This window comes from Phyllostomus discolor, chromosome 5 (assembly GCF_004126475.2).
Source record: "Phyllostomus discolor isolate MPI-MPIP mPhyDis1 chromosome 5, mPhyDis1.pri.v3, whole genome shotgun sequence".
In the NCBI taxonomy this organism is placed as follows: Eukaryota; Metazoa; Chordata; class Mammalia; order Chiroptera; family Phyllostomidae; genus Phyllostomus; species Phyllostomus discolor.
Window position 1 is genome coordinate 107,763,925 of NC_040907.2, and position 72,089 is coordinate 107,836,013.

Here is a 72,089-nt window from a genome sequence, read left to right on the forward strand (position 1 = left end):
ATGTACATTCTGGAAGCTACCATTCAACATACTACAATTTGTTGTCATGAATGAAATTTGCTGAGCTGGCCATCAATAAGTGGGTCAAATGAGGAAGCCCAAGAAAAAATATTTGCAAGAGAGGGGTGCAAACATATGGGGTGCTTTCTCCTCTGCTGTCTAGGGCATCCCCAGCGTCAGTCATGCTGATTCTGAATGTGACTCTTTAACAGTGAACTAACACCAGCTAAGCTGAGGCCTCAGAAGGAAGCCATGTGTCATCTTCTGCTCTGCTAAAGTTGTGGGTCAGTTGCCCAGCTATCAGGTGGATTAGTGAATTGTTAATAGATCTGGTTAAGCTAAGACAGCTGGAGTTTGTAGACCACACAAAGGTACTAGTTATTTTGGCTTTAGTGGTGATTTGGCATGATTTGTAACTGGGTGCTTGGCCACTATGACACTCACAAAGTCTGATCAGCTGTCACTGTGTCACACTTTTTGATGAGAAAAATGACCTGACTATAATTTCATGGTGCATGGAAAAAACACGAGCGCTGGAGTCATGCAGATTCCCTGGGTCTGACCCCTCTGTCACTGACTGCCTGTGGTAACTTGGGGCTTGGACAGTTTTCCTCTAGGTGAAATGAGGAAGCATAACATAAGTAACATTCCTGGAGGAATTTTAATTATGAAGCTAGATTCTTTCTCCAAGCCTAGTCCAGGGCCTGACCCAGGACGTGGCATAAAGTAGGTACTCATTAAATTATTGTTTTGATTTTGGGGTAGAGAGACCACCATCCATAGAAGCCTGGACTTTCTCACTGCCTTCTCTCTCCACTTCTCTCTCTGTAAGTCCTACCATGTCTTGACCTTTCCCTTGGGTCCTCTGGTTTGGGCCATATCTTTGCTCCTCTGGGTCCCTGCAGCAACTTCCTAACTACTCTCTCCTTTATGCCATTGGTGCCAAAGTAAAGAGAAAGAGAGACTGGGTACTGGGTCCAGCTGAGGTGGATCTAGCTGAGGCCAGAATCAAGGTGACATCAAGTGTAGATAGGATGAGTATGAGATACAACCTCCAAGGGGCCAGCCCAAGGTCAGAACCAGTAAGTCAGTGATAGGTAAGGCATCAGAATCAGGAAGCTCACGAGAAGAATTGTTCTAGGCAATCTGGATATAGCCAATCCTCTCTCAAAGGCTTGTGATGGCTCAGACTCAAGCAAAAGCCTCCACTAGTTTTAAAGGGCTGGTATCATACAGATCCCAGCAACTGGCATCCAGATCACTTTCCATTGAGGCTGGACTAGGGGAATTTTTGGAAGCAGGTGGAACATGCTTCCAAAACATGCCAGTTTTCTGTTGCTACTCTCTTCTGTTGGAGAGGCAGGAAGAATAAAGAGACAGTGGAATGCTTTAGAAAATGCCCAACTACTCTGGCATGTAGCCAAACCTGCCTTAACACAAACTGACCTGGACAGGTAGCAATGTTTAGTCATTTTTCATAGTTACTAATGAAAATAGCGTTGCCTCTGGCTGGGTAGTCCAAAACGCCAACGAATGAATTCTGAGTCCCAGGTGAGAACTCTAGATCTGGAAAGCCTTGGATCAACTAATGACACATCTTGTGCAAAACCTCCCAATAATGGCTGTGTATGTAACCTAATGGTACTATAGAGATTTTAGGATTGGTACATATATTAGTCACTGTAATTAAAATCCTGGGGTTATATTATATGTTATTTATATGGCAGTTTGTGATGCATTTAATGGCCCAGTTCCAAAATTATTAAAGTTACTGTCCCTGGCTGGCCAAAGTGATAAGCAAAGTAAGAATGTGATCTTATTGCCTCTTGATGGGGCAGGCAGGGAGGAGGACGTGTGTGGGACTTCCTTATAAAGATACCAAATGCCAAATAAAAGAATTCCAGCTGTGCAACAGGAAAGTTGAAATGGTTTGTTAGGATCATTAATATTGCAATGAAAACTAATTAAACCTGGAGCTAGAAGGAGTTCGTTAGTGGTTTGAAGCCAAGGATTCTGCCTCTGCAGAGTTGGTTATAGCACTGTGGAACTTGGAAAGTTGTCAGCTGGGCTTGGGGTCATGAAACTTCATCTATTTTGTGGCCTCTGAAATTGGGCTTGCACTAATGATGGGCACTTGGTAGACATAAGCCAAGAGATTTCCTTGGAATACTTAAAGTACCCTTAGATTCTGTCCCCAGAGGAGACCTAGACAGTGCCACTCTTGTCTTGGTGGCTCATCCCTTGCAGGCTACTGTAAATAAGCTTTTGATTATAAAAAGGGGGGTTAATTGACAGGTTTTCTGTCCAAGCAATGGAGACGTTTCAACATCGCAAGTTGACTCACCTCAAACTACTAGAATTAAAAGTGACCCACAGCTTCAACAGTAGCTTTGTGCTACAGAAGTATTTTCACACACATCTCATATGTTCTTCTCAATAGTCCTCACAAAATTCCTTTATCTTCTTTTTTCCTAAGTTGGTTCCCTGAGAGAGGGAGGGTTGCTTTGTTGTAGGTTGGGTTTAGCTGGCAGTATTCTATGAAGGAGGGCCCTGAGGACCAATCCTTATAGTGGGGAGGAGCTGGAAGCTGCTGTGATGAAGGGAGAAACAAGCTGTGAGCTGACCTGACACCTAGGAAGCTTAGAGGCTGGAGTCCTAAGTTGGGTTGAGATGGCCAGTTCTTCATCCTTTTGCTTTGATCATTAATTGGATGGCTGGGACCTTGGGCCAGATGGCTCTGTGCTGACACCACCAGTAAAAGAGCTGACAGCTAGCAGCCCCCATCCATAGCAACTCAGCAACTAGGGCAGCAAGTCCTTTCTCTTCAGGGTTCTGGGCAACATGTCTTCTGGAGTTCTGTTCATCATAATCTCCCTTGACCCTTGCATGGTACCTGGAGTGTAGTAGATTTTTATTTATTTTATTTTATTTTTATTACATTTATTAGGGTGACATTGGTTAATAAGATAATATAGATTTCAAGTGTACATTTCTATGATACATGATCTGTATGTTACACAGTGTGCTCACTACTTAAAGTCAAACCATCTTCTATCACCATATATTAGGACCCCCTCTACCTCACCACCTGCCACCCCCTTCCCTCTAGCAACCACCATATTGCTGTCTGTGTCCATGAGTTTCAGTTTTAAATTCCACATATGAGTGAAATCATATGGTTCTTAGCTTTTTCTGATTTGTTTCACTTAGCATAATATTCTCAAGACCCATCCATGTTATAAAAATGTCAGTATTAAGTCTTTTCTTATGGCTCAGTAGCATTCCATTGCATATATGTACAAAATCTTCTTTATGCAATCTTCTATTGAAGGACACTGGTTTTCTCCATGTCTTGGCCACTGTGAATAATGCTGCAATAATCATAGGGGCGCATATATCTTTATGAACACATGTTTCCGAGTTTTTCAGGTAGATACCTAGGAGAAGGATTGCTGGGTCATATGGTAACCCTATTCTTAATTTTTTTGAGAAACTGTCAGACTGTTTTCCATAGTGGCTGCAGCAGTTTACATTCCCACAAGCAGCGAATGAGTATTCCTTTTTCTCTACAATATCTCCAACATGTCTTATCTCTTGTTTTGTTGATGATAGCCATTTTAACAGGTGTGAGGTAGTATCTCATGGTAGTTTTGATTTGCATCTCCCTAATAGCTAGTGAGGCTGAACATTTTTCTATATATCTGTTCATTGTTGCTGTCTTCTTTGGAGAGGTGTCTGTTTAGGTCCTGTGACCATTTTTCAATTGATTGTTATTTGGTGTTGAGACTTGTGAGTTCTTTATTGTATTTGAAATATTAGACTTTTGTTGGAGCTGTTTGCAAATATCATCTCCCATTTGGTCAGTTGCCTCTGTTTTGTTGTCAGTTTCTTTTGCTCTGCAGAAGCCTTTTACTTTAATATGGATCCATTCACTTATTTTTGCATTTACTTCCCTTGACTTTGGAATTAAATTCATAAAATGTTCTCCATGAACAAGGTCCACAAGTTTAGTACCTATGTTTTCTTCTATGTAATTTATTGTCTCAGATCTTATATTTACATTTTTGATCCACTTTGAATTAATTTTTGTACCTGGGACAAGTTGTAATTTAGTTTCATCTTTTGCATATAGCTTTTACAATCTTCCCAGCACCACTTATTGAAGAGTTACTGGCTCCTTATTTGAAAATTATCTGCCCATATATATGTGATCTTTTATCTGGGTTCCCAATTCAGTTCCATTGACCTGTGTGTCTGTTTTTCTGCCAGTACCTCATTGTTTTGATTATTGTAGCTCTGTAGAATAATTTGAAGTCAGGTAGTGTAATACCTCTGGCTTTGTTCTTTTTTCTTAGAATTGTTTTGGCTATTTGGACTCTCTTGTGGTCCCATACAAATCTTATGTTGTTTGTTCTATTTCTTTCTTTCTTTCTTTTCTTTTTTTTTTTTCAGAATAGCAGCAAGATTCAATACATTTAAGATAACTTTTTTTTTCTGCATAGCTATGGTTGCATAGTGGTCCTTAAATTTTTTTTTTGAGTTAATGGTTGTTCAAGTACAGTTTTCTGTCTTTTACTCCCATCCCAGCCAACTCCCCCAGACCCTCCCCACCTCCCTTCCATTTCCACCCCTCGTAGTATCTGTATGTGTGTTGTATTTTCTTTAAAAAGTGACATTTGACCCTGGCTATTGTGGCTCAGTGGATTCAGCACTGACCTGTGAACCAAAAATTTGCTGGTTTTGATTTCTAGTCAGGGCACATCCCTGGGTTGTGGTCCAGGTCCCGAGTTGGGGGTGTGTGAGAGGAAATTGATTGATGTATTGCTCACACATTAATGTTTCTCTCCTTCTCTTTCTCCTTCCCTTACTCTCTCTCTAATAAATAAATAAATAAATATTTTAAAAATGATCTTGGGATTTTGATGGGGATTGCATTAAATTTGTATATTGCCTTGGAAATATGGCCATTTTAACTATGTTGATTTTTTCAATCAATGAACATGGAATATCTTTCCATTTCATTTTATCTTTTCAGTCTCTTTTAATAGTGCTTTTAGTTTTTCAGCATATAGGTCTTTCACATCTTTTGTTAAATTTATTCTTAGATACTTTATTTCTTTTGGTTGCAGTTGCAAAGAAATTTTTTTTTACTTCTTTTCTGAAGTTTCATTGTTAGTATACAGGAAAGCAGGGGATTTTTATATATTGATTTTGTATCCTGCAACTTTGCTTTATTTGTTTATCAATTCTAATAGGTTTTTTATTCAGTTTTTAGGGTTTTCTATGTACAGAATCATGTCATCTACAAAAAGTGAAATTTTTACTTCTTTCTTCCTAATTTGGATGCCTTTTACTTCTCTGCCTTGCCTTATTGTTCTGACTAGGACTTCTAGATCTATGATGAATAAGAGTGGTGATAGTGGGCATCCTTTTCTTGCTCCTGATTTTAGAGAAAAAGCTTCAGTTTTCATGATTGAATATGATATTGACTGAAGGTTTGTCATAAATGGCATTTATTATGTTGAGGTACTTCCCTTCTGTTCTATTTTATTAAGTGTTTTAATCATAGATGGATGTTGATCAAATGTTTTTTGCATCTGTTGATAATATCATGTGATTTTATTCTTCCTTTTGTTAATGTGCTGTATTACATTGATTGATTTGCATATGATGAACCATCCTTGTGCCCCTGGAATAAATGATTGTGATGTATTATTTTAATGTATTCTTGTATTTGGTTTGCTAACAGTTTGTTTAGGATTTTTGCCTCTGTAGTCATCAGAGATATTGGTCTGTAGTTTTCTTTTTGGTGTGTCATCCTTGCCAGGTTTGGGTATCAGGGTTATGTTGGCCTCATATAATATTTTAGGGTGCAGAGGAGCACAGAGTTGGATGGGGCACTATGAATGAAGAGGAGCAGTTTCTAAATATTGATTTGAATGATGACAACATTTTCAGTGTTTATAAACTGGGTATAGACAAAGAAACACTCTACTTCTGTCATATTTGTTTGAGCTAAGTATTGAGGTAGAGTGTGTATGTGCATGCACTCTCTCAGTGTGCTTTATTTGGGTTTAATAATCAGTTCTGGTCAGATGGAGGCATAGATAGATACACTTTGCTTCCTCACACAACCAAAAGAAGGATAACAATCAATTTAAAAATAAAAAAACAAACAAAACAACCAGAACTGCCAGACTTGCATGAAAGCCTCATAACCAAGGAGTTAAAGAAGAAACATTTGTCCAGAGTGGCAGGAGGGGTGGAGATAGGCAGCTGGGGCAGAGAGGTTGTGTGACAAGGCAGCCACTGGTGGTCCAGGAGTGGGCAAAGTGGTGGCTATCAGACCAAAATATCCTAAATTCATGCACTGATAAGGCAGGAGGAACAACTGGGGAGCAAGACAGACAGCAAAACCCAGAGTTCCAATGCAGGAAACTAGAAACTCAAAACTTCTGACTGTGAAAACCTGTGGGGGTTACAGCAGTGGGATAAACTCCCAGTATCACAGGGGAAGTCTGTTGGAGAGGCCCACAGGATCCTAGAATGCATGCCAAACCCACCCACCTGGGAATCAATGACTGAAAGGGCACAATTTACTGTGGGAAGTGAAAGAACTGATGGAAAGCGGGGAGGAGAGAGCTGAGCAGTGGCATTGTTCCCTCTGTGGGCCCTTCCCTACACACAGTGCCACAACCCTCCCTGAGGAATGCCTAAGGCTCCATCCTTTACAATGCAACAGGTGCACCAAGACAAAGAAATATGTCCCAAATGAAAGAACAGGTCAAAACTCCAGAAAAAGCACTAAGCAATGAGGAGATAGACAATCTATCAGATACAGGGTTCAAAACCACTGGTAATCAGGACACTCAGAGAAATAAGTATGGCCACAAAATAAAGGCTATAAAGTGAAATAAAGGAAAAAATACAGAAAAACCAACAATGAATGGAAGGAAACTGGGACTTGAATCAATGATTTAGACAAAAGGAAGAAATAAACAATAAATGTCCAACCAGAACAGAATGAAGAAATGAGAACTCAAAAAAATGAAGAGAGGCTGAGGAACCTCTGGGACAACTTTAAACATTCCAACATCCGAATCATAGGGGTACCCAAATGAGAAGAAGAGCAAGAAATGGAAAACTTATTTGAAAACATAATGAAGGAGAACTTCCCCATTCTGGCAAAGGAACTAGACAAGCAAGTGCAGGATGCTCAGACAGTCCCAGAGAAGCTGGATTCAAGAAGAAACACACCAAGGCACATCATAATTAATTACACAAGATTAAAGATAAAGAGAGAATCTTGAAAGCATCAAGAGAAAAGGAGAGAGTTACCTACAAAGGAACCTTGCAGGGAAGAAGGGGCTGAAAAGAAACATTCAGTCATGAAAAGGAAGAACGTACATCCAAGATAATTCTATCCAGCAAAGCTATCATTTAATAAGGAAAGACAGATAAAGTGCTTTCCCAGATAAGGTAAAATTACAGTAGTTCATCATCACCAAGCCCTTATTATATGAAATGTTAAAGGGACTTATCTAAGAAAAAGAAGATCAAAAGTATGAACAGTAAAATGACAATGAATTCACAACTATCAACAATTGAACCTAAAAAACAAAAACCAAAACTAAGCAAACAACTAGAACAGGAACAGAATCACAGAAATGGAGATCATATGGAGGGTTGTCAGTGGAGGGAGGGGGAGAATGCAGGAAAAACGTACAGGGAATAAGAAGCATAATTGGTAGGCACAAAATAAACAGGGGGAGGTTAAGAATAGTATAGGAAATGAGCCAAGAACTTATGTGTACAACCTATGAATGTGAACTAAGGCAGGGTGGAATCCTGGAGGGAGGGATGGGGCAGGGCAGAGGGGGATAAAGGGGAGAAAAAATGGGACAACTGTAATAGCACAATCAATAAAACATACTTTAAAATATTTTAAGAAGTATTGCCTCTTCTTCAATTTTTGGAAGACTTTGAGAAGGATAGGTTTTAAACCTTCTTTGAATGTTAGGTAGAATTCACTGCTGAAGCCATCTGGTCCTGGACTTTTATTTTTTGGGAGATTTTTGATGGTTGCTTCAATTTCCTCACTACTGATCAGTCTATTAGATTTTTCCAGTCCTTCGTGATTAAGTCTATGAAGATTATATATTTCTAGAAGCTTATTCATCCCTTCTAGGTTACTGAATTTGGTGGCATATAGTTTTTCATAGTTCTATAGTATAATCTTTTGTATCTGTAGTATCTGTGGTAACTTCTCTTTCATTTCTGATTTTGTTTATATAGGTTTTTTCTCTTTTTTCCTCAGTGAGTCTAGCCAGGGTTTGTCAATTTTATCAATCTTTTCAAAAAATCAGCTCTTCATTGTATTAATTTTTGTATAGTTTTTGTACCCTATTTCATTAAATTCTGCTCTAATTTTTATTATTGCCTTTCTTCTGCTGACTTTGGGTTGCTTTTATTCTTCTTTTTCTAATTCTTTAAGATGTAATGTTAGGTTGTTCACTTGGGATTTCTCTTGTTTCTTGAGATAGTCCTGTAATGATATAAAATTCTCTCTTACTCCTTTTGGTGCATCCCAGAAGTTTTTAGTGTTGTATTGTCATTCTCATTTGCTTCTATATATCTTTTGATCTCACTTTTTGTTTCTCCTTTGACCCAGTTATTTTTTTAATAGCATGTTGTTTAACCTCCACATATTTGTGGGTTTCTTTACTTCATTTTTCAGTCAATGTCTAATTTCAAGGCATTATGGTCAGAAACTATGCTTGGTATAATTTTAACTTTCTTGAATTGTTGAGGCTAGTTTTGTGACTCAAATGTGGTTTATTCTTGAGAATGCTCTATGTGCACTGGAGAAGAACATAGAGTCTGATGTTCTGGGGTGAAAGGCTCTGTGTATGTCAATTATGTACATTTGGTCTAATGTATCAATTAAGGCTGATATTTCTGTATTGATTTTCTGTTTGGATGATCTATCTAGAGCTGTCAATGGAGTATTAAGGTCCCCAACTATCATTGTGTTTTGGTCTATTTCTCCCTTTAATTCTGTGAGTACTTGCTCTCTATATTTTGGTGCTCCCTGATTTCTTGCATATATATTAATAAGTGTTATATCTTCTTGATATAGTGTCCCCTTTATCATTTTAAATGTCCATCTTTGTCTCTTGCTACCTTTATAATATTATAAAATATCCATCTTTGTCTCAAGATACCTTTGTTATCTTTAAAGCCATTTTGTCAGATATAAGTGTGCTGCATTTGCTTTTCTGTGGATGTTATTTGCTTGGATAAACATTTTCCACCCTTTCCCTTTGAATTTAACTTTGTCTTTGCAGCTTAGATGTGTCTTTTGAAAGCAGCATTTGATTGGGATTTGATTTATGATCCAATCTGCTACTCTATACCTCTTTATTTGTGAATTCAGTCCATTTACATTTAAGATAATTATTGATATGTGTGGATGTCCTATAGTCACTTTGTCCTCTGTTTTCTAGTAGCTCTGTGCCTCCATTGGTTTTTTCCTTTGTTTTCTCTTGTTGATTTTGTTTGGTGGTATTCCCTGTTTCTTTCCTCCCTTTTAAAGTTGTGCGTCTCAGTTTGTGGGATTTTGTGTGTGGTTACCATTAGGTTTATTTTTTAAAAGTTACATATATACAATACCTTTTTTTCTTTTGAGTTCATCTGATCCTCCTTTGCCAGTTCACACTGTTGTCTCCTCTCCTTTTATGTTTTTGTTGTCATAAATTACCCATATTTAGTCTGTAAGGTGTTTCTTTGGTGATCTTAACTCATAGTATTGTAACCTTTTGCTCTTTGTTTCAGGTAAAATAATCCCCTTGAGTACTTCCTTCAGTGGAGGTTTTTCTGGTGATAAATTCCCTCAGCTACTGTATGTCTAGAAAGGTCTTTATTTCTCCTTCATAATAACTTTGCTGAATATCATTCTTGGCTGATAATTTCTCTTTTTCAGTATTTGAATATCTGCTTCCATTCTCTTCTGGCTTGTAGAGTTTCTGCTGAGAAGTCTGATAATACCCAGATCATATGGTTAGATCATAAGGCTTTCCCCTGTAGGTCATTATCCCCCCGCCCCCGGCTGCTATGAGAATTTTTTATTTTGCATTAGTGTTTGACAATTTTAACAAAACATGCTTTGGAGAGGGACTTTTGGATTAAGGTAACTAGATAGTCTGTTCACTTCTTGGATCAAGGATCTAGTTCTTTCCATATGTTTGGAAATTCTCATCCACTGTTTGTCTGAATAGGCTCTCCATTCCCTTCTTCTTCTCTTCTTCAGGTATACCAATAATTTTTTATTACCTTTTTTCTGATGGAGTCAGATAGTTCTTGCAGAGCTTTTTTCCTTTTTTTAATGCTCAGGTTCCTTTTTTCTTTCTTTTACATCATTTCTAGATTCCTGTCTATAATATCACTAATTATTTTATCCATCTGGTTGGCTCTGTTTCCCTGTAATATTGTATGTAATATTTCCTTATATCCTTTTACTTTTAGTCTGTGTGTATTATTAGGTCTAACATGGGTGTTTCGTATACTGCTTTTATGAGGTCTATCTGGAAAAAGTCCAACCATTGTTAATATAATGAGAACTGTTTGCATGACATTGATGTAAACTGGAAGCCAAAAAGTAGTGGACTGGAATGTGCATGTGTGAACAACGATGACTTCACTACATTAGTCAGTGGGGTCAGTAGATGCTGTCAGAGTACACATGTTGAGTGATCATGTGTACTCTGTAGCCATCACATTCAAAATGACTGAGTGACTTCCAGTCAAGATGGTGTCATAGGCAGACATGGCTCACATCTTTGCACAACCACATCAAAATTACAAATAAAATATACAACAACTATCATTCAGAACCATCAGAAATTAGGCTTAAAAGAAGTCTGACAATTATAGAATTAAAAAAACCACATTCATACAGACTGGTAGGAGGAGTGCAGAGGTAGGATGGGCTGGTCCCACTCCCCCAGGTGGTGGATAAAAATTTGGGAGGGATATCTCAGGAGCAAGGACTCCCCAGCCTTATATGAGGTCCCCCAACCCAGGGTTCCAGTAACAGGAAGATAAGTCCCTACAACTTCTGGCTGCAAAAACCAGGGAGATTGAGTCAGTGGAAGAAACATCCAGAGCTCCAAGGAGTTCCTCTTAAAGAACCCATGCACAGACTCTCCTACTCAGACTCATTCCCTCTGACATCCAGCACTGAGGTAGCAGCTTGAAAGGCACCAGGGGTATACAGGGAGAAACTGAAGTGTCTGGCATTGGGATGAGAAGAGGCCATTGTCCCTTTGCTAACCTTTCCCCCACAGAGCCAATAAGCGGGTACCATATCTGAGAATCCATCAACTTGGCTAACACTGTTTGACACCTCAGAGATTCTGAGTCTCTGCCCAACCCAATTTATGGGCCTACCCAAGCTGCTTTCCATGTTAATGGCTGGTCTTGGCTCATGCTTCACAACTTCCTAAGTACTATCAATCAAGCAATTGCTGGCTCCAGTGAGCGCCAGGCCTGGCACTAGCAGCAGCTAGCTTAAATTCACAGCTTGGCTTCATCTGTGAATCTCCCGAACCCAGCACAAGTAGCAGCCATCTCAGATTGCTTTATAGCTCATGCAGGGTGCTCCCGGCAAAACACAGGTGGGGACTGAACTGACCTTGTCCTGTACTACCTGGGAAACACCAGGGCCAGCACACCCAGTTTGACAGCTACAGACCATGTTGGAACACCATTACCCTGCCCCTGCACAACTGATCCTCTACAGAAGGTGGAAATTGGTGGTCAGTGGTCATAGCCAGTCTTTGTAGCTGACTGGCCTGGGTAAATTTCCCCACATTCATCTGCCGATAGCAACCAAGGCTTAGCTACAAGAGAAGGGTGTACTCAGCCCACACAAATGGCACACTTTGAGTACCCAGCTTGGGTGATAAGGGAGGCTGTGCCACTGGACCTTACAGGACACTTTCTACATTAGGTCACACTACCAAGACATGGAGTCAAAGAAGGTCTCCTAATAGGAGCAAACACACAGAGGCTTCCAAAATGTGGAGACAAAGAACCATGGACCAAATGAAAAACAAATCAAAACTCCATGAAAAGAACTAAATGAAATGGAGATAAACAACCTATCAGATGCAGAGTTCAACACTATTTATGAGGATGTTCAAGGAACTTAGTGAGGACCTCAACAGCATAAAAAAGATCAAGTCAGAAATGAAGGATACAATATTGTAATAAAGAACAATTTACAGGGAAACAACAGTAGAGCTGATGAAGCCAAGAATCAAATCAATGATTTGGAACATAGGAAACCCCCCGCCAAAAAACAAAACAAAACCCCAAAACAACCAATCAGAGCAACAAGAAGTAAAGGAATCCCCCCCCACACAAAAAAATGAGGATATTTTAAGCAGCCTCTGGGACAACTTCAAGAGATCCAACATTTACATCATAGGGTTGCCAGAAATAGAAAAGGAACAGCAAGAAATTGGAAATGTATTTGAAAAAATAATGACAGAAAACTCCGTAACTTGGTGAAGGAAATGGACATGCAAGTCCAGGAAGCATGGAGAGTCCCAAACAAGATGGATGCAGAGGCCCACTCTAAGATACATGGTAATTAAAATGGCAATAGTTAAAGAGAGGACCTTAAAAGCAGCAAGAAAAAAGAAGTTAGTTAACTACAGGGGAGTTCCCATAAGACTGTCAGATGCTTTTTTAAAAGAAACTTTGCAGATTAGAAGAGATTGGCAAGAAATATTTAATGTCATGAAAAGCAGAGACCTACAGCCAAGATTGTTCTACCCAGTAAAGCTATTATTTTGAATCAAAAGACAGATAAAGAGCTTCCCTGATGAGAAAAACTAAAGGATTTCATCATCACCAAACCATTATTTTATGAAATGTTAGAAGGATTTATTTAAGAAAAAGAAGATGAAAACTATGAACAAATAAATGGCAATAAATACATATCTATCAACATTTGAATCTAAAAACAAACTAAGCAAACATGAAGAACAGAGACAGAATCACAGATATGGAGAGCATTTTGATGGTTGCCAGATGAGAAGGGAGTATGGGAGACTGGGTCAAAAGGTGCAGGGATTAAGAAGTACAAATAAGTAGTTGCAGAATAGCCAAGGGGATGTAAAGTGCAGTATAGGAAATGGAGTAGCCAAAGAACTTATATGCATGACATATGGACATGAGCAATGGTGGGGGCTTGCCTGAGGGAGTGGGGATGCTGGGTGGAGGGGGGCAAAGGGGAAAAATCAGAACTGTAGTAGCATAATCAAAAACTATAGTTAAAAAAATGACTGAGTGAGTAGAGAAACAAACCTGCATCAAATTTTGTGGTAAGGTTGAACATTACCCCACAGAAATTATTCATGATTCAGAAGGCTGCAGCTGTGGGCAACTGGTGATTAACAGTTTCATCACCAGTGCACCTGCTCATGCATCATATCTTGTGCAGAGATTTTGTGAAGCACGAAATCACTCAGGTGACTCAGTGCCCCTGCAACCCAGATTTGGCGCCATGTGACTTCTGGCTTTTCCCAAAACTAACATCACCTTTGAAAGTGAAGAAATTTCAGATTTTCTATGAGATTCAGGAAAATATGGCAGGGCAACTGGTAGTAATTGGGAGAACTGTGTGAGGTCTCAAGGTGCCTACTGTAATGGGGAATGAGGTGTCATTGTCCTATGTACAATGTTTGTTGTATCTTATATCTTCTTCAATAAATGTCTCTATTTTCATATTACATGGATAGATATCTTCTGGACAGACCTCATAGAAGGGTCTTGTTCTCTTATCTATTCAGGTAACCTATATCTTTTAATTAGAGCATTAGAGCAATTTAACCATTTATAGTTAAAGTGATTATTGGTAGATACATATTTACTGCCATTTTATTTTTTAACTACAATGTTTCTCTTTCTCCTCTTCATTCTCCTCCACCTCCTCTTCCTCCTTCTTCTAGCAGGCCCTTTAACATTTCTTGTAATACTAGTTTAGTGGCAACAAACTTATATAGCTTTTTCTTTTGTGGGAAGCTCTTTATTTCACCTTCAATTTAAATTATAGCCTTGCTGGGTAAAGTAGTCTTGGTTGTAGGCCTTTGCCTTTCATCAATTTAAATGTAATAGTTTAAGTCAGTCCCTTCTGGCCTGAAATGTTTCTGTTGAGAAATCAGGTAATTGTCTTGTGGGAGCTCCCTTGTAGGTAACTAACTCTCTTTCTGCTTTTAAGATTCCCTTTTTCTTTAACCTTTGACATATTAATTAAGATGTGTCTTGGTGTGGGTCTCTTTGGGGTCATCTGGTTTGGGACTCTGTCTCCTTCCTGGACTTGTGGTCATTTTCCTTCACCAGGCTATGGAAATTTTTGATCATTATTTCTTCAAATGAGTTCTCAACACCTTGCTCTCCCTCCCTTTTTGTACCTCTATGATGTGGATATTATTATGCTTCATGTTGTTCCAAAGGTCCTTTAAACTATCCCCATTTAAATTTTCTTTTGTTACTTAGATTTAATGTTTTTTGCTACCTTGTCTTCCAAATCACTGATTTGATATTCTGCTTCAGCTAAACTCTATTTATTACTTCTAGTTTATTCTTTATTTCTGATATTTTTTTTTTTTCTGACTGATTCTTTTTATGGTTACTATTTATAATGCTGTTTTGTTCTCACTAATTATCTTGAACATCCTTATAATTCTATATCTGACAAATTACATGCCTCCATTTCTTTTAGCTTTTTTTTCTGGAGATTTTTCCCTTTCTTTCATTTGCAGCACATTTCTTTATCTTTCCATTTTTGCTAACTCTTTGTGTTAGTTTCTATGCATTGGGTATATCTGCTATGACTCTCAGTATTAGCAGGGTAGTCTTATGTAGTTGGTGTCCTGTGGGACCTAGTGGTGCATTCTCTTTTGTAACCTGAGCTGGGTATTCCAGGAATCTCCCTTGTATGGATTTTCTGGGCTTTCCTGTTACAATTGATACTTGATTGCAATTGGCCCATTCATGCATGGGATCAATCCTCTAGCTGGCTGACTGTGAGGCTCGACCCCAACCACAGTGTATGAGCTGTTGTGAAGGTGCTAACCAAATGAAGCAGAATTTACCTCAAGGTGGTCTGGTGCCTGCTGAGGTCTCCTTTTGGATACACCACTTGTGAACCTGTTCTGACATTGTCTGAAGCTGGTCATTGTGGTTGTTTCTGGGGCTTTTTGGGAACAACTCTGGTGCAAGCCACTGTCAGACATTGTGTATAACTGCTTCTGGGAAAACTGTAGCTACAAAGTGATCTACAGTTTGTGGCTGCTTCTTCTGTGTCTCAGTGTGTGGAAAGCTGTTCTCTTAGGCTTGCTTTTAGGAGCATTGGACCCAGGGGCATGTCAGCAACTTTCCCAGGGCACACTAAGATCCACCTCCACCTGCCTCTAGGTGCCAGCTTCCTGTTAGCTTTGCTTACAGAAATAGCCTCTGATGGTACTCTAGTTGTATGGGGTAGGTTCTCAGTGTCACCTGGTAAGCATGAGTGCTGTTTAACAGATTTATACAGGTTCAAACTTGGTGCCCATGTTGGGTCTGATGTCATTCAGCAAATGTCCCAGGGTATACCAAGTCTAGCTGCCATCTATTGGGTGCTTACCCTTCTTTGTGGTTGGACAGGGTCTCAGGGAGTCATCAGGGTGAGACCAGCAGAGTTTATCAGGCCCAAACAGACTAGGACTAGGCTATGTGAAGGGAAGGCTCTGTACTAGTCAGGTATGTCAGGAAAAAGTGGTCTGTAGGGAAATTTTGTCCAGCAGAGCTGTCCCGGCTGCTGTGGATGAGAATAAGTTTACCAAGACATGATTTGCTTGGGGAGAAAAGGCTGACCAGTCTCTCAGAGGAGAAAGGTCTCAAGCCTCTCTCTCAGTGGGCTTTTATTGAATTTAGCTTGCATAGGGATGCATATCAAATAAAGGAGGTATAGTTTACAGATAACTTTTCTGGGATTACAGGAGTCCTTTATTAGGGTCTAGTAGACAGGGGGACACCAATTGGCTATAAAACCTTGGGAAGAAAACTTATTTTGTGCTTGGATCCTTAACATTTAAATTGAGGACATTTTTAGCAAAGCAGGTTTCTCAGGATTTAATGCATTCTTTCTTAGGCCTGATCAACAGCCACCCCCCTTGCCCATGCTGCCAGGAACTGTTGGTTTTGGCACAGGACTGTACCCCTTTTTGGCATTATTTCATGCCTGAATCAGGTGGGTGAAGCAAGGAAACCAAGAGATTAGGAGGCTTTTTACAGATAAAATGAGGACTCAGGCTATGATAAAGCCAAGGGGTGAAGGTCTTTTTTTTCCTCCTCCATAATCTCCTAAATCCTTCCCAGATGGCCCCTTTGTGTCTGTGCCTGTCTTAGGTTGTTCCTTCCTTGAGGAATCTTACCCATCATTGACTATCTAGCCATCCTCCAGGGGCCAAGCAGGGTGAAGTAAAGAGGGCAGAGGCTGTACCCCTGCCAGGAAGATAAGTTTTGTTCCCTTAGTGGTTTAAGGTTCCCTAGCCATGGGGCCTTTTCACCTGTTGGTGGGGTTACAGCTACTAAAATCAGGCAGGACCATTCTTAACAGTGGTCCCTGTGCTAGAGCCACGCAATTCAGTGTGACCCAGATTCTTCCAGGAGACCAATCTCAGCATGGTGGAGCCACTGTTAGTTGGTAGTATTGGGCTACTGAATCTCCTGTCAGATTGTGGTGCCAGTACTGCCTGAGGTAATGTGGGGGGTGGGAGTAAACCCTCTCCAGAGCTATACAACAGAGTCTTCCCCTAATTCTGCCCAGATCTTGGCAGTGAAGAGCCAACAAGGGTCCAGAGGGCCTGCTGGGAGCCTGGAGATTGGGATTAGTGGGATTCCCCATGAGGGGAAGGCATTAGTTAGGTTCATAGGCAAGTGGGAAGAGGACTCCTGTTCCAAAGTCACACAACTCAGTCACTGATATTCCCTTGGTCTACCCAGACTGCTATACCCTAGCCTAAGCTGCTGACTACTGAGTAGGGTGCATGCTCCACAGGGTGAAGCAAGAGACAGTCCAGAGGGTGAGGCTATTGCTTTCCCCCACGTTGATGACATATAGAGGGAAGTGCTTCACCGAAGAAAGAAGAAAGATGGTGTCTGGGATGTGGGATAGGGACTTAGCATAAGGATCCTGGAAGCTGTCCCTTCAGCTCTCTACCGAAAGCCACAGACTCCACTCTTGTCTCACATGAGTCTAGTCCACTCCATTCTCCCTCCACCAGAGCTCAGGATAAGTGGCTGTGAACAAGATTTTGTGCATTGACCCTTTAAGAGGGTGCCTGTGTCTCTAGTTGACTCCTGTCTCTCCCTGGTGGATAGATTTCTGTTGATTTCAATAGCCAAATATTATATGGGCACCTCTTCCTGGTTCTTGTGCTCTGGGAGTCTGTTTGGTGGGTTTTGTGGGCCCTTCTGGAGAGCCCAGGATGGGGTTGAGACCCCACACTCCTCAGAGGAATCCTTTGCAGCTTAAATATCCCCCCAGAACCTCAGCTGCTGCTGGTGGTTGTGGGGCCAGACTTTTTGCTTCTCTGCCTTTCCTATAAGTCTCAATGTGGCTTCTGTAAATCCTTGGTTATAAGACTTCTGTTCAGAAGGTCTTCAGTTGGTTATTCATGCTGATTGAATATATTTTAGTTGTAATTCCAGTTTGATCCTGGGAGGAGGTGAGTGCAACATCCACCTACTCTGCTGCCATCTTGGATCCTTTCTGTTGTATCTTCTCACAATTTCATGCCAATCTCAGTGATCTCTAAATAGAAAGTTAAAACAATAAAATTTTTAAACTAAAATTGTGAATCAATTAAGTAATTAAAAGTAAGGTATCTGGGAAAAAGTAATATTGTATTATTCTTTTAATTATAACTTTTGGTGCTTCTCTGACTATTTTCTCTCAGGTTAGATTTATAGAAATGTAATTATTGAACTAAAGAGTATAATTTTTAAGCCTCCTTATGCATATTATCAAATTGTTTTCAGATAAGTTGCATAATATATGCACCCACCAAAGTTTGTTTTATGGTGTCCACAGCAGTATTGTCTCTTTCAATGTTAAAAACTGGAGTAAAACTCCCTCTGTCCTCATTGCCAATTCTATACACAGCAGACAACACTTCATTATTTTAATTCTCATCCCATTGATTACTACTGAAGCTGAACATTTTTCATATATTCATGGCTTATTGGCCATTTGCCTTCACACTTAGCTCATATTTTTATTGGAATTTTAAATTGTTTTCTTTCTGATTTGTTGAGTTTCTCAAATTATAAGAATATTAACCCCTTTGTCATATTTGTTGAAAATACTTTTATTAGTTTTTTGGGCTTTACTCTTTTAAGTGTGGCATTTTTGATAGAATATATATGTGTATATACACACACAAAATATACATATATAGATTATGCAGTTTAGTTATCCATATTTTTCTTCTTTTTATTTTTTATTGCTCATCTTAGAAGTGCCTCCACCATTCCAATATCAGTAGTTGTTGGCATATAATTACTTCTTTTTCCTAATAGTTCATTCTAAATAAAAATCTTATTTCATGACTAATCTGTTCCTTTTCCCTTCGGTGGGATGTTCCCTTTATCATCTTCTCAATTCTTAAATATTTTTGAGATTTCTTTCTGTATTTACTTAGTCTGTTCCATTGATCTGCTTGCAAATTCTTCCACCATAAAACACTTAATTATTGGAACTTTGGAATACTCTTTAAAATTTGGTAGAACAGTTCCCTGAGGGTTTTAAAAATGTTTTCAAACTTTCTTACTTGTTTATTTTCAGATAAAATTTAGAATTATTTTATAAGTATTTGTTTCATTTAAAAATTCCACCAGTATATTGATAGTTTATGTATGTATGTATGTATGTATGTTTAATGGATTCTGTAGTAACTTTGCAATATACCTGTAATTTTTCTTCATTTATTAAAATACTACTTTATAAACTTCATTAAACTTTCTTATTGATTGCACCTCCATTGTAATGGTTATTTGTGGTTATTTTATATTTTAATCACATATAATATAATATTTATATTTATTAAATATGTGATTTATATTTTATATTTTAAAACCTATTAAAAAGTCATTTTCATATTCCTTTTTAGTACTTATTGCTGGTGATGTTTATTTACCTTGTACCTGACAATCTTAATGATTTCGTTTTTTCCTAGGTCATCTTGTGTTGTCATAGTTTATAATTGTATTGTCTGTAAATAACATAATGCTGCAGTTTTCTTTCTTGGAGTCCTTCTAGTTTTCACTCTTCATGCTGTTGCACCAACCAGAACTTCCCAATCAGAGTTCACTAGTACTGGTGGTAGTGGTTTCTTTTTACGGGTTTCATTTCAGAGATATTGAAGCTGCATATTGATGAAGTAAGTATTATTTTGGCTTAAGGTTGGCTTTTAGTATTCAAGAATATAGTAGTTCCTCCTTGTCCATGGTTTTGATAGCCGTGTTTCAGTCATTGTGGTAAAAAGTGGTCCAATGATATTAAGCGAGAGATCCCAGAAATAATTCATAAATTTTAAATTGCACATTGTTCTGAGTAACGCCATCTCACTCTGTCCACCTGAGACATGAATCATCCCCTTTGTCCAACATATCCACATTATACACTCCCCACCTATCAGCCACTTAACTATCACCTGGGTTATCCAATTGTCTCAACAACACAATTCTTGTGTTCAAGTAACTCTTATTTTACTTAATAATGACCCCAAAGTGCAAGAGTAGTGATGTTGACAATTTGGATATGTTAAAGAGAAGCTGTAAAATGCTTCCTTTAAGTGAAAAGTTACATATGTACAGGAAAACCATAGTATACAGTGTGAGGCAAAAATAGGTTTACAGTTGTGAGTATGCAAAACACAGCTTATTCATGTATTATTATTTTCCCAGTCATCATCAGTTGCCCCATCATAGTTTCCTGAATTTCACTGAAGCTCTGATATCTCTTCCCTTTCATAGGTGACTTCAGTTTTGGGAAAAGCCATAAGTCTTAGGGTGCCAAATGTGGGCTGTAGGGGTGCTGAGTCACCTGGGTGATTCTATTCTTTGCCAGAAAACTCTGCACAAAACATGATGCATGAGTGGATATGTTGTGGTGATGAAGCTGCCAATTACCAGTTGTCCACAGTTCTGAGTCATCTGAATAGTTTCTGCAGAGGAATGTTCAAGCTTAAAGCAAAAGTTGATGCAGATTCATTGCTCTACTTGCTCAGTCATTTTGAATGTAAGAGCCACACAGTACATGTGCTCATCCAAAGCATCTACCACCCACACTGACTAGTACAGTGAAGTCATCATCGTTCATACACATGCATTCCGGTCCACTGTCTTTGGCTTCCAGATTACATCAATGTCGCACAAATCACTCTTGTTATATTAACAATGGTTGGACTTTTCCAGACAGACCTCAAGTGTGTGTGTTTATATATTCTAAATGAAAGTGCTTAAGAATTGATGAAAGTGCTTAAGATTAAAATGTGTTTCTCTGCTTTGGGCCACATTCCATATTCTTTGAAGTGCAGTGTTTTTGTTTGTTTGTTTGTTTGTTTTGTTGGGAACCACCCTGCCTGGTTTCAGAAGCTGTAAGCCCCCTGGCTAAGGCTGAGTAAAAAGACCTTGGGACCATAAGCCACTAAGGAGACAAACCTTATTCTCCTGGTAAGGGTGCATCCTCTGCCCCCTTTACTTCACCCTGTCTGGCCTGGGGTGGATGACTGGTTAGCCAATGATGGGTAAGATTCCTCAAGGAAGGAAGAACCTAAGACAGGTACAGTCATGAAGGAGCCATCAGGGAAGGACCAAGGGGACTATGGAAAAGGGGTGATAGACCCTCACCCCTTGGCTTTGTCATAGCCTGAATCTTCATTCTATCTATAAAAAGTTTCCTAATCTCTTGGCTGCCTGCACTCCCACCTGATTCAGGCCTGAAACAATGCCAGAGGGTGGTGCAGCCCTGTGCTGGAATGGGTGCTTCCCTGAGGGCAATCAGGCCTAAGAACAAATGTGTAAACTCCTGTGAAACCTGCTTTGCTAAGAATACCCTCAATTTAAATGTTAAGGGTCCAAGCATAAGATGAGTTTGTTTCCCAAAGTTTTATAGTTCTTTGGCTATCTGACTCAGAATATGCCCTCAGAATAGTTCTTTGAATGCTATCTATTGTTTGATCATTATTGCCTGACAATGAATGATGAGGTTTATGCCCTGTATTCCTATGCAAATTAAACCCAACAAAAGCCCATTGAGAAACAAGCTAAAGGCCCTTCTCCTCTGAGAAACTGGCCACCTTTCCTCCTCAAGCAAATCAAGTCTTGGTAGATTTATTCTCATCTGTGACAGCTGGGGGAGCTTTGCTGGATGAAGGTCCCCCATAGTTTTTTCTACCTCAAGAATTGTAATTAAGCCCTGGCTGGCGTAGCTCAGTGGATTGAGCGCGGGCTGGGAACCAAAGTGTCCCAGGTTCGATTCCCAGCCAGGGTACATTCCTGGGTTGCAGGCCATAACCCCCAGCAACCGCACATTGAAGTTTCTCTCTCTCTCTCTATCTCCCTCCCTTCCCTCTCTAAAAATAAATAAATAAAATCTTTAAAAAAAAAGAATTGTAATTGTAAGTGTGATCTCTATGATTCAAGTTAGTAAAGAACTCACCTCTTTCTTTTTATTTCCATGGGGCTAAATTTTATTTGCCTACTTAAAACTGTTATCAACTTCTAATTTTTGTTGTATTTGTTTTAGACTGCTGTATATATAATTTCTACTTTTAAAGATTTTTGCATCTTCTTTTATAAGTGTTCCAGGATGCTTGATTAGTGGGAGTATTCTCTGTAGGACATAGTCTAAAATTCTACCCATAATACAATCTTATTCATTATAATTCTCATTTCTATGGACCTTATTTTAACTACATGATTTGTTGAAAATTAAAAGATATATGTTAAAAGTCTATAGCAAAGATTTTCCAGTCAGTCCTTTATTTCCATATTTTTTTCAGTGCTTTATATCTGTGCTGTTATTCTGAAGGTAAAGTTTCATTGAGTGTTCCATATTTACTCTGGTTTCTTTTGTGAACTTTACCATTCCCTTCTAAGGTGGCTTCTTCTAAGGCATTCATTCTTTTGCTTTCTTCAGAATACTTCCCATTTATGATCCATTCATTTGTCCCCGGTTTATTTCTTCATTGTACATCTACTCTTATTCCTCACAGGTCCTGCAAGCAGGGCCTGCCTGACAGTTCACCCCTTTCTCCCTGTGTCCAGCACAGTCCCTGGTATATGCAGTACACTCACTAAATATGTAGTAGTCAAGGAGTGGATAAAAAATCACTCTTTTTGACATATTAAATGTTTTTTTTTTTTTACTTCAAACTTTATTTTACTCAGAAATAATCTGATCATTCCTGTTCTTTCTTTCCTTTCCATCCCCCATTCCTTGTAGAAGAGTGGGGTTATCTGGTGTCCCTTGTCTTTGCTACTGCAGCTGTCATCTGCAGAAGGAGCCCAACTTCCCAGCCCTATTTTATCTTCCTGGCCTATTTGCTTTCCATTGTATATCTGGTCCCTGCATGCAGAAGGGCACAGCACAAGGACTGTGGGGTTTGGCATAGTGATCAGGTGATGAACCAAGCTTGGCCAGCTGAGCAACCTTGAGGATACTCTTTAATTCTCTGGACCTCAAGCTTCTCATCTGCTGTGAGGATAAGTAAGATAATGTGTGTAAGACACTGACCCTGAACAAAACTGACATTCTATTTGTGCCTTCCAGTGCCACTATTTAGGTAAAAAGAATAAAAATGTCACCTGCCAGAAGGCTGCTAACTGACTTGTGGGTGGGCCTGTTATCTGGTGGATGTGATGGTGCTGCCCCTGGGCCTTGAGAGAGGGACAGGAGTGTGATGCTAGCATCCAGGAGTGATGAATATTGTAGAACCATAAGGCATGAGCCCATTAGCTTATAGGGCATCTGGCCTCCATGTGGGGGGAAAGTGGTAGCAATGGTTATCTGCAGTTTATCATTGGGAATGGGGTTAAGAGGCTCATTGTGTCAAACAGCATTTTGGTGGGGAGCTGCATTTATTAATATCTTCCATAACACAGGGCCATAGTTTGGAGAAGCTAAGGGTCCTCTTGTCTTGTCTAAGATTTCTTACTGGCACCTTCAACATATCAAATAGTAAAGGGAACTTAAGTCACATCTGACACTCATGTTTTCTGGGACAACAATGGACAAGCCTTTTGATCTCCATTCTCAGGGTACAGAAGCCCAGGGAGCATCCTTGACCTCTCTGGGGTATTAGAGGAGAAAGACAGGGTTGAAACTGAGATGAAGAGACCTAGAGATCTTTTCCAGGGCCCCTAAGTCAAGCCCCTAGAGTAAGAGGTTTTCTAACACCCAGCCTCTCTTAGCTTGACCACCTCTGTCCTAGATATCCTACCTTAGGCCCCTGGATCTGAGCCCATTGCAGCATCCTCTCTGAAGAAAGAGTCCCTGCCCTGACACTGGGAAGTTAGGCCTCTCCCATTTTCCCATGTTCTGCCTCCCTGGCTAAGGTCAGGTTATGAGCCTGGCCTGAGGAAGGACCCCTTCAAGGTGTGTTGGATGCAGGACCATCCTTGAGGGGGAAGAAGTCTCTGGACTTTATATGGAGGTGGCTGAATTCAGTATCCTCTCCCTTTAGCCACTTCACACTGGAGTCTCATCTCCTTGTCTGCTCCTTGTCTTTGAGGTTCTGGAAGTGTATAGCTTACTCCAAAGCCAAATACCTCAACAGCAAGAAGCCACTGTGTGTTTTTCACTTCAAGCTATGTTTATTAATTTCCCTGTGCCTCTTATTCCTCCAGGCTACAACCTTCAGCTCCAAAGCCTGACAGACAAGTGCCCAAGACTTGGGAGCACAAGTTTTCCTCAGCCCTGAGCAGATGGGCCTAACCTGGCCCAACCCAGAGGCCCATGACAATCCAAACTTAGCTCTGTGAAGAGCTTCTGGCTGAGCAGCCCCAGTCAACATTATATCTCAATTCTTCTAAAGTAAGAGGAATACTTTCTCCCTCCCTAGGGTATCCTGAGGATAAATTATTTATTATTTGTGAAGCACTTTGTAGGGTTCAGGATCATTGCACAGGGACCACAGGGCTCAAAGGCAGTGCTAGATGCTGGGCAGGGTGGTTGTTACTATTAAGCATTTATATAGCACTTACATTTGCCAAGTGCTGCCCAATCATTCATTAGTTAATTCTCCCAGCACTCCAGACCTGTCAGCAGACTTCAGTAGTTATGTTCTCCTGCCTTAGAAGAAGTTGCTGAGGTCAGAAGAGGCTGGCTGGTAACCTTGGCCAGGGTTACACAACACAGTGTCTTGGCTTTTGACCCATGAGCTAGCTTCAGGTTTTATTTCTTAAAACTATGCCATCAACCCACCCCAATCCACCAGTGAGGTGCCTGCAAAAGATTGCTATGATTTATGACCTCAGTGATGCTCTAAGTGATACTCTCAACTTATGACCTACTGCATTGTGAAGGGAAGAACAGGCTTTGAAGTCAAAATAGGGTTTCGAAGTCAAAATAATGTGAAACTTAAAAGAAGTATGACTGTGAGCAAATTTCTTACTAATCCTGAAGGTTGAGTTCCTTGATTATCAATTAGAGAGAAAAACCAATGAGTCTGTTGTGAGGATAAGAATTATTAAATGGAGAGAACATGGCATAAAATGAAGGTTTAACACTTGTTAGCCCCAAACCTCTAATTACTGTCATGGCACAAACAGAATTCTGCTTTAGAGAAGAAACAGACAAATCCATGGGAAATGATAGAAAAAGAAGCTTTGATTCCAGAAAACCCACCAGGACTCTATAATTTCTACCTTTAGCTTAGGAACCTAGGAGTAGAATGGTAACAAAAACGAAAAAAGCTGAAATGACAACTCTTTTCATTATACACAAATAAATCATGCTATTTAGGATACATACTGTACTTCAGTAAGTTTTTTTCATTAACAAATATTTATTAAGCACTGACTATGAACTAGGCACAGTTTTAGCAGTGAAGGACTTGGGAAGTGAACAAGAGAGACAAAGACTAAAGAGACACTTAATCAGGAATGGATAAGGCAAGCATGTAAAATATTAGAAGGAGAGAATGGTGTGTGCAATGCTCTGGAGAAGGGAAGCCATCAGAATGCCTGAAGGACTGAGAGAACACCACTGTGGCTGGGATAGGGGAGAAAATGTTAAGAAGATGAGCTGGGCAAGGGTGACAGGAGCTGCTTGTACTAAGCCCTGAACCCAAGTGAGGGTCTGGGATTTTAGTCTCCATACAACATTTTTGAAGGGCTATAAGGAAGGGCATGGTGTGACCTTTCAGGTTGCAGTGTACTTCATCATACTTTCATTAGTCAAGGATCTGAGGGCCAGATTGTTAATCTATCAGCTCCAGGAAGCCCATGGTGTACTTTCTTAGTGATATAGACTAACTCAAAATGCACATGTTAAAACCTCATTCTCAATGTATTTGGAGGTGGAGGCTTTGGGGGATGATTAGGTCACAATAGTGGAGCCCTCATGAATGGGATTACTGTCCTTCTAAGACACCAGAGAGCTGTCTTTCCCCTGCAGCCTACGTGGACACAGCAAGAACTTGGTTGTCTATAACCAAGGATGTAGGGCTTCAGCAGACATAAAATCTACTAATGCTTTTATCTTAAATTTTCCATCATTCAGAACTGTAAGAAATAACTGTTGTTTGTGAACTTCCCAGTCTGAACAGATTGAACTACTTAAAACATTTCTGAAACACAGAGCCCAATGAAGAAAACCTTGAAGATGGGCTGCTCCTCATCCAAGTCTTTTGCCTCCAAGCAATAACCATTGCTACAGAATGGCCTTTGAAATATTATAATATCCACAATTCTCATAAAAATGGAACAGGCTCCATGGAATGAAGCACTCACATGGGCTTTGCAGTTTCTAAGTGCTGGTGTTCAGGCTGACTGCACTGCAACACTGGCTCCTCCTATTGCACTTGATTGTCCTCTCTTGTCTCCCATTGTGTGATTTTCCAACAGAGTGGCTATGGATGGCTAGTTCATCTTTTTTTCTTTTTCTGGCAGTCTGGGGAGACCATGCCACTTAACAAAGCACTCCCTCATCTCAGAGCTCAGACAGATGTCTGTGGGCCCCAGATCCCCTCTTGGGGTGCTGAAATACACTGCATGTAGGATAATCTGGGAATCACAAATCTTGCTAAGAAGGGTATCCTTGCAGTCTGGTTGGAGAAACATGACTTCGGTGCCTTAGAAACGGTGCTTATGGAGGTATCAAATGCTATGGCTGGAAAAAACGATAACATCTTCTGGTAGGACAAGATAATGGCTGCAATCACCAGGCCATACCTAATTAGTTACTAAACATATGATTCTGATAATGTGTGGCTAGGAGTTTGTGCCTGGCCTAATGGTGAATTTCCCTGAAACCTCAGTAGTAGGGGAATCTGTTGTTGAAAAGCTTTTGAGGAAAATGGGGCTGAAGCCCGGAGTCATAAAAGAACAAATGAAGCACTTACACATTCTTGTTACATTCCATACAATAAAACAAAGGCCAAATGCTAAATAAAAACAAAAGCATTGGCCTCTTACACATTGTAAATTTATAACAATAGGAAGTTTATAATTAATTTCCATTTACCATCCTTTCTTCTCTAGAAACTTTGGATATCTTTTCCTCATGATTTCAGCAAGATGCTTGTAAATTCACTTGGCTTGTATTCAAAGAACATGTTTAAAAAGGATAATATTTGTGAAGTGTTTTCATATGCAGTAACTCTTCATGCCCTGGGCTTCCCACCTGTGTTGGACAGAATTCTTACCAGCAAACAACTAAATCCATACTAGTTAGTTTAATTAGAAAGCAGATTTAAAAGTCATGTTAGTTTGCTTACAGGATCTCTTGGGAAATCAGGAGATAAACTTGGCTCCACACAGCCAGGAAAATTGCACAAGCATACATAGGAGTATTCTAGCAAAATACTACTGCTGCCACCACCCACTGCCGGACACTTATGACAACAAGCACTCCAAATTCCATTTTAGCTGCTGAGAAGAGCAAGCGGCTTCTGCAATCAAGCTTTCTGGAAGATAACATGTCTAGTTGTGTGGCCAGAGCCTTTTGTCAATCACTTCGTTCTCCAGGTCTTGAGTCAAAGTGTCAGCTTGGTGGATGTTAGGTCTATGTGGAACTCTATTTTGGAAATGAAGTGTCTAGCCCTGTCTCTACAGGATAGGATATCAAATAAGAAGGGAGTTGCCTGAGTGGCTAACTTGCAGGATCTGCTGTATCCCCACTGTAATAATAGGCTTCAGTGCTTCCCCTAGAAGGTAGATATTAACTATAAAACCATATCATTACTCAGCTCTGACTTTTCATATTAGATGCTTTTTGACTGTGTAACAATGACAATGGGCTTAAGAACCAAAGTTTGTAGAGAGAGAAAGAATCTTACAAGTTCTTGAAGACAACATCATAATGCTAGATGCCAGGCTCAGCCAATATGAACATCAAGGTTACAAAAACACATGGGGGGAGAGAAACTTATGATATAATGTAATCATAGACCCTGCTACATAGAACAAGGAAGTGAAAAGCTCATCCTGTTCACTCTGGAGGGCTGTAGCAGGAGAGGAGAGAAAGAGATAGGACAAACCAGTCAAATGCAGAGTCTTTATCTTTTCCCTCTTGGGGATACAACTTCATGGGAGTTGGAGTGCTTAGAAACATTTCTTAACCCCCCCAATAGATAACTTTGATAACTTTCCTGTGTGTTATCCTTGGAGGCTGTGGGCCTTCAGAGTAGATAAGCGACAATTCAAAATCACAGTTTACTTGTGGTAGGAGCAATTGTGGGCCACTGATAGAAGAGGTGGCTGGGTGGATGTGCCAGAGGAAGATTTCCTGGCCAGGGGATACCACAAAGTTATTCAGAAACCTACACTTTTCTATTTAGTGGCTTTGGGGTCCCCTTTCTCTAAGTTCTCTGCTGTATCCTCTTTGTTGACAAGCAAAAATAAGCAGGGAAAGAGGAGAACCCACAAGAGATTTCAGGGGCCTGTCTGGCAAAGGGTATGCACAACTTCAATCCACATCTTACTTGGAACCTGATCAGGTGACCCCCGACCCCACCCCAATAACAGGAGAGGCTGGACAATGTAGTCTGACTTTGTACCTGGGAGGAAAATGTACATAGAAGGGTTTCTGTTCCAGGCCAGGCACACAGAAGTGTGTGTGTCTTGGTGAGAGGACACAGGTTCTGAGGGGCTGGGGGCAGCACAAGGTTGGAGGGTTTGAGGAGATGTGATATGCAGGGACTCCATGGCTAACTGTAATCCAGAGCTCAAATGGGGCCAGATGGGGTAAATAGCTGCTCAGTGAACAGCATCCCCAGGGACAGACCTGACCAGCCAGGCAGCAGTGGAGGTCAGTGAGGACTCAGCAAGGTCTGAGGATTCCTCTTTCCTGTTTCTGTGAGGCCACATGAGCCCATCACATGCCCAGATTTTGTCTTGGTGTGAAAGCATGGTCTGCTATCTTTCCCTTCTCCTCTTCCACCATCTTTTGGTTCTAATTCCTTTAGGATTAAGGCAAAGAGGGATGGTGAGGAAAAAGGCAAAGCCTTTCTACATAAGTAAACTTGCTTTTCTGACTAGTATTGAATCTTTGTTGTTGCATTTGGTGTGATCGGTGTCCACACTTTGGCATGTATGAGTTCTTCGGGGACCCATCTCTAGGGCCTCTTCTGAGATGGACAACCCAACATTAGCACAATCTCCTTCACTCCTGTCCTTCAGCTCCCCCAGAGGCCACTTTCTGCTGGCACCCATCTTGTGATGGGCCGAGCTCTTGGGTGGCACATAAACAAGATAGCTCAAGGCCTGCCCACCTTCTAGATCACTGTTTGATACACAGGTAACTCATATTCTTGCTATTCAGATTACATGAATGTGGGCTGCTTGGCTATCACACTCTTCTTGGTGATATATTTTTTCATTCCATTTTCTCTGGTTTATATAGACGTAAGAGATGAATAATCCTAACTTGATGTCCAACCAGGAAATGAGGAGCCAATCTCTTCTTTTCGTAGACACTTAAATCCCTTGGAGTCCCCCCTCTCTTCCTTGGCTTGGGAGGTCTGGTGAGGAGGTAACCTTCCCCGACAAGATGGGGGTGATTTCTCCTGAGACCAGTGACATATCTCTTCCTCCTCCATTGTCCTGGTCTTCTGTTTCTATAGAATTTAATGTGGTTAATGTGGTCTGGGATGAAAGTGTGTGTACTAGTCAGGTTCTCCAGAGAAATGGAACCAATAGAATGTGTGTGTGAATACATATATGTTAATTTATTATAAGAGATTGGCTCATATGACTATGGAAACTGGCAAGTCCAAAATCTGTAGGAGTGGGCTGGTAGGCTAGAGACTCAGAGAAGTGCTGATGCTGTAGGTCAAGTCTGGAGGTTGTATTGGAGGTGGAGGAGGAGCCAACACTAAAGTTCAAGTCTGAAGGCCATCTGCTACAAAATTCTCTCTTGCTCAGGGGAAGTCAGTCTTTTGTTCTATTCTGACTTGCAACTGATTGGATGAGACCCACCCACTATATGGGGGACAACCTCAGTGTCCACCAATTTAAATGTAAATCTCATCCAGAAACAACCTTACAGAAATATCAAGAGTAATATTTGACAAAATATCTGGATTCTATTGTCCAGTCAAGCTGACACATAAAATTAACTGTCACAGTTTGGGTAATTGACTGCTTTTGCCCTCTTTAATAACTTCTGAAGGAGCAGCCTAATTCAAATTGCTGACCACTCCTTTGCAAGCCCTTGGTGACTCTTTAGATGTAAGACCCTCAACACCTCTTACCCCCAGATTTTGTCCACAGTCACAAATTTGGGAGCAATAAAACAAGTTATAATAAAAATGAAACAAATGTCTTTCTTATAATTTCCCAGAGATAAAAATTATAGATGGTTTATAGCTTAGCAAATTTTTAAATGACACTATTCTCCTTCCTTCCTTCTCTCTCTCACTTTTCCCACTCTTCATTATATCCATATTTCTATTATATCTACCTTTTGTTTATACAGTTTTATTAGATATAATTTATATATGTCACCCATGTAAGTGTATATTTGCAGATAAGTGCAGCCATCACCATATGCAGTTTTAGAACATTTCATAATATTTAAAAGAAACCCATACTCTTTATTTATTATTCTGCTAAACCCCTGTCTTCATTCTCCACCCTAAGCAACCACCAATATATTTTTAATCTCTATAGATCTTTCCATTTTGGACTCTCATATGACTGGAATCATATAATATGTGGTCTTTTGTGACTTCTTTAAATTAACTTAATGTTTTCAAGGTCTATCCATGTTGTATCATATGGCAGTATTTCATCAATTATCATGGCTTAATAATATTCCATTGTATGCACATACCACATTTTATTTATTCATTCATCAGTTGAACATTTAGGTTGTTTCCACCTTTTGGCTATTAAATAGTGCTGCTATGAACACTTGTGTGTAAGTTTTTGTGTAAATGTATGTTTTCATTTCTCTTGGGTATACAAGTAGGAGTGAAATTACTGGATCATATGATAGCTCTGTATTCAATCATTTGAGAAACTGTTTGTTTTCAGAAGTGACTGAATCATTTTACATTTCCACCAGTGGTGTATGAGGGTTCCAATATCTCTGTCTAAAAGACAGAAAATTATTATTTTCTGACTTTTTGCTTCTAGCCATCCTAGTGGGTATGAAGTGATATCTCACTGTGGGTTTGATTTGTGTTTTCATGATGGCTAATGATGTCAAGCATATTTTCTTGTTTTAAACTGATAACATGAAGTTTGGAATATCTGGCTGCTGCCAAATTCTGCTTAGCTTTGCTAGATAAGTTGAGTATCAGTAGTACCCATAGTTGAAGGGCTGGCTTGACTGCCAGAGATAATGTTTTCCTTTATTATCTTTCCCAATAGTGATTATTTGGCTAGAACCTTAACATCCTGGCTAGACAGAGGGTGGAATTATCTGAATTTGCAACAGACTCACAACCTAACTCTCTCCTCTGGACCTTCCCTCCAGCTTCCTTAGCTTTTTTCTTTCCTGCACCCTAGCATGGTCTATCCAGACCTATTTCCATAACTCAGGACAGCTAGAGCCTGTGGCTGATATCAGGAGGGCTGAGGGGAATTCTGGGATTACTTCCCATTGTGTTAGGCCTTGAAGGTCATTCAATTATGGGTTGATCACCCCTAAAAACCTATTATATGAGATAATGTATGTTGCAGCAAATCAAAGTGATCTTTTCTTTTACATACCATCTTGCCGTCTTCTAAGAAACATGTGGTGTGCTAACTGAAAATTCTTTTGTTTGCAGAGTGTAAACAGTTATCACATTCTGTGTAATGGCTTCCATACACTTGAATACAATATTGATTTGGGTGTGTAAGTTTAAAGGCAAAAACTAGAAAATAGTAAATTGCTCTTCTTAATGAGAAAGGAGTGGCAAATTGAGTGGCCCTGGGGAAAATGTAGGAATGGGACTTAGTAATGGAGGAGATTCTGATCAGAGTTTGATACACGTTTTTTTAAGGACAAGATAGTAAATATTTTAGGCTACATTTTAGGTTTTATGTACCATTCTGTCTGTCCCAGTTACTCGACTTTGACACTGTAGTGCAATGGCAGTCCTAGATGAGATGGAAGTGGGTGGTTTGGCTGTTCCAATAAAGCAGGTGAATGTAGTCTGCTGACTGTGGGAAGATTGAAGGTATAGGATGGAGGGAAGGAGAGAGAGAAAGAAGAGGAGGAGAAGGAAGAATAAGAGGAAGATGAAGATGAAGAAGAAGAAGAAGAAGAAGAAGAAGAAGAAGAAGAAGAAGAAGAAATATGTTTCCAATCTGTTTGTGTCTGCCTTGATTTCTTTCTTCAGTGTTGTGTAGTTTTCTGAGTACAGGTCTTTTACCTCCTTGGTTAGGGTTATTCCTAGGTATTTTGATTTTCTTGTTGCTATGTGAAATGGGATTTTTTTTTTCCTGATTTCTGCTTCTGATGTCTCATTGTTAGTATATAAAAAAACCCTTTGATTTCTGGTTATTGACTTTGTATCCACTGTTTTGCCAATTCATTTATTAGGTTGAGCAGTTTTTTGGTGGAGTCTATAGGACTTTCTATATACACTATCATGTCATCTGCAAACAATGACAGTTTTACTTCCTCCTTTCTGTTTTGGATGCCTTTTCTTTACTTTTCTTGTCTGATTGCTGTGGCTAAAACTTCCAATACTATGTTGAATAGAAGTGGTGAGAGTGGACAACATTGTTAGAGACAATGTTTTCCTTTATTATCTTCCCCAATAGTGATTATTTGGCTAGAACCCTAACACCCCTGGCTAGACAGAGTTGGAATTGTCTGAATTTGCAACAGACTCACAGCCTAGCTCTCTCCTCTAGACCTTCCCTCCAGCTTCCTTAAGCTTTTCTTTTCCTGCACCCTAGCATGGCCTATCTAGACCTCCTTCCATACCTCAGGACAGCTAGAGCCTGTGGCTGATATCAGGAGCCTGTGGCTAGAGCCTTGTTCCTGATCTTAGTGAAAAAGATTTTAGTTTTTGCCCATTGAGAATGATGTTGGCTGTAGGTCTCTCATATATGGACTTCATTATGTTGAGGAATACTCCTTCTATTTCCACTTTACTGAGAGTTTTCATCATAAATGAGTGCTATACTTTATCAAATGCTTTTTCTGCATCTATGGATATGATCACATGATTTTTGTCTTTGCTTTCCTTTATGTGATGTATTACATTTATTGATTTGTGAATATTGTACCATCCTTGCATCCCTGGGATGAATCCCACTTGGTCATGGTGTATGATCTTTTTAATGTATTGTTGGATGTAGTTTGCCAATATTTTGTTGAGGATTTTAGTGTCTATGTTCATCAGTTATAGGCCTGAAATTTTCTTTGTTGTGTCTTTATCTGGTTTTGGGATTAAGATGATGCTGGCTTCATAAAAAGAGTTTGGAAGCCTTCTATCATTTTGGATATTTTGGAGTCATTTGAGAAGGATAGGGATTAGCTCTTCCTTAAATACTAGCTATCAGAGAGATGCAAATTAAAACCACAATGAGATACCACTTCACACCCGTCACAATGGCCATCATAAACAAAGCAACAAACAACAAGTGTTGGAGAGGTTGTAAAGAAAAGGGACCCTTAGTGCACTATTGGTGGCAATGCAGGCTGGTGCAACCACTATGGAAAACAGTATGGAATTTCCTCAGAAAACTAAAAATGGATCTGCCTTTTGACCCAGCAACTCGACTGCTAGGATTGTATCCTAAAAAAACCTGAAACACCAATCCAAAAGAACCTATGCACCCCAATGTTCATAGCAGCACAATTTACAATAGTCAAGTGCTGGAAACAGCCTAGGTGCCCATCAGTAAATGAGTGGATCAAAAACTATGGTCCATTTACACAACAGAATTTTATGCAGCAGAAAGAAAGAAGGAGCTCCTATCCTTTGTGACAGCATGGATGGAACTGGAGAGCATTATGCTAAGTGAAATAAGCCAGGTGGTGAAAGACAAATACTGTATGATCTCACCTTTAACAGGAATCTAATCAACAAAACAAACAAACAAGCAAAATATAACCAAAGACACTGAAATAGAGAACAGGCTGACTGATTAGAGGGGAGAGGGGAGAGAATTTCAGGGGAGAGGGGTGAAGGGTTTGCAGGAACAAATATAAAGGACACATGGACAATAACAAGGGGGGTGGAAATGGGAGGGAGGTGGGGATGGCTGAGAGGATTGCCTGGGATGGGAGTAAAGGGCAGAGAACTCTACTTGAACAACAATTAAAATTAAAAAAAAAAGAAGAAGGAGAAGGGTAAGGAGAAGGAGAAAAGAAGAAAGAGAAAGGGAGGGAGGGACGGAGGGAGAGAGTCTCTTAACTAGGAACTGAAATGTGATACTTGGGAAAAGATATAGGACTAAGAAAATTTTCAAATGTGGCTCCACACACCTCACAAGATGCTCCTGGTGTGGAGCTGCACATGGGGCACCCAACATAAGGATTATTGGCAAAAAGTGGTGACCAATCCAGCTCTTGGTGCCCAGAGAAAATTACTATAATGTTCTGCTGACTCTGACTAGAACCAGCATTGTGATCCAAATAGCAAGACCCAGTTGTTGTGGAGTTTTTGACTTAGGAAGCCTCCTCCATCCACCCATTACAGAACTCTGTTAGAGATACCCTTTAAGATGAAAGCTCAGGTTTCCCTGTTAGCATTAACTTTATCACATGTTAGTGAATGATTGCCTAGAAAGTACTTCAGAGATGAGAATTGGAGAGGAAGAAGAAAGACCAAGAGAGATGGCCCCTGGGGTGGGGGACCCACATGCCAGAGGAGAGAGGGCCACCCAGTGGATGGTATTGTGGCCCAACCATACATCAACTACTTGACCAACATGGACTGCTTATTGGGACAATGTGGCTGTCAGACCTTGGCATTCTTTTGTATCACAGTTTCAGGTTGATTTATTTAGAAATGCATTCCTGGAGAAATAGATGTGTTTTTTTCCTGTCAAAATAAATGTGTCATCTTTTCTCTTTGAATTAGCTTTATTTGGCCACTATAATAGCCTACTTTTACTAGTCATGAGACTGTCTGACTTGGTTGCTAAGAAAACAGTACCAAGACCACATCAGCCATTTTTAAAGCTAGTTATTTTGATCATGAAGATAAAGCCAGGACCTTTGGTCTGTTTTGTAGTTTTTGGCAAAGTACCTTAAGAGAAAGTCTTTTCATAATACTGTCTAGATAAATATAACTATTTATTTTCTAACAAATGGTTGCCTCACTAGGACATGGAGCTCTTCTTAGGAAGAATGTGAGGGGTGGCATCTTAATGGCTGTCTAGTTGTTATAGTCACACATTCTCTTTCCATTTAAAGTGAATTTTTCAAGAAAAACATTTGAGGCAAACATGATATAAAAGGTAATATTTTTATTACTCAAAGACCTCATGCAGATTTTGAAAAAAATTATGACCTCATCAGAGGCACAGAGACAGAATAACTCACAAAGGGAGAATCAGGAAGATGCAAATGATACAACCCAGGACCAGTAAAAAATCAATGCTAACTCTTAATGGTTAGTCTCACATGGTGTAAATTGAGTTTCATATGGTGTACTACTTTTTGGAAAGCAATTTGGCAAAATGATTCAAGATTCATAAACATGATCATGTCTCTGATTCATAAATTCCATTTCTGAAACTATTTCCTAAGAAAAAGAACCCAAAACATTTGACAATCATTACATATGTGAATGCATGGAGTGCAATCTACAAGTTCAACAATAGGGGAATAATGTAATATATTATCTGACTTACGAAGTAATATGCAGCCATCAAAGAGCCTATTATGAAGACTTTGGTAACATGAAAAGCAAAATAGACAGGATTTAAGTGGTTTATACATCATTAGAAGACTAGGAGGGAACAATACATAAAATAGTATTCCTTTCAATTGTTGGAGTGATAAGTATAAAGTTAAGAATGACTTTTTCAAAATTACTTTTGATTATGAAAAATTTCAACCATACATGGAGACAGAGAAGGCAATGCATTTTCATAAAGCTACTACCTAAATCACCCAGTTAGTAACTTTTTGCAATATTTTCTTCATAACAAACCTACCATCATCACAAACAGCAAAGTGAGTAATTTCATGTGTTGTCCTTTCAATAATTTGGACATAATTTTAAACTCACATAAAAGCTAGAAGAATAATACAAAAAATCCTGTACACTTTTATCCTAGAGTCTCCAAGTGTTAATGTTCTACCTTATTTGTCCTATTCATTCTTGCTCCCCATAAATGCACACACTTTTTTTCAAAGCCATTTCTCTTAGTATGTTCTGGATGTTATAACAAAAATAACATGGGCTGGGTGGTTTAAACAATTATTTATTACAGTTCTGGAGACTGGAAAGTCCATGATCAAGGTGCTAGCAGATTCAGTGTCTGGTGATTCAGTGCTTCCTGGTTCATAAAGTGTTATGTTTTTGCTGTGCTTTCATCTGGTGTAAGGGCTGAGGGAGCTATTTTGGGTCCACTTTAAAAGGAGACTAATCTCATTCATGAAGGCTCCACCCTAAAGACCAAATGCCCTCTCAAAGACCTCACCTACGGGTACTGCCCCATTGCCTGTTAGGCTTCAACATATGAATTGGGTGGGGGAGGACACAGACTTTAAATCTATAGTACCCTTTGAGATATGTTGCAGACATGATGCCCTTTTTTTCCCATAAATTACTTTATTGTCCCTTAATTACAGTTGTCTGTATTTTCTCCCCACCACAACTCCCCACCACTCCTCCCCACCTCAGCCAAACCCACCTCCCTCCCTTGCTTCCACCATCCATCTTGGTTTTGTCCATGTGTTCTTTATGGTAGTTCCTGAAAACCCTTCTCCCCACAGTCTCCTCCCCCGTCCCCTCTGGCTATTGTTAGATGGTTCTCAATTTCAATGTCTCTGGTTATATTTTGTTTGCTTTTTCCTTTTGTTGATTATATTCCAGTTAAAGGTGAGATCACATGGTATATGTCCCTCACTGCCTGGCTTATTTCACTTAGCATAATGCTCTCCAGTTCCATCCATGCTGTTACAAAGGATAGGAGCTCTTTCTTTCTTTCTGCTGCATAGAATTCCATTGTGTAAATGGACCATAGTTTTTTGATCCACTCATTTGCTGATAGGCACTTAGGCTGTTTCCAGCACTTGGCTATTGTAAATTGTGCTGCTATGAACATTGGGGTGCATAGGTTCTTTTGGATTGGTGTTTCAGGGTTCTTAGGATATAATCCTAGCAGTGGAATTACTGGGTCAAAAGGCAGATCCATTTTTAGTTTTCTGAGCAAATTCCATACTGTTTTCCATAGTGGTTGCACCAGCCTGCATTGCCACCAACAGTGTAATAGGGCTCCCTTTTCTTTACAACTTCTCCAACACTTGTTTGTTGCTTTGTTTATGATGGCCATCCTGACCTCATTGTGGTTTTTATTTGCATCTCTCTGATGGCTAGTGATGCTGTGTATATTTTCATATGTCTCTGGGCCCTCTATGTGTCCTCCTTGGAGAAGTGTCTGTTCAAGTCTTTTGCCCATTTTTAATTGGGTGTTTTGTCTTCCTGGTGTGGAGTCATGTGGGTTCTTTACATATTTTGGAGATCAAACCCTTGTCTGAGGTATCATTGGCAAATATGCTTTACCATATAGTTGGTTCTTTTTTAATTTTAATGCTGTTTTCTTTAGCCATGGATAAACTTTTTAATTTGATGAAGTCCCACTTGTTTATTCTTTCCTTTATGTCCCTTGCTTTAGGGAACATATCAGTGAAGATGTTGCTTCATGGAATGTCAGAGACTTTCCTGCCGATGTTTTCCTCTAGGATTTTTATGGTGTCATGACCTATATTTAAGTCTTTTATCCACCTTGAATTTATTTTTGTGTGTGGTATAAGTTGGTGATTGAGTTTCATTCTTTTGGATGTAGCTGTCCAGCTCTGCCAACACCATTTGTTGAAGAGGCTATTTTTACTCCATTTTATGCTTCTGTCCTCTTTGTCAAATATTAATTGACCATAGACTCTTGGGTTTATTTCTGGGTTCTCTGTTCTGTTCCATTGGTCTATCTGTCTGTTTTTATGCCAGTACCAGGCTGTTTTGATGACAGTGGCCTTGTAATACAGTTTGATATCAGGTAGTGTCATCCCTGCTAGTTTGTTCTTCTTTCTCGAAATTGCTACAGCTATTCAGGGTCATTTATTATTCCATATATATTTCTTAAATATTTGTTCTGTATCTGTGAAATATGTCATTGGTACTTTAATAGAGATTGCATTGAATCAATAATTTGCTTTGGGTAGCATGTCCATTTTGATGATGTCAGTTCTTCCAATCCATGAACACAGTATATGCTTCCATTTGCTTATGTATTCCTTAATTTTTTTCTTCAGTGTTGTGTAGTTTTCTGAGTACAGGTTTTTTACCTCCTTGGTTAGGTTTATTCCTAGGAACTTTATTTTTCTTGTTGCTATATCAAATAGGAGTTTTTCCTGATTTCGGTTTCTGATATTTCATTGTTGGTGTATAAAAATGCCTTTGATTTATTTTTTAAATATTTATTTATGTATTTACTTTTTAAAAAATTGTTTTTCAGGCACAGTTTTCTGAGTATTGACATCACATCTGGCTGTTTTGCCAAATTCATTTATTAGGTCAAGTGTTTTTTTGGTGGGGTCTATAGGATTTTCTAAGCACACTATCATGTCATCTGCAAACAATGACAGTTTTACTTCCTCCTTTCCAATTTGGATGACTTTTATTTCTTTTTCTTGTCCAATTTCTGTAGCTAGGACTTGCAGTACTATGTAGAATAGGAGTGGTGAAAGCAAGCATCCTTGTCTTGTTCCTGATCTTAATAGGAATGCTCTAAGTTTTTGTGCATTGAGTATGATGTGGGCTGTAGGTCTCATATATGGCCTTTATTATGTTGAGGAATGCTCCCTCTATTCCCACTTTGCTGAGTGTTTTTATCATAAATGGGTGCTGTACCTTATCAAATGCTTTTTCCTCATCTATTGATATGATCACATGATTTTTGTCTTTGCTTTTCTTTATGTGATGTATTACATTTATTGATTTGTGAATATTGTACCATCCTTGCATCCCTAGAATGAATCCCATTTGGTCATGGTGTATGATCTTTTTAATGTATTGTTGGATGCAGTTTGCCAATATTTTGTTGAGGATTTTAGTGTCTATGTTCATCAGTTACAGGCCTGAAATTTTTTTCTTGGTTGTGTCTTTATCTGGTTTTGGGATTAGGATGATGCTGGATTCATATAAAGAGTTTAGGAGTCTTCCATCTTCTTGAATTTTTTGGAATAATCTGTGGAGGATGGAGAGAAGCTCTTCCTTAAATGCTTTGTGAAATTCTCTTTTGAAACCATTTGGTCCAGGGCTTTTGCGTGTTGCAAGCTTTTTGATTACTATTTCAATGTCATCAGCTGTTATTTACTGGTCCAGGCTTTCTGCTTCTTCTTTATTGAGTTTTGGAAGATTATATTTTTCTAGAAATTTGTCCATTTCACCTAGGTTTTCAAATTTCTTGGCATATAGTTCTTTGTAGTAATTTTGTACAATCTTTTGTATTTCTGTGATATCAGTTGTAATCTCTACTCTTTCATTTCTGATTGTGCTTATTTGGCTCCTCTCTCTTATTTTTCTTGATAAGACTGATTAAAGGCTTGTTGATTTAGTTTATCTTTTCAAAGAATTGGCTCCTGGATTCATTGATCCTTAGAATTGTGCTTTTAGTCCGTATGTCATTTAATACTCCTCTGATCTTGGTTATGTCCTTTCTTCTACTTGCTCTGGATTGTCTCTGTTGTTGTTCCTGGAGTTATTAACAGTGTAGGGTTAGGTTGCTTATTTGAAATGTTTCTATATTTTTTAGATAAGCCTGTACTGCCAGGAACATCCCTCTTAGAACTGCCTTCACTGTGTTTCATAAGTTTTGGGTTGCTGTGAATTCATTGTAATTTTTTCCCAGAAACTTTTTGATTTCTTTCCTGACCTCATTCTTGGCCCATTCATTGCTTAATAGTATGCTATTCAATATTGGTGAGTTTGAGTGATTTTTGGTATTTTTCTTGAGGTCATTTCCAGTTTCAGTGCCTTGTGGTCAGAGAAAATGCTTGATATTATTTCAATTTTCTTGAATTTGTTGAGGCTTTTTTTTTGTGTGTCCTATCATGTGGTCTATCTTTGAAAATATTCCATGTGCATTTCAAAGGAATGTGTATTTTGCTTCTTTGGGAATAAAAGGCTCTCTATATATCAGTTAAGTCCATTTCTTCTAGGGCATTATTCAATGACACAATATCTTTGTTGATATTTTGTTTGGAAGATCTGTCCATTTTTGACAATGGGGTGTTAAAATCTCCTACTATGATTATGTCAATATCTTTCTTGAAGTCCTCCCAGACTTTCTTTATGAATTTGCGTACTCCTGTGTTGGGTGCATATATATTTACAGTGTTAATGTCTTCTTGATGGATTCTTCCCTGAATATTATGAAATGACCTTCTGGGTCTCTTTTCATGGCTGTTCTTTTGAAGTCTATTTTGTCTTATATGAGTATTGCTACCCCATGTATTTTTCCTCTTTTTTATTCAAGTATTTTTTTCTAGCCCTTCACTTTCAGTCTGTGTAGGTCTTTTGTTTTCAGGTGTGTCTCTTGTAGACAGCGTATTTGTGGGTCATGTTGTGTTATCCATTCACTATTCTGTATCTTTTGACTGGGGCATTTAATCCATTTATGTTTAAGATTATTATTAATAGGTACTTATTCATTTCCATTTTTTTGTACCAGTGTTCCTCTCTCCTTCACTGTTTTTCTTCTTGTTCTTAAAGCAAATCCTTTAGCACCTCTTGCATAGCTGGTTTGGAGGAGGTATATTCTTTGAGGCTTCTTTTGTTCAGGAAACTCCTTATTTGGCCTTCCATTTTAATTGAGAGCCTTGCTGGATAAAGTAGTATTGGTTGCAGGTCTCTGATTTTCATTACTTGGAATATTTTTTGCCATTCTCTTCTGTCTTGGAGCGCTTCTATTGATAAGTCAGCTGCTAGCCTTACAGGAGCTCTCTTGTATGTTACTTACTGTTTTTCCCTTGCTGCTTTTAAGATTCTCTCTTTGTCTTGGAATTTTGCCATTTTCATTATGATGTGTCTTGAAGTGGGCTTCTTTAGATTCCTCTGGATTGGGACTCTCTGTGTTTCCTGGATTTGTGTGACTTTTTCTCTCATCATATTAGGGTTTTCCATCATTACTTTTTCAAACAGGTTTTCTATTCCTTGCTCCTCCTCCTCCTCCTCCTCCTCCTCCTCCTCCTCCTCCTCCTCCTCCTCCTCCTCCTCCTCTTCTTCTTCTTCTTCTTCTTCTTCTTCTTCTTCTTCTTCTTCTTCTTCTTCTTCTTCTTCTTCTCCTTCTGGTATCCCTATTATATGGATATTATAATGTTTCTTGTTGTCCTGCATTTCCCTCAACCCCTCTTCATACTTTCTCGACCTCTTTTTCTTTTCTTGCTCATTCTGGGTGTTTTTCTCTACCTTGTCCTCAACTCACTGATCTGATCCTCTGCTTTTGATTCCTGCCTGCTTTTGATCATCAAGCCTGTTTTTGATTCCTTCTACTGTACTCTTCAGCTCAGAAATTGTATTCTTCATTTCCTCTTGGCCCTCTTGATAGTTTCTATTTCCTTTTTCATGTCGATATAGTTTGCAGTGAGTTCATTGTAGTTTCCCTGTAGTTTCTGGTAATTCTCTGTGAGCTCATTGAATTTCCTTGTAACCAGTGCTTTGAACTCAATATCTGATAGTTGAGTTGCCTCTATTTCATTTAGCATTCTTTCTGAGGCTTTCTCCTTTTGTTTCCTTTGGGGATTGTTTCTTTGTTTTCCCATTGTTTGTGAGACTCTTCTTGTTAGCCTCAGCTTCTTAAATTTATCTCTTCTGGATCCCTGGGTTTATGGTGTGAACTTTTATAGTAGAAGACCTGTGAGATTCAGTGGTTCAGTATCTTTGATCTCCTGATCTAGCTGGTTCGGGCTGTCTTTTATGTTGGCTCTCTGCATGTCTTTGGGTTTTGATTGTTGCTGGGTCTTTCTTTGGTGTGTCCTTCTCTCCAGCTGGTTAACTGAGGGTCACTCTGCCCATCACCTGTTGTATTCCTTTGTGCAGGTGTGGACAGGTTTTTTGAAGCTGGTTCTTCCATGTGTAAAAGGTTTTGAGGATTCTCTCTTGCTCTTGTTCAGTTGTTTGTTCTGGGTAATTTCTCCACCATTTAGTTTTATTGCTAGACAGGTCTTGGGTCGAGTTAGTGTGGCTTCCACTCCTTTCTTCACTTTCTTCTGATGTTGTCTGTTGGTGGTTTCTTTGTTGGTGGGCTTCCTTTCCTAGCAGGTGTCCTGGTGTTCAGGGCTTCCACCTACTCATCTGATTTTTCTATGTCCTCTACAATTTTGGTCTCTAATCTTCATATATGCTGGGATACTGTTGGCTGTTTGCTCTGTTCCTCAGAAGATTGACTAGGTGTTTCACCTGTGTGTAGGGAGAAATAGACTTTGCTTCCACCTATTTTGCCACCATCTTCCTACTCCTGGTTCATGCCCCTTTATTTGTAAATACCACAATGTGTATTTCCTAAAAACAAAGAAATCCTCTTGCATAAATGGAGTCCAGTGATTATAACTGGGAAATCAACACAAAATTGTGAGTATGTGACCTGTGTGATGATTGCCATTTTTCTAATTTGAAAATTTCTTCTGTACTTGTTGGTTGATTTTCTGCTGTGAGGAAGAGGTTTTCTTCCTGTTGATTGATTGAATGTTTGCCATCAACCGGATTCATATTTTATTCAATGAGTTATTATTTATTATACTATTATTTATTTTGATGTCCTAATTATCCAACATTTGTCCTGTGGTTCTTCATGGTAAATCCTGTGTCCTTTTGATATGTCTCCATAATATCCTGAGCACTTTCTAATTTCCTAACACAGCAAGGTGTTCCAATGAAATCACCCATTTTACTAAGGAAAGCTGGCTTCTTTTATTAGAGATTGTATTTACAAACTAAGATATGGGTGCCAGGTGTGCTCATAGTTTCTAGGCTCTCACAGTGGACCAGGCTAGGAAATATATGTATGTACACAAACCACACCCACACACCCAGTCTCACAACATGCATGTCTATACATTTACATGGCTGTTTTATACTCACAAACAGGCCCAAATATACACACACTACCATGTACATTGGCTTACTCTGTTTTCTCTAATTCCAGTGCAACACCACAGATTTCATTTATCCTTCTCATTTTCATGTCACTAACCATAATAATAAGTTTAGCTAACATTACTCACAGTATGTTTATTTGCTCTCTCCCTTTCTCTGTCCCTCTCTCCCTCCCTCTCTTTATCCCTCCTTCCTTTTTTCCTTTTTTTGCAGGTAATGTTGGGAGATTTGATTTAATGACTACCATCATCCTGGCTACTAACAATAATTTCTTAACATTATATAATACCCTGTCTGTGTTTAATTTCCCCTAATTTTCTACAACATGTCCTTTTTATAGTTGACTTTGTTCTCATCAGGATCCCAAAACCCTCCACACTTTTGTTTGGTTATTAGCTTTTAAAAGTTATTTAAATAATTTACAGTACCACTTGTTTTTCACATAATTTATTTTTGGAGAGACTGGTCACCTATCCTATGGATCTTCCACAGTCTGAATCTGGCTGATTTTATCTCAAAGGTGTCATTAAGTATATTTCTCCAGCCCTCATTTCTTTTAATCAGCAATTAGACCTAGATACTTGCTGATGCTTATATTCATTTTTTTTTTTCATTTTGGAAGAAAACCTTGGTATGTGGCATCGTGTTCTTCCTATTGTATCATATCATAAGAAGCACCATGTCTGATGGAACCATATGTATAACATCTGATCGGTCCTCACTGATAAATGATTTCAACTTCTATTATTATGAAGTTTCTGTCAACATTTTGCCTAATGGACTTGCAGCCATTGATCAATATTGCATAGATTCATTGTCTTGATATGATAAAAGTGTAATTTGCTAATTCTATGTGAGTGGCACATCTCTTCCCAGAATTTATGTAATGTCACAATGTACTGGTAATTAAAAGTATAAATACGTAAGAATAAAAGCTTATACCAATATCAGTAGTAAGCTGGGACCAAATAGCATTATCCAGATGGAAAATTTTTAATCTAGTTTCCAAGATAACCTCTTGACTATTCCTGCTAAGAGCACACTGATATTTCCAGAGGCTTAGGGATTTATTTTGGGAATGTGCATGGCCAGCTAAGTCCCTTCATAGAAGAGAAGGGAATTAAGATGCATGCACTCCATCACTCACCAATTTTACTTTGGGCCAGCCCCAGTGAAATAACTCTCTTTCTTGGGTAATGGCTTTTGTAGTCTCACAGACAGTGATTTGGGGTGTCAGTTCAGAGGTAGGAACCAGGCAAACTGTCCAGGTGTATTCATTGCAGCCATGTTTAAAATAATAAGGTGGTGTGAATGAAGGCAGGATGAAATAAATGTAACCCGTATAAAGACAAGAACACTGTAGAGTGGGCAAAAGGCATAGATTTGTATTATCAGAATCAACATGGATAAATCTCAAAAATCTGATGTGGAGTGAACAACAAAAACAAATCAAGGTATAAGAAAGTCAATTTTAGCCCTGGCTGGCGTAGCTCAGTGGATTGAGCACGGGCTGGGAACCAAAGTGTCCCAGGTTCGATTCCCAGCCAGGGTACATTCCTGGGTTGCAGGCCATAACCCCCAGCAACCGCACATTGATGTTTCTGTTTCTCTCTCTCTCTCTCTCTCTCTCCCCCCCTCCCTTCCCTCCCTAAAAATAAATAAATAAAATCTTAAAAAAAAGTCAATTTTTATGCCAGTTATGAAAATAGGGACATATCAAATAACATTATTTATTTTTATGGATGTAGGGGTACCTATCTAAGTAAAACTATAAAAATAAATAGAAGACAACATGAAATTCATTAAAGAGCTAGTCATTAGGTTAGGGTGATGGAAAAGGGCCCTAATTTTAGTTGAAGTATTCTAACACTGGTTTATAAAGAATGAATTAATACAGTACTTGAGCAATTTTTTCAAGTATGTAAGCACAAAAAAAAGATGGAGAGGAAATATACCAAAATAGTCACAATGGTTAATTTTAGGGCTGTAGAGTATATCATTGTTTTCTTTTTTTTTGTATAGTTTTTTTTTTAATTTTCAAAAATTATGAAAGAAGGGCAGGACCTTGCTCAGCAGCAAGAAAAACTTGTCCAAGAAGGCCTGAGTGGCAGGGTCCTTGAGGGGAGACACCAGCCCTCGAGATGGGGATTATCTCTCTGACCAGCTCCTGAGGCCATCTTGAGGCCTGGTCTCCGGATACAAACTTGTCTGCCCTTTTCCCAGTGGAAAAACCCTGCATCTCTAGATTCTTTCTTCTTTCTTTCCTTCCCCATAGACAGACAGTCCCTGAGTGCTGTAGTCCCACCTTTCTTTATCACTGCCCCACTGCCCCATCCTGATCTCTGGTTTCCCTCTCTCTCTCTCTCTCTCTCTCTCTCTCTCTCTCCCTCCCTCTCTCTCTCTCTCCAGTCTATGTTGTATAAGACTCCAGAACGGCCTTCCTAAATTCCATGGCACATCTGTTACCCCCAGATATAAAGATTCTCTACAGTCACTTGCTAAGGGTCTGAGAAAATCTAAATTGTTTAGCCTAACACTTGTGGTCCTTCTTTAATCTAAGCTCAAATCTCTAGCTTTCCTTCTCTCTTTTTCCCCCCAATTCCTCACCATACCCCTTCCCATTCACCTAAGAACCTCTTGATAGAGCCAAATAGTCCACAGTGTCTCCTGGATGACCCCTGGCCTGGAATGGCCACCCCACTCTCCCAGCTCCTATCAGCTCCTCTGCAAGTCTCTTCTGCTCTCAGTAATCTGCCTTCCCTCTGAATTCCTGCATCATGCATTATCCATGTCCTAAATATTTCTTCCATACCTATTATAAAATAATAATAAAGTAATAGCTACTGTTTACCAAGTACCTTGATGTCAGGTGCACACAGACATATTAACAAAGGGCAGATAGATGAGAAGGCAGGAAAGGATTGGCAGGGTGCAAGTCACAGGCCTTGCCTGGATGTGGGCTTCCTTGGCATGGAGAATTCCTTAGGCTCAAGAGAGCCAAACAGAGGAGTGTCTACTTGAGATTGTTTGGGAGTCAAGGTGGGGAATACAGAAAAAGGTCATGTTCAGGTGTCTAGAAAGAGGCGGGTTTGAGCTATGCCTACTATCTATCAAATTGCCCTCTTGAGTACCATGTTCATTCTGACCCACAGAAGGTCCAGGACTCCAGCGACAGAGAGACAGGAGCAGACACCAGCCTCACTGCTGACTCTCTCTTCCTGGCTTCCTTATTCTATCCTCAAGGCAGGTTCTGGAAAGCAAAGGGCCCTAGAGCCTGGTTGCTTTGTTTTGGCCCCTCCTGCCCCAGTTCTGAGTCTGAGTACCCCTGTAGCTTTCTGTCCTTCGGGCACACTGCTTCTTAGTCTATTGTTTCAGGTTTGTGTGGGCAAAATCTTCCAACAGTCCAAGTTCCAACATTCTCTTTGTACAGAACCTACAGCCCTTTTTCTGCCTACAGGTTCTCGAGGTTACCTGTAGTCTTTTTCTGTAAGTGGCCATAGTGGTTTCTGCCTTAGGGCCCCAGAGTTTCAGTAGCTTGGCCAGGCAAGGCCCTGAGTTAGAGGCCGGAATGAACTCTTATTTAGGGCTCTGCCTTTTTGTCTAGGTGGCCCAGTTGTCCTTTAACACAGACCTCTGTGTTTCTACTGCCAAACTTCTCACAGAAAAAAAGCAACTTTCTAGTTCTCAGATAAAACCTGAGGATTTCTTTCCCTGTGTAGACTAGTGGGAGAAAGCCAGAGGTACCCAGGAGGCTGCAGGAACATATCTTGGAGGGCAGAGGGTACCTGGAGATGATACTCCTGACCTCAGCAGGGCTGTGCCTTCAAACAAATAATGCCCAGGCTCCTGCAAGCAGCTGGTGACACCAACCACTTACTAGGAAGCCTTGGGAAAGACAGTGCATTTGAGGGAGCATTCAGAATGCCATCACCTTCCGGAATGGATAACATGGAGTTTGCACACAGATAGTTTTATTTTTACCCCATGTTTCTGGAGAAGGCCTAATGGCTTGGAGTGTTCCTCTCTGTCTGTGAAATTTAAAAGGGGGAAAGTGAGTGCACATATTATAATCCCACAGCAGGGCAATTGACTGCCTCTGACTATTAGGTCCCATTAAAGATGTAATATCTGTGGTGTCTCAGGAGAAATTCCTACTTATTTATGCTTAGTATTAGGGCAAATATTAGTTAGCACCAAAACAGGATGCAGTTAAGTCTAATCTGATGTCATGAGCAGAGCTTGCCTTATAAACAAAATAAGTGGCAATTACTTTCAAGCAGAACTAATCATTTTTTCAAGTGATTCCATTTGGCGTTTATCAGAAATGTTCACCAAAGAAAGGTGTGTTCCAGGGAAATGTGCAGGGTGTGCATTTTAATCACATCTTCTTTAAATGTCCAGAAGGCCACAGGCTGCCTTCTTGCTCTTTCTTTGTAGGCTTCCCTTAAGGACAGTAATTAGGAAATACAACCCAATAAAGGAAATGAGCATTGCTTCTCTTATGGGGATTTAAAACTAAATAGCTTGCCTTCTGTAAGTGAAGGTGCTCCTCCCTTAGAAGTGCAGCAGCTTGCTCTATGCTACCTGGTGCTTCAAACCTTGTGGAAAATGACTACTTGGCCTCCTAGAGAGATATTTCCTGAGAAAAAGAGTGGGAAGGCCCAAAACAGGGCCCTAGGCATGACTTGATAGGTTAGGAGTAGGTCTCAGCACCCAGCCTACTGTGGACCACAAGGCTGGCTCTCTAGGTGCCAGTTGGTGGCAAATACCTGCCCTCCCCTCTGCATTACAGTATTCCCCAGCAGCCAGTGGTGCACACCTTACTTTTTTACCTCAAACTTCAGCAGCAGGGCTTCCAGTACCTTCCCCTGAGGTACAGGGTTCTAAGCCCAGGCTTGTTTACCAAAAACTTTCTCAGATTTCTAAAGTGGCCTGCACTTAGGACTCTCTATGTGCCTTGTCTAATGTGCCCTGGTAGCCTAAGCAATCACACAGCACCCAGAGACATCCATGTGACAAGTATGAGGGGCTCCCAGAGGACTGCACCTAGTCCCAGGGCCAGAGCTCCAGTCATTCTTACAGATGGGACCTTAAGTCTCCCTGCCTTTCTAGAGGAGCAACTTCTCTAACTCAGTAGTTTTAGCTCTGAGCATTTTCCCTGCAGCAGAGATTTGACCACACCCTGTGCTGTGGGTATCTGGGGTCCGTGCTACAGAGCTGTGCATCTGAGTGGACATGGAGCTGAGTATGGGTGTACTGTGGGACCTGATTCCACACCTGCACCCTGCCTAGCACAGGCCAGAGCTGATCCAGGCCATGAGAAGGTTTAGCAGAACTTTAGGTTCATTCTCCTCCTCAGGCCCAACCCTCTCTCCATTTATCTCCCTATTCCATTACAGAGACCCACTGAGCAATTTCTAGAGGTCAGGTCAGGCAAGATCCATTGACAGATTCAGAGAAGACTGAAACTCAGATTCTGCCTACACAGAACCTGCAATTCTAGTTAAGAGAGTTGATAAAAGATAATTACCTAGGGCCACGAGACTGAGTAAGGTATGTGTATATGGTGGGTAGGAGGTGGTCTAAGGAGATATCACATCCATTTGAGAGGATCAGGGAAACCTTCAGAAATGACATGGCATTTGAGACCTTAAAGGTTGGATATAGTTTCACCATAAGAAATTGGCCTTCAGGGATGATAATCCAAATAGAGGGAGCTACAAACAGAAAGGAATGAAGGTGAGAAGTGAGAGAAGTTTTTTTTCTTTTCTTTTTCTTTTTTAATTGTTTTATTGTTGTTCAAGTACAGTTGTCTGCATTTACCCTCCACCACTCCCCCTGCACCCCAGCCATCACCTCCTCCCTCCCCTGATCCCACCCACCCCCCTTGGTTTTGTCCATGAGTCCTTTATAGGTATTTCTGACAAGCCTTCCCTTTCCCCCTGCATTATCCCCTCCTACCTCTCTGGTTACTGTCAGATTGTTCTTAATTTCAATGTCTCTGGTTATATTTTGCTTACTTGTTTGTTTTGTTGTTTAGGTTCCACTTAAAGGTGAGATCATATGGTATTTGTCCCTCACCACCTGGCTTATTGTACTTAGCATAATGTTCTCTAGTTCCACAATGGAATACTACACAGAATGAAGAAAGAAGGAGCTCCTACCTTTTGTGACAGCATGGATGGAACCGGAAGCTTTTTTTCATCCAAGCAACATAAACTCAGTTTGGTTAGCAGGACTGAGCTGGCAAGACCCATATTCCATTGGCGGGAGGACCAATCCATTTTTTCAACGGAAGTATGACATGATCCCTGCTACCATACTGACCCGCTATCAGATTCTTTTCCTTCTCTGGTTTCATGGCTAGCTTCTTTACAAGGTTGTATACATTTTTTATCTTCCCTTCTCCTTTTCTCCTCACTCCCATCTGGCTCTCATCTCCTTACTCCACTGAACCTGTTCTTACTAAGGAAACAAATTTCCTTAGGGAATTATTTCAACTATCAAGGCCACATTTGTGGCTACTTGACCTTTCCACTGCATTTAGCACTGACTAGGTAACCTCCTCTTGCTTCCCCGGGCACTCTAGCATCCTCATCCTATCTGTCTGTCTGTGCATCTCATGCTCATGACTGCTGTCCTGGCTGTTCATTGACCTCTTGCCAACTGACTCTTTAATACTGGTCCTTAGATCATCCCCACCCTCCATTTTTACTTTTCATGCTTTTTGGAAACCCATCCCAACATCATTACTGGTGATGGTCTAATGACCCCCAAGTCTGTGTTGGGTCCTGGAGCTGTCTTCTAATCTCTGCTTGGGAGGCTTAAGGACACAGAGGGCATTAAACAGAGAATGGCCTCTTCCTCCACCCCTTCTCTTCTTGTGATTCTTTTCAAAATAAATGGACTTATCATTGTCCACTTACTCAGGCCAGTGCCCTCTCCTTCTTCAAGCTCTGCATTGAATCCCTTTCTCACTTTTCTTGCTGCCATGCCATAGGTCAGGCCTCACTCTCCCAGCTTAGCCTCACTTGCAAGGTTAATTTCATCACTACAGCAGGTTCATTTTTTCCCTCTCACTCTCTCTCCCTCTCATATATATATTTTCTTATGTTATTTGAAAATAAGTATTTAAATGCTAAATACTTCTCCATAAATGCTCTATAAGGTATTTTCTAATCTAGAACACTCTCATGTAAAACAAAGTACTGAGATTGGTGCAAAGGCCTCGACTTAGAAGCTGACCCATCTCTGCCCTGGGCCAGCTGCCAAGCCCCTGCTCACTCACCTGTGAAGTGGGCTCCATGTGTTTCCCCTAATCCAAACAGTGTCATAGAATTTTATTGTTAATTTCACTAATCTGTAAAGGCTGGTCACATTGGAGCTAAATTTAAGTCCACCAACTTTCTTCTGCTGCCCGGGGGATTGGAAGCAAAAATCACCTAGATTGTAATGTCTAGTACTAAAAAAGAAAGAAGGTGGCCTTGTTAGATTAAAAAATATGCACAGAAAATAAATCTTGTAGGAGGTTCTGTATGTGGTCATGAATGTTTGAAAATATCTTGCATGTTATATCGAGTTGGTAGAAATAGAATATAATGAAGCAGCATCAATCAGTGGACTTCCATAGACACATTGTAGTCAACGGGAAGAACATGTCTTGGTCAGCAAGACAGCAGGACATGCAGGGCTGATTAAGAGGAAGAGACTCTACAGATCTGATACTCTCTCAGCCTCCTGAGGGAGAGGCCAGGAGAGAGATGGTGAGATGCTGAATAAGAGACAGAGAATGACTCTCTTAGGAAGAGCTTGACTGTGCTCTGAGGTCACACTGAGCCTACTGGCTGGACTGCAGATGATCCAGAACAGTGCACTGGTTGTGCCTCAGCCACTGTGTGTATCAGTCAGCCATATGAGTGCACTGCCTTTGCTGCAGGGCAGGAACACTAACTGGGCCCTGGTAGCTCTCATTTCCTCCTGGCCTCTCTGAGATGGCTTCCTTGCCAGGTACAGGAGCAGTCGCTGTCTGGACTTCTCTTTACTGATCCTCACAACACAGGTCTTTTCCTGAGAGGGCAGGATATAAAAGGATGCCCCCATGATCCAATTACATTGCTCTCATTACCCTTCACCTTGACATATTTAATGGTCACCACATCTACTTGAGAACTATTTTAAGAGCCATGTGGTGTTATCACAAAACTACAATTACAGAATGGGCTGCCTGGAATTTTTCCCAGTGTCTGACTGGGAGCTAACCTCAGAAGCATTCCAAAGGGCAGCTTCCCTAGGAGACTGTTGTGGCCTGCAGGTGGGAAACATGGCAAGCAAGCAGGGAAAACTTTTAGATTTGATGCCTAAAATTCCTTGACTCTTAGGTGTTCTAAGCAATAATTCATTGTTTACTTAATCTTAACACTGAATAAACCTCCCTTTAGAAATTACTTTATTACATTAAGGCCCAGAGAGGGGTAGCAGCCTGCTAGAGCTACTCAGCAGGCAGCAATGATTTTGATCCCAGTCTTAGGTCCTCTGGCCCCAGTTCATCACTCTCCTATTAGTTCACATGTCTGCTGTTTGTCACGATTCTCCAAAAATTAAGTGAGTGCCAGGGTTTCAGGATTGGACATTATGTCAGATGTGACTGGAGGTGAAAGTTGGCCATCCATCCCATTTTACCAAGGAGGATGAAAGGAAAGCTGTGACTTTCCTGGGAGCACAAAGCATGTCAGGGAATAGTATACTAACATTTTGTATAGAGGACAGTCTTTTCTTGAATGTGAGAAACAGCATGCAGGGGCCAGGGCAGACACCAGGACTGGAGAGAGATGGGGACCTGCTCATCTGTTCTGGACAGTTCTGAGCTAGTCTGTCTCGTATTGCCCACATTCCTAAGTCTATATATACCTGACCCTGACCACGATGGTCTTAACCTTTAGGATCCTCCCTTACTGGCAGTTCTGAGACTCATACTTAGGCTCTTGGGCATGGGTGTTAAGTGAGAGCAGACAGATGTTCCTTTTCTGCAGGAACAGCATGGAGCATTGGATCCAGGAGGATTTTGTATCATGTTATGGCTGTCATAGAAGGAAGTCACCTGACTTGAGGGATAGGAGGCCCTGCAGCAGCTCCACTAGGAGACTGGCCTAAATAAGAATAGATGCCCATCTCACTCAGGGGAGGGCTGAGAGCTTGTGACTTAATGCTTCAATGCAGACAGCAGGCTGCTTTGGAAGACTCCCAGAGCCTAGAAGCTATGGCATGGAAATCCCTGAACCATCGAGGTTCTTGTCCTGGCTTCCCACCTGGGTCTCTCCAAAGTTCCTCTGGTGGGAGTGGGTGAGCATGTGGAAGTTGCAGCCCATCCTTGGGCTGGCTAAACCCCCCACAGTATTGGCCAGAGTCTGTCATGGACATCAGTCTCTCTGCCTGCTTCACACCCTTTCTTCCTCTAAGGGAGCAAAGTTTGTTGCTTTTGAGGACTTTTGTGTGTATATGTGGGGTGGAGGCAGGATAGTCACATAACTCTTGAGTCTTAGTTATAGCCTCACACAGACTTGGGTTTGAATCCTTGCTCTGCTGTATACTGTTGTTGGATTTGGGCAAGTAAAAACCCTAACCATTCATTCCCCTGTGTGCAAATTGTGATAATTATCATACGTACTGTATGGTACTGAGATGGGGACTAAAAGCAATGATGAATAGGAAGCCTATGGCACTGTGTCTGCTACAGGACACAGAGTTCAGTGACTGCAGTGACCTCCACTACAAACTTTAGGCACTCATGGACAATCATATGGTGAAGGGCAAGGGTCTTTAGACTCCAGTAGGCCTGGGATTGTATCTCAACCAACATGTGTTAGACCGGTGTCCTTGGGAAAGTCACTTTTCCACTCTGCCTTAACTTTCCAACATAGTACTGGCATTTAATAGTTGTCTAGTAGCTCTCTATCATAGTCATTCTGCTACTTAGGAGAAATTTTGAGGGTGGATATGAATATGTACTTTAAAATGCCACCTTTATTCATAATTTTTTGAAACTGCATACTAATATTAATATTAGGTAAGTTTGGCTAACTGAAATCAAAATAATAAATTAACCACATTTGCCACATATGTTTGGAGATACTCATTCAAGCTCGTCAATGAAGCTTTCTAATTTTAGATTCACTGTGAGTATGTTTAGATTTATATATTTATTTGTTCATTTATTTTTGATTCCTGAGATATGGAGTAAAACAGGAGTTTAAGTTTTGAATGTCAGTGAGTAAAAGTTTCATAATGAAGGCCTGACATAGAGTTATGATAATCATCTCTCAAAATGTGTGTATGTATGTGTGTATAAAATTATCACATATAACTTATACACTGTTATGTGTATATTATATCTCCATAAATCTGGAAAAAATCAAGTTTGAATTTTATGCTAAGGTGGAGTAGATACAGGTAAAGGATTTTACATGGGAAGTCACATGAGCTGTGTTATGTTTTTGAAGTGTTTATGTATCACTGTGGTTGCTGGATGGAGAAGAGATGGAGTCAAGAGATCAGGTGAAGTATTGAAATAGTCTAGCAGGAGGTGGTGGTGACTTGAAGTAGGGTGGTCACAATGGGGGAGAGCAGGGACAGCCCTGGAATTTGTTGTGATGCTTGGGCATGCTATGCCAAGGGGAAAGAATCAACACATGCCCTTCCACATTAAGGGGTGGAGAAGTTGAGTGGTTGGATGAGACTTACAGATAGTCTTCAGGGAAGAATGAGCCAATAGTTCTATTTCCATCCTGCTAAATTTCAGATACTTGTTGGAAATGCTAGTAGAAAGGTAAGGAAGACAGTTGAATAGGAGAGTGTGCAGATTGGAAAAGAGACTTGGTTGGAGAGTACATATGAGAACCATTATCATTAGGATGAGAGTGCAGATAAAGCTCAGAAAAAAAAGGTCAGAAAAGTTCTAAGGTGTTAACATTCATAGATTGGGTATGACAGGGATCAGCCAATGAGCCTGAGAAGGAGAGCTAACTGAGAGAGCAGAGGAGCAAGAAGAGTGTGGTATACAGGAGCAAAAAGAGACATTAGTCCTGAGAGGGCTGTTGAGAGGTCAACATGAGGAGGAGGAAGATGCTATCTTGGTATTTAACTCTAGGCTGCTCATAGGTAACCTTGACAACAGTGATTTCAATAAAGTAATAACATTTATGCTCACTTGGGGTGAGTTGAAGAGTCCAGAGCAAGTGAGAAAAAGTAGAGAGCTAGTGTAGGTGATTTTTCTGAGATGTTTTTTTTGCAAATAAGGGGAGTCAATAAACAGGTCAGTAGCTGGAGAGTAGGAGGAAGGTCAAAAGTATTTTGTCTGGTTTTAAGATGAGACTCTAGAGCATTTGTGAGTTGTTGGATAACCCAGTAGAGGAGGAGATACTGATGCTATTGTACAGAAAAAGGATGGAGAAGAAATTAAAACTTTCAGGAGGTAAGAGGAGATGAAACTGAGAACACAAGAGGAGGAACTGACTCTTCATGTGAGCCAGGACACTTCTTAGCTTGCGAGGGGCTATTATGAGATACTCATGAATGTCTTTTTCTGGTCCAAGAGCTGTATATTTATGCTAGTTATAAGTGTAAACTAGAAAAATCTTTGAAAGGAGATGTAATTCAGTCTTCTTCTCTCCCTTCCCAACATTATTCAAAGACCTTTTAAAGTAAGGTGAGGAAGAGAATTTGGAGTAGAAGGAAACAGGGCATATTGGAATGTTTCACCTTAAGCATCCCTTGAGAAAGTCTGGGATCAGGAAGGAGGGAGGATTTGTACTATACTTGCTTCAGTATAGCTCAGGAGTAAGCTAGTAAAGTCACCTGCACTGTTATGGGGGCAACAGAGAATTTTAAGTATGGCGTAACTAGATTTGAAAAGGTCAGTGTTAGTTTTCTTTCTTTTCTTTTCTTTTTTGGGTGCAATGGAAATTTTATTTTATTCTTTTATTGTTGTTCATTACAGTTGTCCCATTATGCCCCCATTATTCTGCTCCATCCTACCCACTCCTGTTGTCTTTGTCCATAGGCCCTTTATAACATGTTCCTTGACTTGACCTTTCCCCTACTTTCTTCATTATCCCCCTCCCCCTCCCCCTCTGGTCACTGTCAGTTTGTTCTTTATTTACACCTCTGGTTCTATTTTGTTTGCTTGTTTGTTTTGTTGATTAAGTTCCACTTATAAGTGAGATCATATAGCACTTTATTTGTCTTTCACCGCCTGTCTTATTTCACTTAGCATAATGCTCTCCAGTTCCATCCATGCTGTTGGGAAGGGTAGGAGTTCCTTCTTTCTTTCTGCTGTGTAGTATTCTATTTTGTAAAAGTACCACAGTTTTTTAATTCACTCATTTACTGATGAGCACTTAGGTAGTTTCCAGAATGTGGCTATTGTAAATGGCGCTGCTATGAACATTGAGGTGCACAGGATCTTTTGAATTGGTGTTTTAGGATTCTTAGTGTATAATCCCAGCAGTGGAATTGCCAGGTCAAAAGGCAGTTCCATTTTTAGTTTTTTGAGAAAATTCCATTCTATCTTCCACAATGGCTGCACCAGTCTGCATTCCCACCAGCAGTGTACTAAGGTTCCCTTTTCTTTGCAACCTCACCAGCACTGGCTGTTTGTTGATTTGTTTATGATTGGTGTGAAATGGTATCTCATTGTGGTTTCAATTTGTATCTCCCTAATAACTAGTGATGCTGAACATTCTTCCCTATGTCTCTGGGCCCTCTGTATGTCTTCCTTGGAGGAGTGTCTTTCAGGTCCTTTGCCCATTTCTCAATTGGATTGTTTGTCTTCCTGGAGTGGAGTCATGGGTGTTCTTCATATATTTTGGAAATCAAACCCTTGTCTGAGATATCATTGGTAAATATATTTTCCCATATGGTTGGTTCTCTCTTCTTTTTGCTGATGTTTTCTTTAGCATTGCAGAAACTTTTTTATTTTGATGAAATCCCATTTGTTTATTCTTTCCTTTGTGTCCCTTGCTGCAAGGGATATCTGAAATTTTTCTGTGCATGTTCTTCTCTAGAACTTGTATGGTGTTGTGAATTATATTTAAGTCTTTTGTGCATCTTTAGCTTATTTAGTGTATGGTTAAGTTGGTGGTCGTGTTTCATTTTTTTGCATGTAGCTGTCCAGATCTCCCAACACCGTTTGTTGAAGAGGCTATTTTTACTCCATTTTATGATTTTATCCCCTTTGTCAAATATTAATTGACCATAGAGACTCTCTATTCTGTTCCATTGATCTATGTGCCTGTTATTAGGCCAGTACCAGACTGTTTTGATTACAGTGGCCTTGTAATATAGTTTGATATCAGGCATTGTGACCCCTGTTACTTTGTTCCTCTTTCTCAAAACTGCTTCAGCTATTCAGGGTCATTTATGGTTCCATATAAATTTTTGAAGTGTTTGTTCTATATCTGTGAAATATGCCATTGGTACTTTAATAGGGATTGTATTGAATCTATAAATTAATTTGGACAGTATGAATATTTTGATGATGTTTATTCTTCTAGTCCATGAATACAGTATATGCTTCCATTTATTTGTGTCTTCGTTAATTTTTCTTCAGTGTTGTGTAGTTTTCTGAGTACAGGTCTTTTACCTCCTTGGTTAGGTTTCTTCTTAGGTACTTTATTTTTCTTGTTGCTATAGTAAATAAGATTTTTTTCCTGATTTCTATTCCTGATATTTCATTGTTGGTATACAAAAATGCCTTTGGTTTCTAAATATTGACTTTGTGTCCTGCCGTTTTGCCAAATTTACTTACAAGGTTGAATAGTTTTTTGGTGGAGTCTATAAAATTTCCTGTATACACTATCATGTCATCTGCAAACAATCATAGTTTTTCTTCTTTCTTTCCAATATGGATGCCTTATATTTCTTTTTCTTGTCCAATCACTGGGACTAGGACTTCCTAGTATGTTGAATAGAAGTGAAAGCAAACATCCTTGTCTTGTTCCTGATCTTAGCGGGACAGCTTATAGTTTTTTGCCTGTTAAGTATGATGTTGACTGTATGTTTCTCACACATGACCTTTACTATGTTGAGGTATTCTCCTCCTACTCCAATGCTACTGAGTATTTCTTTCATAAATGGGTGCTGTACCTCTATCAGATGCTTTTTCTGAATCTATTGATATGATCATGTGATTTGTGTCTTTGCTTTTGTTTATGTGATGTATTACATTTATTGATTTGTGAATATTGTGCCACCCTTGCATCCCTGTGATGAATTCCACTTGATCATGGTTTATCATCTTTTTAATCTATGGCTGAATGTTGGTTGCCAATATTTTGTTGAGGATTTTAGCATCTATGTTCATCAGCGATATTGGCCTGAAGTTTTGTTTCTTTGTTATGTTTTTATCTGGTTTTGGGATCAGGATGATGTTGGCTTAATAAAAGGAGTTTGGGAGTCTTCCATCATTTTGGATTTTTTGGAATAGTCTGTGAAGGATAGGGGTTGGCTCTTCTTTAAATGTTTTGTAAAATTCTCCTGTGAAACTGTCCAGTCCATGGCTTTTGTGTGCCTGGAGGTTTTTGATTACTGCTTCAATTTTGTCAACTGTTATGGTATGTTCAAACTTTCTGATTTTTCATTCAGTTTTGGAAGATTATATTTTTCTAGAAATTTGTCCATTTCACCCAAGTTTTCAAATTTCTTGGCATATAGTTGTCCATAGTAATTTCTTACAATCTGTTGTATTTCTGTAGCATCAGTTGTAATTTCTCCTCTTTCATTTATGGTTTTATTTCTTTGGGTCCTCCCTCTTTTTTTCTTGATGAGTCTGCTTAAAAGCTTGTCAATTTAGTTTATCTTTTCAAAGAACCAGCTCCTGGATTTATTGATCCTTTGAAGTCTTCTTTTGGTTTCTATGTAATTTAATTCTGCTATGATCTTGATTATTTCCTTCCTTCTACTTGCTCTGAGATTTGTTTGTTGTTGTTCCTCCAGTTCTTGTAGATGTAGGGGTTAGGATGTAGAAACATTCAAGTAAATGTTTCTACCTTTGAAATATTTGAAATGTTTCTATCTTTTTGTTAGGTCTGTATTGCTAGGAACTTCCCTCTCATGACTGCTTTGCTGTGTCCCATAGGTTTTGGACTATTATGAATTCATTTTCATTGTTTCCAGAACTTTTTGATTTGTTCCTTGGTATTGTTATTGCTCCATTCATTGTTATAGCATGCTATTCAGTTTCATGAATCTGGATGTTTTTGATCTTTTTTCCTTGAGGTTACTTTCTAGCTTCAAGCCCTGTGGTCAGAGAAAATCCATGCTATGATTTCAATTCTCTTGAATTTGTTGAGGGCTTTTTTTTGTGTGTCTTATAATGTGGTTCCTTCTTTGAAATGTTTCATGTGAATTTGAAAAGAATGTATTTTGCTTCTTTGGAATGAAAAGTTCTATTTATATCAGTTAAGTCTATTTGGTCTAATGCATCATTCAGTTCCACAATATCCTTGTTGATCCTATTAATATTTTGCTTGAAAGATCTATCCATTGTTGACTGTGGGGTGTTCAAATCCCCTAGTATAAATGTGTTACTGTCTATACCTTTCTTGAAGTTCTGAAAGGTTTTCCTTATATATTTGGGTTCTCCTATGTTCTGTGCATATATGTTTATAATATTTATGTCTTCTTGATAGATTCTTCCCTTGAGTATTTTGAAGTGCTCTTCTGTGTCTATTTTTATGGTCTTTGTTTTGAAGTGTATTTTGTCTGAAATAAGTATGGCTACCATATCTTTTTCTATCCTTTCCATTTGCTTGGAATATTTTTTCTCAAACCTTCACTTTCAGTCTGTGTAGGTATTTTTTTCTGAAGTGGGTCTATTGTAGGCAGCACATGTGTAGGTCATGTTTTCTTATCAATTCAGCTATCACATACCTTTTTATTGGAATATTTAATCCTTTTACATTTCAGTTTATTATTGATAGGTACTTATTCATTGCCATTTTACCCCCTTTGTACCTGTGTTCCCCTTGCACTCGTTTTCTACATCTTCTTAGCAGTCCATTCAGCATATCTTAAAATGCTGGTTAGCTCCCTTTTTCAATATATCCTCTAGGTTCTCAAGGCTCATGAGAGCATCTCATGTTTTTCAGTGGTTCCCTAAGTGGAACATGGAAGTTGAAAAGAAACACTGAAACACTATGGTGGGTCTGTACAGAATCTAATGGCTGAGATAAGAGTATACATATAGAAAAATGTAGCTAGGAAAGTGTCCACTAGGGACTGACTGGAGATATGGCTACATGTGAGCAGTCTCCATCCCCAGGGAGTTTCATGGGCAATACATTAGTAGTGGAGACCAGGAAACCAATCACTGGAGGGAACATCATACACAGGCCATGTTATGGACCTAGTGAGATGAATACAATTGAAAGAAGGAGACCATCTCTGAGATTGACACCAATAAGAGGGCACCTTCCTCCTTTTACTCATGTGACTTGCAGAACCCAAAGTTCTTCATCAAGCCCTAAACAATGAGAAACCATAAAAAGGGGTGGGGAGTGGAGATCCTGAAAAAGAAAATATCCTGAGATGACTAAATTTTTACTTCATGATGGGAAATTGAATGTATCTTGAGTTTGTAGAAAAGCAAATAGAGGGGTGTGAAAGATGAAGGCTTTGCTCCAGGCAGTGTGATTCTCAGCTTCTGTGAAGAGGAGGGAAACTCGAGGGTTGGTGGAGGAACAGAGCAAGTAGCCTAGGTTACCGAAACATTTTTGAAAACAGGACATCAAAAATTATAGCGATCATTGAAAAATCAGATGGTAAGGAGACTTCTTCAGGACAAAAGGGACCCAGGGAACAGCATGGGGACCAGGGGCATTGCAGTCCCCAGGCCCAGTGCTCCCGGGTCTGCCTCAGGGCACCGGGAGAGCGGAGTTGCTGCTCCCTCCCTGGACTACAGGATTGAGCAACACCAGGGGAGACCTTGTGGCTTGAAGGCACAGAGAGGGCAGTTGGACTGGGAGACAATTACCCAGGGGCTGTGAGCACCCACCCCATAGCCCTGGGAGAAGTCAGTGCCTCCAGCCTGCATGACCAGGGGTGGCCTAGAAGTGCACCTGCACCCCCAGCCAGTGGAAGTGTGGATTGGTGGAAAACCCAGACCTCGCAGCCCTGATCAAGGAAAGGGCACAGGCGTCCTCAGGTTTTTGGAGCAGGCAGTGCTGAACTGTGGAAGCCAGGGCCCCCTCGGGAATCCTTACTCTCGAGCTGTGAACCCAGAAGGGATGCAGCACTTAGAGCATTCCTAGAGCCCGAAACTCAAAAATTTGGTGGATGGGTGTGCCCTTTTACGATCCCCAGAGATTACACTGTGAATCCAAGATAATTGTGGGTGCTTCCCAAGAATGTAGCACCCACCGTGGTGGAATTTGGGGGAGGGGCACATCTCCTTGTGATCCCTGGAGCTTGCATCATGAAACTCAAAAGACACAGGAGCCCTGTGGGGCCTGGAGCCTGGGAGACCACGGCAGTGAGCTCCAGAGAGTGTGCTCCGGAGTGCCCAGGGTGCTGTAGGGGAAAGTCAGATTGGCCATGGGAAGAGCACCCTGCTGACCCTGGGGATAGTACCTGAGAGACTTACTGAGATTTAACTGGGAAGAGTGATAAGCATTTCAAACACCCCTCAGCCTGCTGAAGCCAGCAAGGCCAGAAAACTTTGGCCAGTTAGAAACCAACAAGAAGTTTTTTGTTTTGTTTGTTGTTTTGTTTTTTTTGGCTATTGTTAGTTGATTGATTTTATCTTGTGTTTTAAGTGACTTTTTATTTTTCAATTCTTATTATTTTTACATCTCTCAATCCCTTATGTTTCTCTTCCCTTCATCCTAGTATTATTCCTTCCACTCCAAATTTATCTTTCCAGATCTCCATCTTCTGCTTTTATTTCCCCCTTTTTTTAGCTTGCAAGATACTGCAAGTTTGTATTATCTTTTTCTCACTTTTCTGACATTTTTTAATTTTAATAGTATTTTGGTATTCTTTCTCCTTCTGTATAATCTTCTTTGCTTGGTTGGTTATACTGTCATTTGATAGGTTCCCCCTGGTATCTCAGTCACAGTGTGTTGATAATTTACTATCCTTCATCTGTGTTCCATTAGTACACCTCTCAAAGTTCTATACTCCTTATTCTTGTTATCCAGATATCATAGATTCTGCCACAAGATTGTTGCTTTAATATTACTGTAAATAAGACCTAGTTCATACAATTGTAAATACTACTCAACCCCCCTACTTGATCTCAGCCCACTTTGCAATTTCCTGAACTATATTATTGTGGGGTTGTCTGTATTCTTTTACACACAACTCTTATTTATTAATCTTTATTCCAACCCTATCTCAGAATCTCACCTCCCACAGCCTCACAGCTTTCTAAATCCAAATAACAAACATCCCCAATTAGAGTCTTACCTTCTTTCCATCCTTTCTAAAACGTGGATAGTGGGGTGGAAGATCATGGTTAACCCTATAAGTAGCCAAAGGATATCCCATCTCTTCTCTACTGGCTGCTAATGTAAATATCATAGTATACTGTCTTGCTGTCTTAAACCATTTTGCCTTACTCTTCCAAATGATCATAAAAAAGAGTAGGGGGAAGCTGTGAACACCAGGATACATGAAGGAAACTGCACCACTGAATCTCACAGGTATTCTACCACAGAAGTTCACACCATAATACAGGGAACCAGAACAGATCAATTTAAGAAACAGAGGCTAACAAGAAGTATCCCATGAACAATGAGAAAACAAAGAAACAATCCGCAATTAAAGGGAAAGGAGGAAGCCTCAGAAAAAAATGCTAAATAAAATAGAGGCAACTCAACTTTCAGATACTGAGTTCAAAACAATGATTATCAGGAAGTTCAATGAACTCACAATGAGCTATCAGAAACTATAGGGAAGCTACAATGATCTCACTGCAAACTATAAAAACATGAAAAAGGAAATAGAAACTCTCAACAAGGGCCAAGAAGAAATGAAGAATGCCATTTCTGAACTGAGGAACACAGTAGAAGGAATGAAAAGCAGGATTGATGAAGCAGAAGATCGGATTAGCGAGCTAGAGGATAAAGTAGAAAACAACACCCAAAAAGAACAAGAAAAGGAAAAGAGGCTTAGAAAAAATGAAAAGAGATTAGAGAAATGCAAGACAATATAAAACATAATAATATCCGTACAATAGGGATACCAGAAGAAGAAGAAGAAGAGCAAGGGATAGAAAACCTATTTGAAAAAGTAATGAAGGAAAACTTCCCTAATTTGATGAGAGACAAAGTCACACAAATTCAGGAAACACAGAGAGTCCCAATCAAGAGGAACCCAAAGAGGAGCACCTCAAGACACATTATCATTAAAATGGCAAAATTTCAAGACAAGAGAATATTAAAGGAAGCAAGGGAGAAACAGGAAGTAACATACAAGGGAGCCCCAATAAGGCTAACAGCTGACTTCTCAATGGAAACACTCCAAGCCTGAAGAGAATGGCAAGAAATACTCCAATTAATGAGAACCAGAGGTCTGCAGCTAAGGCCACTTTACCCAGCAAGGCTGCCAATCAAGATTCAAGGCCAAATAAGAAGCTTCCCAGACAAAAGAAGTCTAAAAGAATACACCTCCACTAAACCAGCTCTGCAAGAGATTCTAAAGGACTGCTTAAGGAAGGGAAGGAAAAGAGAGAGAGGAACACATGTACATAAAAGACAATGAATGAGTACCTATCAATAATAACCTTAAACGTAAACAGATTAAATGCTCCAATCAAAAGACATAAAACAGCTGAATGGATAAGGAAAAATGACCCACACACATGCTGCGTACAAGAGACCCACCTCATGATAAAAGACCTTCACAGGCTGAAAGTGAAGAGCCGGAAACAAATCTCCCAAGCAAATGGGCAGGAAAAAAAAGCCGGGGTGGCAATACTCATATCAGACAAAATAGACTTCCAAAAAAGGGCCATAAAGAGAGACCCAGAAGGTCACTTGATAATACTCAAGGGAAGAATCCATCAAGAAGACATAAATATTGTAAATATATATGCATCCAAAGTAGGAGCACCCAAATACATAAAGAAAATCTTAGAGGACTTCAAGAAAGATATCGACAGTGACACAGTTATAGTGGGGGATTTTAACACCCCACTATCAAAAATGTACAGATCTTTTTAACAAAAAATCAACAAAGATATTGTGGCATTGGACAATACCCTTGATGAAATGCACTTTACTGATATATACAGAGCCCTCCATCCAAAAGAAGCTAAATACACATTCTTTTCAAATGTACACGGAACATTTTCAAAGATTGACCACATGATAGGACAGAAAACAAGCCTCAACAATTTCAAGAAAATTGAAATCATACCAAGCATTTTCTCGGATCACAAGGGACTGAAGCTAGAAACCAACACTAAGGAAAAAAACCTAAAACACTCAAAATCATGGAGATTAAATAGCATGCTATTAAACAATGAATGGGTCAAGAATGATATTAGGGAAGAAATCAAAAGGTTTCTGAAAACAAATGAAAGTGAACTCACAACAAACCAAAACTTATGGGACACAGTGAATGCAGTCCTGAGAGGGAAGTTCATGGCGATACAGGCCCACCTAAAAAAGTTAGAAACATTCCAGGCAGACAACCTAACCCTATGTCTACAAGAACTGCAGGAACAACAACAAAGACAGCCCAGAGCAAGTAGAAGGAAGGAAATAACCAAGATCAGAACAGAATTAAATGACGTAGAGACTAAAAGCACAATTCTAAGAATCAATGAATTCAAGAGCTAGTTCTTTGAAAAGATAGACAAAAGCCTTTATGCAGACTAATAAAAAAAAAAGAGAGAGAAGACCCAAATAAACACAATCAGAAATGAAAGAGGAGAGATTACAACAGACACCACAGAAATACAAAGTATTGTAAGAAATTAGTATGAAGAACTGTATGCCAATAAGTTTGAAAACCTAGGTGAAATGGACAACTTTCTAGAAAAATATAATCTTCCAAAACTCAATGAAAAAGAAGCAGAAAGCCTGAACAAACCAATAACAGCAAATGAAATTGAAGCAGTCATCAAAAAACTCCCAACACACAAAAGCCCGGGACCAGGTGGTTTCACAGGAGAATTCTACAAAGCATTTAAGGAAGCGCTAACCCCTATCCTTCATAGACTATTCCAAAAAATCCAAAAAGATGGGAGACTCTCAATCTCTTTTTATGAGGCCAACATCATCCTAATTCCAAAACCAGATAAAGACACAACAAAGAAAGAAAACTTCAGGCCAATATCACTGATGAACATTGACGCTAAAATCCTCAACAAAATATTGGCAAACTGCATCCAACAATACATTAAAAAGATCACACACCATGACCAAGTGGGATTCATTCCAGGGATGCAAGGATGGTACAATATTTGCAAATCAGTAAATGTAATACCTCGCATAAACAAAAGCAAAGACAAAAACCACATGATCATATCAATAGATGCAGAAAAAGCATTTGATAAGGTACAGCACCCATTCATGATAAAAACACTCAGCAAGGTGGGAATAGAGGGAACATTCCTCAACATAATAAAGACCATATATGAGAGGCCTACAGCCAAAATCATACACAATGGGGAAAATTTAAAATCTTTTCCACTAAGATCAGGAACAAGACAAGGTTGTCCACTTTCACCACTTCTATTCAATATACTACTGGAAGTTTTAGCCACAGCGATCAGACAAGAAAAAGGAATAAAAGGCATCCAAATCAGAAAGGAGGGAACAAAACTGTCAGTGTTTGCAGATGACATGATAGTGTACATAGAAAATCCTATAGACTCCACCAAAAAACTGCTTGACCTAATCAATGAATTTAGCAAAACAGCGGGATACAAAGTCAATATCCAGAAATCAAAGGCATTTCTGTACACCAACAATGAAACAGCAGAAGCAGAAATCAAGGAAAAAATCCCATTTGAAATAGCAAAAAGAAAAATAAAATATCCAGGAATAAATCTAACCAAAGAGGTAAAAGGCCTGTATCTAGAAAACTACATAAGATTTAGGAAATAAATCAAGGAAGACACAAGCAAATGGAAACATATACCATGTTCATGGATTGGAAGAATTAATATCATCAAAATGTCCATGCTACCCAAAGCAATTTACACATTCAATGCAATTCCTATTAAACTAACAATGGCTTATTTCACAGACATAGAACAAACACTTCAAAAATTTATATGGAATCGTAAATGTCTCTGAATATCTGCTGCAATTTGGTGAAGAAAGAGTAATGTAGGAGGGATCACAATACCTGCCACTAAACTATACTACAAGGCCACTGTAATCAAAGCAGCCTGGTACTGGCATAAAAATAGGCACATGGGCCAATGGAACAGAACAGAGAACCCAGAAGTAAACCCAAGTCTCTATGGTCAATTAATATTTGACAAAGTGGGCAGCAACATAAAATGGAGTAAAAATAGCCTCTTCAACAAATGGTGTTGGGAGAACTGGATAGCCACGTGCAAAAAAATGAAACTCGAGCACCAACTTACACCATCCACAAAAATAAATTCAAGGTGGATAAAAGACTTAAATATAAAACGTGACACCATTAAAGTCCTAGAGGAGAACGTAGGTAGGAAAATCTCAGATATTTCATGTAGAAACTTTTTCACTGACATGTCTCCTAGAGCAAGGGACACAAAGGAAAGAATAAACAAATGGGACCTCATCAAAATTAAAAGCTTCTGCACAGCTAAAGAACACAGTATCAAAATTAAAAGAGAACCAATTGTATGGGAAAGCATATTTGCCAATGATACCTCAGACAAGGGTATAATCTCCAAAATATATAAAGAACTTACACGACTACACTCTGAGAAGACAAGGAATCCAATTAACAAATGGGCAAAGGACTTGAACAGGCACTTCTCCAAAGAGGACATACAGAAAATCCATAGACACATGAAACGATGTTCAATATCGCTAGCTATCAGAGAGATGCAAATTAAAACCACAATGAGATACCACTTCACATCAGTCAGAATGGCCATCATAAACAAAGCAACAAACAACAAGTGTTGGAGAGGTTGTGGAGAAAAGGGGTCCCTAGTGCACTGTTGGTGGTACAACCACTATGGAAAGCAGTATGGAACTTCCTCAGAAAACTAAAAATGGATCCGCCTTTTGACCCAGCAATTACACGGCTAGGACTTCATCCTAAAAACACTAAAACACCAATCCAAAAGAATCTATGCATCTCAATGTTCATAGAAGCACAATTTACAATAGCTAGATGCTGGAAGCAACCAAGATACCCATCTGTAATGGGTCAAAAAACTATGGTACATTTACACAATGGAATTCTATGCAGCAGAAAGAAAGAAGGAGCTCCTTCCTTTTGCAACAGCTTGGATGGGGCTGGAAAACGTTATGCTAAGTGAAATGAGCTAGGCAGTGAAAGAGAAATAGCATAAGATTTCACCTTTAACAGGAACCTAAACAACAAAACACAGAAACAAGCAAAATATAACCAAAGACACTGAAACAGAGGACAGGCTGACAGTGACTACAGGGGAGAGTAGAGGGAATTTCAGGGGACAATGGGAAGGGTTTACAGGAACAAATTTAAAGGATATAGGACAAAAACTAGGGGGAGGGTGGTAATTGGAGGGAAGAGGGGAGGGTTGGGTGGGTGGCCTGGATTGGGAGTAAAAGGGAGAAAACTGTACTTGAAAAATTATTAAAATAAAAAAAAGAAAAGAAAATAGAATAAAGTCTGTAAAAGATAGAATGGGAATAGGGAGTCAAATTAAATTGAGTGGTAGGAAGTAAGTTTTATTTTTGCACACCTGTTCTATATATCTTTCTTTATTCCCCACCCCCAGTTACACTGTCCATCCTCTCCACTCCACTTCTTCCCAGGGAGGCTGATCTTTAGGGACCTGATTGATGATTTTCAGTTGTGCTTAGCCAATGGGGAATTTTGGAATATCAGAGGAATTAGAGGGAAGAATGAGAGGTTGGAGTGTTTCTTTTTAGTTGCCCTCATCTTTGTGTGTTGATGAGGGTCACAGCTCCTCTCTGAAAGTGATCCTCTCTACATGGCTATTTCCTTCTAGAGTCTTGTCACTACTTCTTTCTCCCCTCCCTTCAAAGTTAAGGTTGGTAACAGTTTTGAAATACTGGGAGCCATATTTTATATTAGCCAATTGGCCACTGTGTGAGATGTTTTTAAATCTCCCACTATGACTGTTGGTTTGCCTATTTCCATTTTAGTTCTGTCAATTATTATTGCATATATTTTGAGGCTATATTGTTAGATGTAAAATTTTAGGATTACTATATTTTCCTGGTGAAACTTTTTTTTTATTATGTTTCTCTGCTTCTAATAATACTTCTTGTCCCCAAATCTGATATTAATACAGCTACCTCAGCTTTCTTTTGGTTTATGTTTGCATGACATATTTTCCATCCTTTTACTTTTAACTGTTTTGTGCCATACAAAGTATGTGTTTTGTAATCAATGTAGTCTTTTTTTCCAGTCTGATAATCTGTCATTTAATTGAAATATTTTTATATTTCCACTTATTGCATTAGCCAATATTTAGGTTTATAACTAGCCTTTTCCACTCTTTTCTACTCGTTCTGCTTGTCCCATGCTTCTTGTTCCTCACCTTTATGTCTTCTTTTTTATTAACTATTTTTAAATTTTTTCTTTCTTTCCTCTTTACTAGAAAGTCTCTTATATACTATTTTATTTATTTTGATGGTTACTCTGGAGACTTTAATATGCGTCACTGACATCTTTATCACTTCCTGTACAATGTGAGGATGTTACTCTTTAATTTATATTTACTCCTCCTGCCTTATGTGTTTTACTGCATGCATTTCAATTGTATACCTATTTAAATCCCACAAAGCATTATTATTATTGTTTTACACAGTCGAGTCATCTATATTTACTTATATTTTCTTTTTCTCTTCTCCTCCTCCCCCTCTCCCTCCTTCTCCTCCTCCTCCTTCTTCCTCCTCCTCCCTCCTCCTCCTCCTTCTCCTCCTTCTTCTTCCCATCTCTCTGCTTCCATCTGGAATCATTTTCCTGTGAAAAAAAGACATTCAGTATTTCTTTAAGTGTTCACTCTGCTTATTGTCAATTCTCTGTTTTTGTTTGGCTGAAAATATCATTATTTTTACTTTTGTTTTTGAAAGATAGTTTTATTGGCTATGGAATTGTATGTCTGTATTTGATTTTCCTTAAGACTTTGAAGTTAGAATTCCATTGTCATCTGGCTTCCATCATTTCAATTGAGAAGTCAGTATTAGTCTTATTGTTGTTGTAGTTCTTAATGTAATGATTCTTTATTTGCCCCTCTGGCTTCTTTATATGTTTTCTGTTTCTATTTTATTTACTATTGTTTTACTTTGATGTGTGTAGGTGTAGGCTTATTGATATTTATCCTGTTCATATTAACCACTTCCCCTTGAGTCCATCTTTATTGTTCCACTTTAGAGATCAGAAAATAGAGCCAGAGTAAGGATAAAGGATGGTTGATGACAACTTAGGCTTCTGGATCATTTGGATTAGTACTCATCAACTGGCAACATTAAACCTTTCTCTACACCATCTACTGAGCTTTAATCTCACTATCTTTCCTATTACTCCAGAAGTTTTTAATAGATAATGTAAGCAGTTTATCAGGAATACAATAGTTTGGGTTGAAAAATATTTTTCTAGACCATTGTGCTCAGGATGGTGTGATGATATTAGATATGGTATCCCTAGCCTTTTTTAGAGATTGTCTAGAATAGTGGTTAAGATCTGGCTTCTAGATCAGATCACCTGGGTTTACATCCCAGTTCTGCTGCCTTTTCCCCCACTAACTGTGTGACCCTGGGGAGGTAAAAATCTCTATCCCCAAGATACTTTCCTGTAAATAGAGAGCTATAACAGTACCAGCTCACAGTGGCAGTACTTTATAGTGTTTTTTTCCCTTGAAGTAGAAAATCAGTTAATACCAAAATGATCATTTATATGTGCAACACCCTGTCCCTACCTTCAGGGTACACACTGTCACTGGAGCTGATGAATAAGTATAATGATAGACAATGCAAGGAGTCTAAAGTGGTAAAGGCCAAAACTGGACTATTCCTAGGTCTTCTGTGACCTGAGTCCACAGGTATGGTCTACATCCTCCTGAACAAATATGCATGCAGTATATGTGGAAAACCAGGCCCCTGCAAGATCTTCATGTAGGTTGGTGATGCACTTCCAAATAAAGAGAATTCTGTTGTTCAAAGGACATCATGGAACCAGAGGTGTGAGCTACTCACAGTTTCAGCAGTAATAGAGTCTCATTTCTACATTCACCAGACAGTACAACTCTCATTTTTCCATGTAGCAATTACTAAAGAAGATATCTAGAGCTATTTCCAGGAACATGAAGAGCCACTCAAAGTGACCAAATTGTTCCAAGTTGCATTTGGAAATATAACTAGAAATAATGCTTTATTCCAAGAGCTGCCTTTTATGAAACACCCAGGAAACAGATATTATCCTCAATCTAACCCTTTTACTGATTTTTTAAACAATGTTTTTTTCTTTGAAGCATGATGCTATTGTGAAAGGCACACATTTTGAAGACAGACATGCCCAGACATGGTTTTTGTTTCCTTTTTTGTTGTTGTTGATATGGACAAATCCCCCAGCCCTATCTAGCCCACTCTTGAGATCTTCCATCTGTGCCCCCCAGAACTATTGGAAAGAATTAATCAAGGCTGTGTGGAGAAGAGGTGCTCACTGTCTCTCAGACTCTTGGCAGAGTGGCTCTTCCCCAATCCCACCTAATGGGAAAGCTTCACAAGGGTTCAGATTCCAATTTCTCAGGGCTTTGCATCTTCTTAACCACTGTGCCTGGAGTCCTGACCTCCTTGGGGTTGGCCTCTCCATACATAACTCTGAAAGAAAGTTGACCTAGCTCTTGAGAACCCAGTCACACATATGCTGTTAAAATGGGGCTGGGAGGACTCACAGAGAACACTGCACAAAGCAGTATAACCTGACCCAAGATGCAAGACCTTTAAATAGAGAAATGTACATATGTATTTTTTTCTTCTGTATAATTTTATAAATTCTGAAAAATATGATTGAATACAATTATTTAAGCAGAAGCTTGTAATAAGTCCATCCTGGAACTGTTATCAATTTCCTTCCCAATGGAGAACGTTGATTTTCAGGAAGGGTGAGTGGAGCTGAGCCCAACATCTGCTCTTGGTATTGAGAATTTAGCTCAGGTCTCTAGGTTTCTTGCTCAGACACCTTCCTTCCTAGTCTGAGATGACTGACTACAAACCTACCAGCCATTTCCTGCCTTTGAAATGGAAGCAGTTTCTGTATACCTGACTCCAAGTCCATTGGGTAAAATGATAGCTGAGACAATTATATGGCAAGTTCAGTTAGTACCCACCATCTTTCCTATTAGAAAATAGGTTCACAGCACTTGCTTCTTCACTACACCCTCTCTGTGGAGGAAGGCAAAGCAAGTGCACCCTGAAAACTACTGTCACAGACCCCATGCTACAGGTAAATGGCTTCCAGCCCTGTAGATTGTACAAGGCGTCAGAGGAATTGCTGTGGGAGTTATGTTGCTAAGCATTGCTGCTTCCAGTATCCTGCATTACTGATGACCTGGACTGTGTTCGGGCCTAGTTGATTGGAGTAGACCTCCCTCCATGAGAACTGTGTGCAGGATGGAGAAGGTACCCTGTGGGGGAGCTCCATCCCACAGAGCCCTCCTGGCTGCTGAGGATGAGAATAAATTTACCAAGAAAAGATCTTCTTGGAGAGAAAGGCTGACCAATCTCTCAGAGGAGAAGGAACTCAAGTCTCTTTCTCATTGGGCTTTTATTGGGTTTAGTTTGCATAGGAATACAGGGTGTATATGGAAAGCTCATCAATCATTGTCAGGCAGTAATGATCAAACAATAGCTAACATTCGAAGAACTATCCGGAAGGCTTATTCTGAGTCAGGGTAAGATAGCCAAAGGGCCATAAAACTTTGGGAAACAAACTCATTTTATGCTTGGACCCTTAACATTTAAATTGAAGGAATTCTTAACAAAGCAGGTTTCACAGAATTTTATGCATTCTTTCTTAGGTCTGATTGCCCCCAGGAACTGCCCGTTCCAGCATAAGGCCACACCTGCTTCCGGCATTGTTTTAGGTTTAAATCAGGCAGGAGAAGTAAGGCAGCCAAGAGATTAGCGGACTTCTTACAGACAGAATGAGGATGCAGGCTATAACAAAGCTGAGGGGTGAAGGTCTATCACCCCTTTTGTATAATCCCCTAAGTCCTTCCCTGGTGGTCCCTTCACAACTATGCCTGTCTTAGGTTGTTCCTCCCTGGAGGAATCTTACCCATCATTGTCTAACCAGTCATCTGCTTGGGCCAAGCAGGTGATTATAAGAGAGGGGATAAGTCTTTGTCTCCTTAACAGCTTATGGTCCAAAGGTCTTTTTACTCAGCCTTAGCCATGGGGGGTTACAGCTTCTGAAAGAAGGCAGGGTGGTTCCCAACAGTACCCCCATCTGTCTCAGGACTTGCTTGTGCAGAACTGGGTGGGGTGCCTGAGTGTATACTGGGGTCCTATGCTTTGCCTTGTGCTGACACCAGGAGCAAAGATGGATGAGATGGAGCCCTGACTTTGGCTCTCCTGAGGGGGAAGAGGAAAGGCCACTGAGGAACTTGGTTCCCATGAAGCCTGGGAGTGGGGTAAAAGTTGGGCATGGAGAGCCAGCTGCAAGCCTCCTGTGCTTGTGTAACTGCAGGTCTTGTGGGGTTCATGGTAGGAAAAGGTGTCAGGGAGGATATGGAGTAACTGGGCCCAGGGTCTTTGTCACCAATATTAAGTTGTCTGTGTCTGGAGAGAAGGCTATTGGTCCCAAGGCTGAGCCAGCCCTGGTGCAGGGTGTCTGTGAATTCCCTTTTTT

At 39.8% G+C, this 72,089-nt stretch overlaps 2 long non-coding RNA genes across 2 annotated transcripts in view; one reads left to right on the forward strand and one right to left on the reverse strand.

Annotated features, from left to right (window-relative positions):
- Positions 1-32,330: 32,330 nt before the first annotated feature.
- Positions 32,331-38,842, reverse strand: LOC118500462. The gene is made up of 2 exons (XR_004903021.1): positions 38,552-38,842; positions 32,331-32,402 (listed from the first exon to the last, which is right to left on the reverse strand). It is a non-coding gene; the product is annotated as an uncharacterized LOC118500462 (long non-coding RNA).
- Positions 38,843-71,194: 32,352 nt separating this feature from the next.
- The window catches only part of LOC118500463, a 10,308-nt gene continuing 9,413 nt past the window's right edge, over positions 71,195-72,089 (forward strand). Inside the window, exon 1 of the long non-coding RNA XR_004903022.1 lies at positions 71,195-71,555. This is a non-coding gene — a long non-coding RNA (uncharacterized LOC118500463). The remainder of the gene's footprint in view (positions 71,556-72,089) is intronic.